Raw genomic sequence first — 71,820 nt, forward strand, 5'->3', positions numbered from 1 at the left:
TGAGTTCAACTACATCAATATCCCTTCCAGTACAAAGATCCTGCCTCACCTTTGCTGGGAATTTCCGGTCACGTGTGCAAAGTTCTACTTAGCAGGTCAGCTCTTTTTCCCATGGTACATTTTAGCTAAAGTGTAGTACCTGTTAGCATAATGTCTAAACTCCACCCCACAGTTACCTGGCAACAGCCAGGTATGCTCCTCTCCACAGTTACCTGGCAACAGCCAGGTAGGCCTGACCCACTATAAAAGGGGCTGCTTGCCCCTCCTCCCTCTCTTTCCTCTCTCTTACATCTTTCCCCCTCTCTTCCACTCTCTCTTCATTCCCTTCTACCCCTCTCTCCACATAGTCATGGCCAGCCTCTACTTCTCTACTCTCTCCCTCTGCCTTTCTCTGCCTCTACTACCCTCTTAGCTCCCCTCTTCATGCCCTGAATAAACTCTATTCTATGCTATACTGTAGTGTGGCTGGTCCCTCAGGGGGAAGGGATGCCTCAGCATGGGCCCTCCGAGGCACCCCTTCCCCCACGCCTCATCCATAGAACATATCCTATACCTCTTTATCTTTTTATAAACACATCAGTACCTTCCTGGTTGATTTTTTTTTCTGTCTTTATTTCCAGTGTTTGGTCAGAAGAGGGTTCATTTTTCTGGTGTGAATTCTTTCCCTGAAATCATGCCTTATAGTCCTGATTCCCTTAATTCCCCAATGGTCCAACAACTTGTCATTTTCTGATGCTGGGATGAATTTGTTAGAGGAAATTATGGCATAAGTCCGTCCCACCCCCACTCCAGTAAGAGCTTGAGTGCTGGGGATTTCCTGAAGGGACACTCCAAGAACCTTCTGGGGAGGGCGTTGTCCCTTTCCTTAGAATGCCATGTGACTCTCGTGATCTATTTGTTGTAATACTTCTTCCCTGGTGTAAAATACTCATAAGCACAAATAACTCCTCCCCACAATACCCCAGAACTTTCCAATCTGCAAATCTGGGCCCGAGCTCCCCTGCTTTAAATAAACGGCAGACAGATTTTTCCAGGGGAAGACACAGCAAGTTCCTGCCGGGCCAAAGCAGTACTTTTTACTATATTTACTCATTCTTAGGATGCCTGGCTACACGGATTTGGCAGATATTTTGATGCTGTGTTGTTTAGTGTGCAAAAAAAGACATGCTACACGAAGAAGGTTCTGTATCATTGTGCCTTTTCTCTTTGCTGTAGGCATTGCTTTGGCTTTGGCTTTTATGCTGTCTGGTACAATTGTGGTCCTTTCTATATATTTTAGTATGGTCTATATGCTATCTCCTCCCTGCCCTTTTCTCCTTTCTTTTCCTTTTTTTTCTTTTTCTTTTTTTTTTCTTTTTCTTTTCCTTTTCCTTTTCCTTTTTCTTTTTCAAGACAAGAGTTTCCCTCTGTAGACCAGGCTGACGACAGTTGCCTCCTGCCTCAGCCTCCTGCCTCAGCTACCTGAATGCTGGGATCACAGGAGTGAGACCAACCCTGGCCTCCGCCCTCTGTCTTCAACTTTCCAGTGTTCATTCTGGCATAAGCGTAGCTCCCATAAACAGCATGGGGTTGGGTTGTCATTGTTTTACAGTACACAAGAGTATCTTTTTGGTGTTTCTAAGATAATTCATTTGTCAGCCATTTTTCCTCTTGGTTTTTGCTGCAGGACACATACGAGATTCCTTGTTTTTCCCTTTGGAAGTGTGCAGTTGAGCAGGGTACAAGTTGTGATAATACATCTGTCACCGCCATGCACCTCCACAACTCTTGACGCACGGTGAGAGCAAACTCCATATTCCAGTCCCTGACCCCCCTCTTCTCCAGTCTTTGACTTCCACCACTGTGCTTCCTGATTCCATGTAGTATTGTATGCTGGAATATCTTTCCTTCCCAAGGCTGAATAATATTTGATTGTATACAATTCTGACACGATGCTCTTCCATGTATCTCTTGCTAGACACTTGGGAGGCTTCTACATGTTAGACTAGGTGCTATAAACATGGGTGTGTAAATATCTGTTCCAGGGGCTGGAAAGTTGGTTCATAAGTTAAGAACAATTGCAGAGGACCAGGGTTCAATTCGCAGCACACACGGTGGCTCTCAGCAGTCTGTGACTTCAGCCTTAGGGTATTTGACACCTTTGTTTTGCTTTTTTTTTTTTTTTTTTTTTTGGTCATCAGGCACATAAGCCGTGCACATCCATACATCCATACATATAATTAATAAAATATTTTAAAATAAATAAAGATTCTAAAACAAGTATCTGTTCAAAGTTCTGTTTTTAATCATATTAGGTTTATAGCAGAGGTAGAATTTATGATCCCTAAGATTAAGAGACTTATTCAACTCATTTATATTGAGAGATTTATAAATAGATGGCATATTCCTTCCACTTTGATTCATATATTTAAGTTTTATTTATTATTATTATTGGTGTGTTGTCTGTGTGCATGTGTGCATGATTTTGTATGCACACTTACATTTGTATGTTTACGTGTGTGTGTGTGTGTGTGTGTGTGTGTGTGCGTATGTTGTGGGCATGTGCTGTGGCATGCATGTGGAGATGAGAGGGCAGGTTTATGCAGTCAGTTATCTTCTTTCCCTTTACATAGTTTCCATAAGTCAAAACGGAGTCACCAGGCATAGACAGCTAGTCCTCTACCTGCTGAGCCTATCTGACTGACTCCCTTTGTTCATATATTATTATCCTCATGTATGCATTGGTCAATTCAGTAAATATTTTCTTCCTTGTCTTGCTCTCAGATGCAAGATCTTTTGTTTGTAACCATGGTGATGCTGATGCTCAGCCCAAGTGCACCTTTAGATACAGCATCTGAAAGGAACCTTGTTTCTTCCAATCAACAAAGGCAGAGCTGGACAAAGCTTGCTGATGAGTGCCGGCCACTAAACAGGAGTTAGCTTGGCTTGGAGTTGTAGCTCCTCCCTCCACATTTACTTGCTGTGTGAGTTTGAGTAGTTAATTAGCCGCTGCAGCTTGCTAATTTCCTCATTTGTAATGCTACCAGAGAGATTGAAGAGCTCACCTGGAGAGGAAAGCACTCCCCCTCATAAGGCTAGGCTCAGTTCAGGGTCTGAGCCATGAACAACAACCAACAACAGCAACAACAACAACAACAAACCCCCAGTCCCCACCAAGCATCTCCATTTGTGGCTGCTTCCTTTTCAGAGCTGGGGTCTGGCTGGTATGCCAGAGGCATGTGAGCTATGTAATCTGCTTGTCCTCCTGAGAGGAGGCAAGTGGCCCGCCATTGGGTGAAGCACATCCGGGCGGACTGTGGTGGGCCTTGGAATTCCTAGATAAGGAAGTGCTAATCGGTCTGAGGGCTTCTGCTGCTGGAGGAGAGGCAGAAGCGCGGTGGCTGTGAGGGCCACCAAATAAGGAAGGCCGTCCTTTTTCTCCACCTTATCTGTGTGCATGCCAGTGAGCAGAGCAACTTCCTCATTCTCCGCAGCATCCCCAAACATGGTTTGGAAGAGACTGTAGGTGCCGCGTGGAGCTGAGAGAGAAAGAATGGAAACTAACAAACCAAAAAGCCACGTGTGGTGTTGTATATGATTTCTTGCTTCTCCTTTCTTAACTCCTCCGGTTGCCATACGTCATTTACCTAGAAAAGAGGACAGCTGTCCTTTCCCAAAGCTCCGGTGACCCTGCCCCGCCCAGTGTGACTAGCCCAGGTTGGTGATTCTGATCTGTTGCCAAACCAAACTGGCTCCCCGGGGAGCCATTTGGTAGCGTTCCCTGGAGTCATTTCCTTGCGAAGCATTCCTTTTCGGTGAGAGGACATTTTTTTCATCCCTGATAAACAACCGCAGCCTGCGCCAGCTAAGATGGGTGCTCAGCTCTGTAAATTCCTTTGTGAAACCCAAGATCCTTGTCTCCAGAGAGCGGAGATCCCTAAGGGGCTTCAGGCCCCCTACTCCCTGAATGATCTGCTCCCGGCACCAGGAGCATCTGTGCCCACAAACAGGCTCTTCCCTTTCTTGGGGGAAATTCAGTTTAGAAGGCTTGCGCGGGCTCCTTCTGTGGGAAATCATCCTGATTTCACTCTTGCAGATCTACACAGGAAAAATGACAAACCTAGGGTGCAGGGGAGGGGCAGTTAAAAGGTTCTGAGCCCAGTCACTATTAGAGGGCGAATGATAATTCCATCCCCCAGGGGTACCAGAAAGTTAATTCCATCACTCGGATGGCAGAGGCAGGTTGATGTCGGTGAGTTCAAAGCCACCCTAGTCTAAATAATGAGAATCTGTCTAATAAAAGGGTGTGGGCAAGGAAAAAATAAATAGTAGGAAAAAAAGTTGATTGTGTCACTCCTACCTCCTCTGGTGACCACTCCTCTATTATTATAATTTTTTTTAACACTTTAGAGGCTTCTCAATATATCTATTTCCTTGGGCTGAAGAGATGGCTCTGTTGTTAAGAATGCTCCCGGGTCTCTCAGAAGGTCTGGGTTCAGTTTCCAGCATTCACACAGTGGCTCACAACCACCTGAAAACTCAGTTCCAGGGCTGGAGAGATGGCTCAGCGGTGAACAGCACTGACTGCTCTTCTGAAGGTCGTGAGTTCAAATCCCAGCAACCACATGGTGTCTCACAACCATCTGCAATGAGATCTGATGCCCTCTTCTGGGGTGTCTGAAGACAGCTACAGTGTATATTTACATATAATAAATAAACTCAGTTCCAGGTGAGCGAATGCCTCCTCTGGATTCCTCAAGCACTGCCCACACATGGAGAGTCACATAGAATGGTGAATTCACAAATAAATCTTTAAAATACATAGTTCCTTAACCCGAAGTTTGGAAAGGACATAGAAAGTTATCGTCTGGTAGAAATCTCAGAAAATTCACCTTTAAAAAACAAAAGATGTCATTTTGGTGTCATGAAACGTAGCCATCAGCTCTACCCTTTGCACTGGGAGTGATGTATTTCATGGTCCCCGAGGGCCAGTGATCACAGTTTCTCCTGAATGTAGAGTGGTTGGCTGAGTCTGTGTGTTCTGTTCTTCAACTTTCATGGGAATACTCCCCACACCATTTCCAGCTCCATGGAGTGACAGGCAAACAGGTCATGACGAAGCTCTTCCATTCTGAGATGTCTTTTCCCTACCTCTGCTCAGCTAGCCTGCCACACCAAGGATACAACGCCCAGAGGAGCCTTATTCTGGGCCTAGCTTGGCTCTACGGAGTCTCTGAGAAGACAAATGCTGGCTTTTGTAACAACAGACTGGCTACTCCAAGGTTTGTCCCTTCCAACACACTAAGTTTTAAGTGACAGGATCTAGCTGTGGCCTCCAGCCTCTAGTTCCTCTTAGTCTCAGACAACAACCTCTGTCACGATTCCTATAATGGAACCTTTTGAAGAGCCCATGCTGACTGGCCATGGGATGTCCTGCAGGTTACCTTGCCATCAGATTCAGATTAAACATATTTGTAAAGACAAGGACATTATCTAAGTGATAGCATATGTTTCTTGCTGCCATATTTTCAGAAATTCATAGCTTTGGGAAATGTGATGAAGACAGGTTTTAAAAAACACACCTTGACTGAGTTCGTAATCTGGGTCACGAGTTGCTTGTTTCAATGTCTGAAATTACGATACTGAATGGGACAACATCAAAGCCCTTTTTAGCTTCCAAAGACTAAAACTCACCAGGAGCAGCCTTTGAGGAAAGCTTTGCTTCCACGGAGGGTCTGTGATAGTTCACATAGATCCCATAGCAGGAGCTTCAGTTTTCAATCATTTCCCTACTTTTGATTAACAGAAGTCATTGTAGCAAATGCTCAATAAACATTGCTGCTGGTGCTCTTCTTTCCTGGTGTTAGGACGAGACAAATAGACCAATACAGGATTTAGGTAGGGCACAGGAATCTTGTGTCACAGTTTTGATGTGTCAGAAGTCTTAAGTCCTTGGCATTCCTGATGGTCCAAGGATAGACAACGCCCCGTCAGTGTCTCCTCTGATTGCAAAAGAGTTTCTAGTGAAGATAGCAGGTGGCGGCTTCTGTTTTATTAGGAAATTCCAAACTGCACCAAGACACTTTTTCTTTTTTGCAATAATCTTTCTTGAAGTCAGAAATTGCATTTTGAAAGCGATTTCCCCCCTCCTTTAATAAATGGCTAAGAGTGTTAAGATGGATTTTCTTCCTATGTTTGCAGTCACAGAAGCATTTATCTCTCATCCCAAGCGGATGTCCTATGTAATTGGGTGTGAAGTAATTCCAAAGTTGCATCAGAATCTTTTCAGAGCGTTGCTATGACAATTGGACTTCTTTTGAAAAAATAATTAAAAAAAAAAAAAAAAAAAAAGCCCAGACCTGCCTCAGTACCAATTCCCCACTATCCACAATAAATTTCAAAAAGTCAAGGGGGAATAATTATGCAATCATATTTTAACTGATTCTTCTTGAAGTTGTAATAGATAGTAAAGTCATCCTTATCTCAGTCTGAGAAGGATGGTTCTTAAGGGGTTTGCTTTCCTAAAACTATGGAGATGAGCGAAAGAGACTAAACAATTACCTATTGTTTGGGGGGCTGGGGAATATGAATTTTAATAGAAAGTCACAGGCAGCTCTTCTGACAACTTATCACAAAGGGAAGAACTTTGGTGAGTCATAGCAGAGAAATAAAACAGAGAACTGACAGTGGTACACCAGTAATCCCAGCCCTCAAGAAAATGAGACACTGGGGTCAGGGGTTCAAGGCCAGTATAGGCCTCACAGTGAGACTCTTTCCTTCCATTCTTCCTTCCCTCCCTTCTTCTTTTCTCCCTTCTTTCTTTCCTCCTTCTTCCCCCTCCTTCTTTTTTCTCCTTCTCCTTCTCCAATCCCCTCTCCTGCTATTTCTCCAATCCTTGGGCAACTTCGTAAACCTGGGAAGATAAACATATTCAAAGTTATCACTATCAAGTCAGTTTGATTTGGGTCCCAGATTGATGGTGATATTTTAATTCATGTAAACAGAAACTGTGAATTTATTTAAAATAAATGATTGGAGGGATGTGGTATTGGCTGCTTCCTGGGTTGGTGAAAGCTTCATAGCCATGTTCCATATTTGAACCTTTGCAGGTTCAATGTTGCTGTCTATACACGGTGTTGTAGTTGGTTTCAATTAAACTTTAGAATCCTAGAGTTTGTTTTGTTCAAAGTTCTATTTTTGTAATTCAGGGACTAGAAATTGTTAAAGGCATTTAGGAGGGTAAAATGTAAAACCAACTTGAATACACAGAGTTTCTTGTCTCTTCATCGTCATCACACACACACACACACAAACACACACACACACACACACACACACACACACACACACACACACACACACCATAGCTTCCATCTTCTTTCATATTCCTTGACTTGAGGCAGATGAAGTTTCATAGCAATTTCCCTTAAATAATTCAGCAAAACTATAAACCTACAAGGACAGAGGAGTCTGTGTTTTTTGTTTTTGTTGTTGTGTATGTAGAAAAGTATCCGACACACAGTAGAGTTAAGTAAATATTAAATGAGTAATTTTCCTTTTTTTTTTTTTTCTTCTTGCTGGGAACCAAACCGAGAACTGAACTCTGCCATCAAGCTACAAGCTACATGCTCAGCCTGGAATGAGTACTATTTTATTAACTTGTTAACTTGTTTGCTTCTGACAGTCTTTGTAAAGACAATGTCATTAATAATCTAATTCTGGGACCAAGATCAGACTAGCTGAACTGTGCAGTACAACTAAAGAGCATATCCAGATGTAAATCTGCATCCTAGAGGGATGTTCTCAAAATTGATTGGAAATTAGAACCCGGTAGAAAAGATTTTCAAACACCAAAACTTGTTCTTGAGTGCAGAGATTTGCCTTTTGTTTACCTGGAGTCTTGGGGTGTAAGGTTTTTTGACTTTTGTTTCATTTGCTTTGCTTAGGTTTTGTTTTTAAGTTTCAAGGCTCTCAAAATGCAGTCTTCAAGCCGGGCGGGCGTGGTGGTGCATGCCTTTAATCCCAGCCCTTGGGAGGCAGAGGCAGGCGGATTTCTGAGTTCGAGTCCAGCCTGGTCTACAGAGTGAGTTCCAGAACAGCCAGGGTTACACAGAGAAACCCTGTCTCGAAAACAAACAAACAAACAAACAAACAAAATGCAGTCTTCAAAAGCACCACCCTAGGAAATGTTCATTTACATCTCAGGGGCTCTAACTGGGAGGTTGCACTCTTTAGGGTTCATTGGCATTTGAAGGATCATAATGAAGTCCTACTTCAGAATCCTTAACCAACAAGCATTACCTGTCAATTAACATGAGAAATGGTGCAATTTATTTCGCACTAAAAGGGGAATTCAAGTTATGTGGTTTAGCTGGGAAATGAATTTAAGAATCCCCCTGGAGCCGGGCGTGGTGGAGCACGCCTTTGATCCCAGCACTCGGGAGGCAGAGGCAGGTGGATTTCTGAGTTCGAGGCCAGCCTGGTCTACAAAGTGAGTTCCAGGACAGCCAGGGCTGTACAGAGAAACCCTGTCTCGAAAAACCAAAAAAAAAAAAAAAAAAAAAAAAAAAAAAAAAAAAAAAAAAAAGAATCCCCCTGGAGTTCAGCTAAATGTTTATTTAGCCCCACGGAGTACCTAGCTATTGTCTTTGCCTTTGAAGTTCCAGGCCCAGTGTGAACATTAGGAGTTAGATCTTGAAAGTTAGGGCAAGGCAATTGCTAGAATAGAGTTAGTTGCATTTGCTTTGATTAAACTTTTTCTACAGGACATTGTCCATTGACTAGAGTGCCTTGACTCTGGTGTCTGTGGAACTGTTGGTGTTGAGATGAACAGCAGGATTTGCACCAAGATGCTTTATTTACTCTTACTGTCAGGCTGAGAGACCAGGAATCAGAGAGGCTTCCGGTATGCAGACAAACAAGGAAATGGGCCATGGCTAGGTTTAAAGGAAAAAAAAAGTGAAGAATTTCCTCAACTTCCTGACTTGAGACAAGCTTGGTAACTTTTGTCTCCCATCAACAGGTTCCCTCTGATGGACGAGCTCAACAAGTTGAAGGTTTGATCTCACTCAAGAGTTGGGACCAATCAACCATCCTATTTGTCTTCAAACTGAGAAACCCTAAATTAGGGGAGAAAAACTTTTCAGAGTCTTTAAAACTGACAGGCCTCAAAGAGAGACTGGATTTTTCTGTTTCTTGAAATCCTTCTCTGCTTGCAAAGAGTCTTTTTCTCTGTCTGTTGTATGTATTTCCTCACCCCCAATAAATAAATAACTCATCTGCTAATTCTGTCTGTGGTAAGATTTCTCCATGGCTGCCTGTTGTGCTTCAGTTTTTTTTTCTCCACCTTTTCTTTAACTGGCAGAGAAAACAAACCCAATCAAGACTCTCTAGACTGCATCATATTGGGGGCTTGTCTGGGATTTCTTCTGTAAGCTATATCAAGGTATGGGAATCAGACCTCCAACCTTCACCTACCTTAGTGTCAGGAGTTCTCCAGTATTCTAAAAAGGAACTCTCTGTCAACCCAGGAGAGTCCTATCCAGAGCCCAGAGTAGAGGCATTTTGGTTTGTATGCCCTTTTCTTGACAGTGGATTCCACAACTCTGTTCAAAAAATATCCCTAGAACTTTTATGTTGTTCAAATATGAATAATTCCATTCCTGATTGGCAGGAATTTTGTTTGCTTACTTTCCTGACTTCTCTTTGGTGTTTTCCAATGAGTCATTCTTGGCTGTGAAGATGATTGGATCTGGGGGTGTTTGTCTGAGCCAAGGAAGGTAAGCAGGAGCTGGGACCTGGAGGCTATTAAGGGGGATGGCAAAGGAGCAATTATAAGTGCCACTACAGTGGAACAAGATGTTTTCCAAGTCAGAATCTGGCTAAAGTCCTTGGGGCTCTCCTTTTAGTGTTGAGTTAGGTTTTTTAAGGTCAAGGAATGTTAATAACAATACAATTTGATGTGCTTTATAAGCCTTCAGTTATAGCAAATAAAAACAACCATTGTAAAAAGGAATCTGCCATGCTCATGCACAGGAGAGAGGTCAAATAAGATATGAATTTCCAAATCATCCAGCTCTTTAAAATGTGGCTTAGATTTGTTTGTGCTGTTAGAGAATGATCTCCAGGGCCTGTTAGTAAGTGGAAAAGTCATTCATCAAGTTTAATGCTTAGTAAGAGCTCAACTGAGCAACAATCTCTATGTTATTGATCTTTAAAAGTGGATATGCATATTACCTGTGCCATTAAAAACAGAGCTAGATGGGTGAAAATGAAATATTTGGTATTTATGCAAAAAGACAAAATTACCCTTGGAGTTGAACTATAACACCAGAACCTGGGTGGTGTCTTGGGACCCTTTTCAGGAGCTGGGTGCCAATAAGGAATGCTTCTCTCCCTCACACATTCTCTTGCTGAACAGAGGATTAAAATTCTGATTATCCTTCATTTCATCTATCAGTGCATAAACCCCAAGAAGATGGCAATGGTTGTGCTGTCCCAGCAACTGAGCTCTGGCGCCATTCCCTTGCTGGCTCTCATCAAAGATTCTTCATATTATGTCAAATGACTGGAGATGCGGCAAAGAAAGGTTATGCTGAGAGGCTGTGATAAAGCCAAGCACACAAACCTCTGAGTTTATTTACTACATGAACCTTTATGGGAAGGAAGCTCTGTAAGTGATGGGAGCTCTCTTCCAGTTGAGAAGTTTTGCCCTTGATTTTGGTGAATACAAATCATTTAAAGCACAATCTACCCTTATCTATTGTTAGGGATATATATATCCCTAACCATATATATATATATATATATATATATATATATATATATATATATATGTGTGTGTGTGTGTGTGTGTGTGTGTGTGTGTGTGTGTGTGTATGCTGTACTATATATATATGGATATATGGTTAGGGATATATATATCCACACACACATATATATATACACACATATATATATGTATATATATATATACACATATATATATGATACAGTATGTATGTATACATATATATATTCTTGCATAGGCATGCGTGAAGTATTGTGTTCATGCCCAGCACTGTGAAAATCCCCAAACCAAAACAGAATAAATGATCAAAAGAGGATCCTTTCATGTTTAACAATGTCAACCCTAACCCAAGGGGAAAAGCCTGCCTGACAGTGGCTTTGCCACCCATGAACACTTCCTAGTCCAGTCCCTTTGTGAAACTCAGCCCATCCCAACACTTCTGCAAGCCCCATCCTCTACAAGGTGCTCATTGGGAATTTCCTGGAGCTTCTCTTTCAGGGTCAGCCTGATTCTAGGGCAGCAGTTCTCAACCTGGGGGCCTCGACCCCTTTGGGGGATCAAACGACCCTTTCACAGGGGTCACATATCATCTACCCTATATGTCAGGTATTTACGATTCATAACAGTATCAAAATTACAGGTATGAAATAGCAATGCAATAATTTTATGGTTGAAGGTCACCACAACATGAGGCCGCCACACTGTTCTAGAGAAAAATCACCTGGGTGGGGAGAAGAAAGGTTTGGGAAAGCCTTTCTGTCCATTCTGCATTCTTCAAAGTGATGTGTTCACAGAAAGCCTTTCAGCAGTTCTGCTGGGGCTCTTAGTAAGTCTGAGTAGGAACTGTATGTACCAGGTCTGCTTCTCATGGGTGGAGCCAAGACGCATCGTGGGTGGAGCCAAGACGCAACCTCACCGCCTAGCTCTGCATCCATAGCAAGTAGCCTAAAGTTTCTGTGTCTAGGTGTCATCTCTGTGAATCGAGATCCTTGGCCTTGCTTGAATTAGGGAGGCACAAAATACTCAGAGATTCAAGACTGCTCAACAGCCCAGAGTCCTTCCTCAAAGGAAAGGTCTCAACACTCAGCCACCCTTAGTTCTGAGTCAGGCCTGGAACAAACGGCCACAGGAATGAGAAAAGCAGCCATAGCTGCTTGCCACTTCAAGAGGTCAAAGAAAATAGTGTTAACCATGAAAACGAGAAGACCAACAGTTATCCATTGATAGCGTCTCAGGACAGATAGGACAGAGAGAACACTAGGAGAGGGGAACCCATGAAGGACAAAGTATTAGAGTGTTGGTTTTCAGGGCAACGTCTCGTTCTGAAGGTTCTAGAAACACAATTTGCTGGTTGAACAGCTGAAGTGGGGTGGGGTTCTTAACCCATGTTCATTGAAGGGTGAGTGAGGAGAGACAGATATATGATGGCCAGCATAACAAACATACACAACACCCTAATTAGCACTTCCCTCTTCTACTGACATCCCCCCTTCACTCCTCTTTCATAAAAAATAAAAAGTATTTTATGTGGCTCTTATGATAGAATCTTTCCTCGAACTATAAAAAGATCTAAATATTTATTTTTTCACATTTTAATATCTTAGCGATGACAAGCCAGAAACAAGTATTTTTGCCTCTCTCAACAGCAAAGCTTGAGGCCTTTTTGTTTCCGTGTTAGGAATAGAACACGAGAGCCCCATGTATCTAGGCAGATGCTCTATCATTAGCCCATGAGTCTCCAGCCTCAGACGCACATTTTTCTCGGGCTCTCTTAAGCTTTCCCCACAGCATTGGGAAACTTTACTGACAGCATCCAAGTTGTGCTTCTGCTAATAACTGGACTCACATCTGTCTGTGCACCACGTTGGCCCGTTTTGGGGTAGATTCTCTGATTAGCCTTCAGATTTAGAACACGGTGAGCCTGCAGTGCACTAATTATGGCCAGTGACACCATAGAGTCAAAGTGCATTACTGAATGCTTTCAATTTCTCCTAATGCTGGTACGATGGCATGTCACGGGGCCATTTTAGCTGCAGACATCACTCCAGAGAATTCCAAACAGATAGAGACAAGTGGCACCCAGACCCATCTCCTTCCCCTCGGGCTGATTATCCTCAGAAATAGGATGTCCTAAAGCAACACTTCCCAGTCAACTGGAGTGCTGATAAGTCCAGTTATCAGAAAGATATTGCTGTAAGTGTGATGCACAGTGCTTGCATTTTCTTGATATGTTAGTCATATGAGAGCTGACAAAGAAGGAAAAAGAGCAGCGATGTGGTGCAATATTAACAGGCAGCTGTCCCCTGGCTTCCCGATACGTGGGATGACTCGCATTGCTGAGCGGTGTGGTCACTGCCAAAGGAATGACCCTCTCACATTTCTTCCTGATTCGCATACGCCGCGGCCAGCTTGTCATCTCCCTCTTGGACTTCCCAGACACTAAGTCTGGAATGAAAATTCACCTGCCTCTGAATTGGCCACCGGTGGGGGCAGGGGTGTGACTTGGCTTCCCAGGCTGGAAGATTATCTCACCCAGCCCTAGCTATATAACGGGCTGGTGTGGAGGGGCTCCACAGGGCCAGCTCCAGGGGTTCATCTACAAGAGAGAAAAACATAGACTCACGGCTGCCAATATGATGGTACTGAGAGTAGAGGAGCTGGTATGTAAGACATTTTTAATCTTGGCTTTTATTTGAAAATACAGATGGTTTTTCTTTCTCAGGAATAATGTGGGGTTGTCGTTAGTGACTTCCTAAGAGAAGGTGGTTGAGTGAGTTAAAAGTAAATTTTCATGTGATAACCTGATGTTCATCTTAAGTGGGAGAGGAAGGCAGACACCTGGGATACCTGGAGCTATGCTCCAGACAGTGCACCGCCTGAAGGTGGCTGTCGCTGGAGAGGAAGGACCTCCTGTGGCATCGTTTGTGGACAGTTACCCCAGGATGGGTAGCTTTGCTTCTGACTTCAACATTTTCTTCACATACAGGTAACAGGCAAAAAGAATAGCAATGGGGCCGCAGGGGAATTCCTTCCTGGGGAGTTCAGAAATGGAGAATATGAAGCTGCTGTTGCTTTGGAGAAGCAAGAGGACCTGAAGACACTTCCGGCCAACAGCGTGAAGCAAGGGGAGGAACAACGGAAAAGCGAGAAACTGCGAGAGGCAGAGGTGAGGACCTCCCACGAAATCCTAGTGGGAGTGGGGTATGGAGGTCCCTGAGGAAGAGGGGAAGAGGCAGAGGTGAGGGCCTCCCTCAAAATCTTAGTGGGAGTGGGGTACAGAGGTCCCTGAGGAAGAGGGGAAGAGAGGAGGAAAACAAACAAAAACTGCTCTAAAGATGTCTTCGCCAGATATGAAGCACATGATGCAAAGAAGCAGTGCACATGGAAATGACTGGGGGAATCATTTTTGGATTCCTCCTGTGTGGAGGGTTGAATCAATGATTGAATGTGCTATGACCACGTTTTGATCAAAGGACAGACAGATAATGATAACCAGAAAAGCTCCAATATCACACACTGCCTACTCAATTTGAGCCAAGGCGATTTGTTCTTTTTGATAACATGAGTTGTGGCCCACGGGTCATAGAATAAGCTTGCCATGTTTATTGAAATTTATTTATTGATTTTTTGTAGATTACTAACACAAATTTAGAAGTGCAGCAGTAATCTCTGTTTCAGGGACTCTTGAGGGAGAATGGCATCGGTATTTATGAACTTTATCTGTATTTTCTATCCTTGGGTAAAACATATGTTAGTTTTTGAGAATGAGAAGACAAATTCTATAGAAATCTGGGCTTTATGGTACTAATTACAAAATGATTACTGAGAGACTATGTCGTGCCTCTAATCAATTAGTCAAGGACTAGTTCTACAAGCAAAGGAAGTAAATATGACTTAGATTAAAATTAGACCCCAAATACTTTAATGAAAATAAAATTCCTGAAGTCAGACACTCACTTAAAAGTGTTTTGGATTTCCCATTCTCAGCCCACTCACAGTTTGCTCAGGCTGTGCAGGGTTTGTTCAGGTACCACAATAGTTAGAACTCACTATATATTTTTCAACACTTGATTTCCCCCCCCCCCTTTCGTTAGCTCAAAAAGAAAAAACTAGAACAAAGATCAAAGCTTGAAAACTTAGAAGACCTTGAAATAATTGTTCAACTGAAGAAAAGGAAAAAATACAAGAAAACCAAAGTTCCAGTTGTGAAGGAGCCAGAACCTGAAACTATCGTAAGGACTGTTTGGTTATTGCACATCCTTATAAGTTGCAGGGGTGAGTCAGTCCTGTGGAGAGGTGATGGCAGCAAAACTCATGGCCACTTTCGATTTCTTTCCCCTTTCTCTCCTTTCTCCTCAATTTCTCTCTTCTTTTTTCTTTCCCACTTTCCCCTCTACTCTTTATGAGCATCCTCTCCCTTCTTCTGTCTTGTCTCTTCCTCTCCCTTCCCTTTGTCTCTTCCTCTTCCTTCTCCTCCTCTCTCTGTCTCCTCCTGCCCTCCTCTTCCCTCACTTTAGACTGAACCTGTGGATGTGCCGAGGTTTCTGAAAGCTGCGCTGGAGAACAAACTGCCAGTTGTAGAGAAATTCCTGTCAGACAAGAACAGCCCCGACGTCTGCGATGAGGTAAGCCTGTGCTGTACCTTCCTGGAGGCTGGCAAATACAGGCTCAATGTCTTCCACCTAAAAGTTTCTCCAGCTGTTGCTACATCTGCCAGTAGCAGAGAGAGAGAGAGAGAGAGAGAGAGAGAGAGAGAGAGAGAGAGAGAGAGAGAGAGAGAGAGAGAGAGAAAGAGAGAGAGAGATTATTGTTCCCCTCTGTCCCACAACCGCCAACACTAGATCAGCATGATGGATTGCATGGGGCTTTTCCTGTTCTCATATAATTCTGTTTGATTTATATGAGGTCAGTTCATCTTTAACTTCTTAGATCCTTGGTCTAGACTTCCATAAAGGCAAGGCCAAAAAATTACTTCTGGTGAAAGATATTATTAGTAGTGTCTTTGATCAGACCCAAATGCCCCAGCATTTGGAGGGGAAGGAGGAATTCCCCATCTAGTTCTGTCATTTGGCTTCCTGATTTGGAACAGTTACAATGCACTGTCTTCCTCTCAGTCTATCTGTAATCACAGTCTCATTCTATTAGCCTAATGGTTCATCAATACAAAGCAACTTGTCAGAAATCACGAATGTATTTTGCTTCTCTGGGGAACTGAGATGACAGCTCACACCAAAGCTGAATTTCCTTCCTAAAAAAAAAAAAAAAAAAAAAAAAATGAATGCAATGGTTTTTGATATTCAATCTAACAACAATTCTAGATGGAAGAGAGCTACCTGATGTAAGTAAAGAAAGGGATGTTTCAGCATTGAGATGGTTTTTGAGATCTGAAGTCCACTTCCATCCCTCCTCTGCCTTGGCCTTTAGCACTTAGGAAGGGTCTAGGATAGGAAGGAAGCTCAGGTTCTAGTTGCCAGATAGTTATTCAAACCCTGTAATTCCATTGAGCTCCAGCATTTGGATGCATAAAGAATTGCTGGCCTTTCTATCGGCTAGGTCATCACAGACCCAGCTTCATAGCTCTTAAAGGATTATGCACATTTTTTTTTATACGAACCACTATCTCTTGCTTTAATCTCCGACAGTATAAACGGACGGCACTCCACAGAGCCTGCTTAGAAGGACACTTGGCGATTGTGGAGAAGTTAATGGAGGCTGGAGCCCAGATTGAATTCCGAGATATGGTAAATATATTTCTTGCTTGGAAATGAGCCAAAATAAGCAGTCCTGAAAAGCACAGGAAAACGTCCGGTGGAGGGTGGGGGTGGGGGAGGGGGAATGGGCCCGATTGGATTGAAAATTGATCTGAGAAAACCAGTCAGAAGCTCATTGCCCCATACCTAGGGGAGGTGGGCGTTGAGACTAGGTCATATGGAAAGTATTTTCTGTACACACTGAAAAGGAGAGGCGTGTTTCAGAGAAGAGGAGGGAGTGAAAGCTGTTGAGCAGAACCCAGTAACCTCAGCAGAGAGTTTGAGCCATTATCAAATCAGTTGCTTTCCTGGCCTTTCAACACCCCAGTCCTTCCATCAGAAAGTACGGCCTTCTCCTGGCCCCTCAGCTGCCAGCAATGCATGAGAATTTCTTAGCTGCATACTTTGTATGATGGATGCTCATGGCCACCAATGAGATTTGGGGCTAGGCTGCATATGAAATGAATCACAGCTAAGGAAAGTGGCTGCTATCAGACCGTAATGATTCAGCCACTGTGATTTCCGTAAAGACTAGTATACAATATATTTTATACCCTGAAGATTGAACTGGAAAAATGCTTCATTTATTTATATGCAGCTCAATTTGACATTATGGCAGAATGGAAAAGGAATAAAAAAAAATCTAAAGAACTTAGCCTGAATTGATTCAAAGGACAAAATATTGGGAAAAAAAAAGGAAGAAGAAGAAGAAGAAGAAGAAGAAGAAGAAGAAGAAGAAGAAGAAGAAGAAGAAGAAGAAGAAGAAGAAGAAGAAGAAGAAACTAATAATAAGAAAGTTTGGATGAAAAGACACCCAACCCCCCAAGTTTGGAATCTGGAAAGTTCAGAGATGTACCAAACAAAGCAGAGAGGTGACAATCTCTTCAAAGAGCAGTGTACAATGACCACAGTGATTGACAGCTGAGGTCCCTATCCTGTGCTAATGTAAACAACCATAAAGAACCAGCAGGAGATGGCCAAAGAAAAAGAGGCACCTAGGAGGAAGCGATAGATCCAAATGAAGGTATTTTGGACTATGATCAGACCTACTAAAAGCTTTCTAAGGACATACACAAGTACAGCCATTCAGACACTCTTTAGCTGAGATGTTTAGTGGGAATCTCAGAGGTGACCCTCAAGACCAGGAACACTCAGTTTCCCATATTTTCCCAGGTGTTTAAAACAAAAGACCCACCCCTCACCCCGGACAAGATTCTCCATCACACTACCTTGCTTGTGTTTTTCCTTTCCCAAATAGCTGGAATCCACAGCCATCCACTGGGCATGTCGTGGAGGAAACGTAGATGTCCTGAAACTGTTGCTGAACAAAGGAGCCAAAATCAGTGCCAGAGACAAGGTATTTCCCCGTCCTTCCGGAGGCTTCTGTTTCCTTGAGAGTCCTATCCACCCACGGAGGTCCTCTCTCTGCTAGTCCTTATTCTGTGAACACCTCAGCCACACACCCACTTTGCACATGCCTTGAGGTCTCAGACAGTTTCTGTTCTCACTCATTCCACCATTTTCTGATTTTTTTTTTTTTTTTTTTTTTTTTAGCTTCTCAGCACAGCGCTGCATGTGGCGGTGAGGACTGGTCACTACGAGTGCGCTGAGCACCTCATCGCCTGCGAGGCTGATCTCAATGCCAAGGACAGAGTGAGTAGCTGACAAGTCTGTGCCAGCATCAGCTTCTTTGAAATCACGCAGATAAGCTGGGGTATTCTGGCGGGACTCACTTCCTGGCTTCCCACGTCTCATACCTGCTTATCCTTCTTCAAGGAAGGAGACACTCCACTGCATGATGCTGTGAGGCTGAACCGATATAAGATGATTCGACTCTTGATGACCTTCGGTGCGGACCTCAAGGTCAAGAACTGTGTAAGTAGTCAAATCAAGGGCACCAACTGTTCTGCTTTTGAGTTTCCAGAATTTCTCAAATATCTGAAAGTATTATGTCCATGGTAATAACTTTTGAGATACACTGAGTGTTCACATGCCTCTATTTGCATAAGAATAGCGTAAGACTTGGCATGAATTCAGGTCACAGGGTCAAACATGGGGAAGACTAGAGATTCTGATCTGACCTTGGAGCCTAACAGTTCTTTGAAAGGTTGATCTTGAATGAAGGATGGTCAAAATTGTTGACCTTTAAAATACACATTGTGAGACTGGAGAGATGGCTCAGAGGTTAAGAGCACAGGTTGCTCTTCCAGAGAACCTGAGTTCTATTCCTAGCAACCACACACTGTCTCACAAACATTTATAATGGGATCTGATGTTCTCTTCTGGTGTGCAGGCATAGCAGTTATATACATAAAGTACATAAATAAATCTTTAAAAAAAATCCCACATTGGATAATTCTAACCTGCCTTGGTCATTCCTGGCTGAAGAGACCCCAGAGCAGGTAGAAATATATACACTAACCTTTCCCCAAATAGCTCCTAAGTACCCAGAACTGAAATTAATCATTATCAAATCTGGACAATTCCAAATAGTCCTTTGCTCACAAGAATGTAAAATGTTGCCATTCCTTCTGGGAGTCACCTTGCACTTTCTGATTCTTTTTTTAAATAACTACCATTCATTTTCCACTTTGACTTATATGCATGAGTCTCAAAATAATTTCCTACATTATTTTAAGTCCCAACGTGCTAATTAAACCTCATCTTTATGCAGGAAATGTAAGCAACTTTCCCTCTTGGCTCCAATTCCCAGATAAACATCATCTACCATAGCTGCAAAAGATAAGGGCTCCTTCCTCCCTCCCTCCCTCCCTCCCTCCTTCCCTTCCTTCCTTCTTTCCTTCCTCCCTCCCTTCCTTCTTCCTTCCTTTCTTTTTTCTTTTTAATTTAATTTTATTTGTAATTCATTTTTTTACACTCCATATTCCATTCTCCACCCCTCCCCATCCACCCTCTGACTTCTCCACATCCCACACCTCCTCCCTATCCCACCCCATCTCCACATGGATGCCCCCACCCCCACCCCACCTGACCTCTAAACCCCTTTGGGCCTCCAGTCTCTTGAGGGTTAGGTACATCATCTCTGAATGAACACAGTCCTGGAAGTCCTCTACTGTATATGTGTTGGGGGCCTCTTATCAGCTGGTGTATGCTGTCTGTTTGGTGGTCCAGTGTTTGAAAGATCTCAAGGGTCCAGATTAATTGAGACTGCTGGTCCTCCTACAGGATCACCCTTCTCCTCAGCTTCTTTCAGCCTTCCCTAATTCAACAACAGGAGTCAGCTGCTTCTGTCCATTGGTTGGGTGCAAATAACTGCATCTGACTCTTTCAGCTGCTTGTTGGGTCTTTCAGAGGGCAGTCATGATAGATCCCTTTTTGTAAGCTTTCCATAGCCTCAGTAATAGTGTCAGGCCTTGGGACCTCCCCTTGAACTGGATCGCACTTTGTGTCTGTCACTGGACCTTTTTTTTCTCAGGCTCCTCTCCATTTCCATCCCTGTAATTCTTTCAGACAAAAACAATTATGGGCCAGAGGTGTGACTGTGCAACTCCATCCCTCACTTGATGTCCTTTCTTCCTGCTGGAGGTGGGCTCTATAAGTTCCCTCTCCCTACTATTGGGCATTTCATCTAAGGCCCCTTCCTATGAGTCCTGGGAGTCTCTCCCCTCCCAGGTCTCTGGTGCATTCTGGAGGGGAGGGGTGTCCCCCTCAACCTCCTGTTTCCTGAGGTTGCCTGTTTACACTTTTTCTGCTGGCCCTTGGGGCTTCTTTCTTTTTTACAAGTAATAAAAGACTATAAGCAGAAATGATTGGCTTGCATAATAGTCACTAGGACCAGGCAGGTCACATAAATGGTGTCAGTGAGAGACTACTACGGTCTGTGTAGGTGCTATTGATGGTGGCTCTTGTACAGCACCTTGAGGCATTTCTATCACAAGTCTTTCCTGATTCATATTCTCTCTCTCTCTCTCTCTCTCTCTCTCTCTCTCTCTCTCTCTCTCTCTCTCTCCCCTAACCTGAGCATAATCTAGTCTACATTGATTAGCATATCAAAGCTGCCAGTCTGCAACCTCTGGGATCAGGAGCACTTCTGAGCTGAATACAGATAGAAGTACTTAGGACTTCTCATATCTAAGGAGAAGAATTGAATTGAGAAGTGGTCTGGTTTTAATATGTGTAAAAATACCCTAAGACATGTGCACAAGGGAGATCAAATTTCTGTCTGAAAATTATTTATTTGCTTCACTAACATCAATTTCAAAGCAAGTACATTTTATAAGAAGCCCCAGTGAAGATTCTGAAACCTACAGAGCGGTCAGCAGCTGGGTAGCAACTGATTGGTTTCCCGCGGCTTGATGGCAATATGCTTACCACGAACTCAGGAACTGACTTCTAGATCCATTGTCTCAGGAGAGATAATACATCCTCAGAGCCCTTTCTGCAGGGTACTAGAAATACCTACAGACATTTTTGAACCTCACCATGACTTGAGGTGTTACGTTACTGTAGGGACCAGGGAATTTTTTTTTTTTTTATAGCACCACTGATAGTTCTGTGGACGGTAGATGGAAAAGCCAATAAAAGTATCATGAAAAACAGGGACAGGATAGTTTGAATAAACTGTATGTAGACCATGCATAGTAAAACCCATGTACTCTGATAATGTACCTCATCAGCATAGGTGCAGAGAGTGCAAACTAACAGGCACCCGGAAGTCAAATTTCCCTTTCTTCTGTGTAGGCTGGGAAGACCCCCATGGATCTGGTGTTGCACTGGCAGAATGGAACCAAAGCAATATTCGACAGCCTCAAGGAGAATGCCTACAAAAACTCTCGCATAGCTACATTCTGAGGAAGGAGACTCAACGGGAGCTGTTCACAGGCATTTTTAAAGCATTTCCCAACAGAAGAGCAACTAGCAATAAAAATCCAGCTTTTGTTTGCCAGCCAAATAGGGAGAGATGCTTAAAGAAGCTTCAAGAAAGCACTGGGTTGTAGGTGTTAAAATATCCTCTAGTGATGTTCACCACTTTTATTTATTCCTACCTATTTATTTATTTCATAGCACCGGTATTCAGGCTTTCATGAGCATCATTTTGGGGGGAGCAAGACTTCATCTGTATGTAACATTCAGAGTCTTCCCATAGCTCTTAAACCGCGTGGGTGAATGGTGTCTAATTGCACCCCTTTGTGTTCTCACTTGCATAAAGCTATTCAAGGTACTTTTTAAAAGGCAAGGGTTGATCCCCGCAGCCCTTCTCTGAATTCTCACTGCTGATATCTGAATGAAGCAACAGAAGGCACGCAGTAATGCAGACGGGAATGGAAGTGGTTCTGCAGGACTGGCGCTGAGGCTCGCCACTCTGGCGCTGAGGCTCACCACTCACCCACAGATTTGGTTCAGTTTGGTTGTTTACCAGATCACATGATGTCGATGTCCCAAGGTGAAGGCAACGTCAGGAGTGCGCATGTAGGGAGATGGAGGGAGTAGGCAATGGGGCCACGGAAAACTGAGTTCGATGAAAGAAGAAATCAAAAGGACACGCACTGTAAATGTATAAATGTATATTGTGTTGTATGTATATTTTATATTTATAATAAATGCAAACTAATTCTCGGCTGTGTTCTAAGGTTTTTTTTTTTTTTTTTGGTTTGTTTGTTTGTTTGTTTGTTTTTTGTCAGATCAGTGGTAGGGATTTCTCATGTAAAAGGGGCCATCTAGGAAGGGGCTCATTATTTGTCAGTGTTTTCCAGCCTTTTCAGATTAGAAATCTCGGGGGATGGAAAGATGACTCAGTGATTAGGAGCACCAAGGGTCGGAATTCAGTTCCCAGAAGCACAGGAGGACTCGCAGCAATTTGTAAAGAGGGTGGCAGACCTGATGCTCTCTTCTGACTTCATAGGTACCAGGCATGCATGTGGTGCACATACATATGTGCAGCAAAAACACTCATGTACATTAGAGTAAAACAACTCTAAAAAATTTAATAAGAAATGGAGGAGGAAGAGGAAGAGGAGGACCAGGAGGAGGAGGAGGGCGGGAAGAAATACCTTGTAGAAACCAGTCTTGGTACTCATGGAGTGATGATAGATTACCCAGGGATCTTGATAAACTGAAGAATTGCCCTCAACTGGTGTCAGGTGTGTGTGTGTGGGGAGGGGGGGAGTAGTGAATCTGCATTTCTGACCAGCTCCTGCCACTGAATTACGATACAACCCCCCAAAACAAACAAACAAACAAAAACTAGTTGTTGTTTTGCTCCAATAGTGTGGAAAAAGAGACCCCTGGTGGGAAGAATGATTACTGCAGGTTAAAGAAGCAATTCTTAAGTTTTCATCTGGGTTCTTGACTCGCTAATTAGGAGCCTATCAATCACTGTATTGTGGACAGGCGCTGACAGGATCAAAGCCCCCCCCCCGCCCCCCCCCCCAGAGAACATTCTGGGTCAATGGCTTTTGACCTCCAGCAGGAAAAGGTTTGTTGCCAAATGTTGAGCGGAGGTGAGAAAAAGATTGTCTCTGAGCTCCTGGAGCGGACAAGTATAAAGAAATAAGTAGGAATAAACACACAAGCCTAGTGAAGGGAATGGGTAGAATGCTCTCTTTGAGCGTCTAAGATGTGGAGGTCTATAAATGATGGAGATGGGGCAGTCATGATTTTTTTCTTTTTGGAGGTGGTAAGATTGAGGGACAGTCTGAAAAAAAAAACAAAACCAAAAAACCAAAAAACCAAAAAACCAAAACGAACAGCCGCAGACACACGTGGGTTGGGCTGATGGCCAGTTTTCTTTGGGGGCCCCTTTCTTTCTGTCCCCCTCTCATATGAAGAACCGAATGGCAGATTCATTCTGTCAGTTCTTTCTCTGTCATCCCTCCCTGGCCACCTGAACAGAGATCTAAGTCAGCGGTTCTCAATCTTCCTAGTGCTGCGACCCTTCAATACAGTTCCTCACGCTGTGGTGACTGCCAACCATAAAATTATTTCATTGCTACTTCATAACTGTAGTTTTGCTGTTATGAATCATAAAGTAAACCTCTGTATTTTCCTATAGTGTAGTCGACCCCTGAGAAAGAGTTATTCCACCCCTAGGGGTCATGACCCACAGGTTGAGACCTGCGGTTGCTCATCTAAGGTCTGGGCATCCAGTAAATGTTTCCAATACAGACTGTTTCTCTTGCTCATGTCCATATCTGCCTGGTATAACGTGGACATAATAGTATCTGACCAAAGTGTCTTATTTGAGCCTCTTTGCCCCAAAGAGCTTGGGGGTTAAAAGGAGAAAAGACTTAAAAATAAGCTTTGCACTGTCACGTTTAAACCTTTGTACTAATAAAGAAGTAGAGGGCACTGGAGACCGTGCAGAATGATAGCAGGTAGACAGACTGGCTCTGACTATGGCTCTATCTTTGTAAGTGGAAAAGAGAAATATCTAAGGGGAAAATTCCATTTCTATTACACAGATAGGTCTCAGAAGCCCTTGTCTCCCCCTGAACTAACACGTTGCTTATTGTAAGGAACGCAGGACCCAGGAGGCAAAGCTATCCGCAGGTGCACCAGCTTCCGAGCCGCAGCCCAGGCCCCATGTAACCATGGAAACCAATCCATTTTGTGTGTGTGTGTGTGTGTGTGTGTGTGTGTGTGTGTGTGTGTGTGTGTGCGTGAATGAGATAAGGTTGCAGTAAGGGAGGTAATGTGTAACGCCTTAGTTATGATTGACTGAAATTTGTTAAAAAAAATCCCTGGTCTGTGTGGCGACTCACTCAATCCAACGGAGACGTCGTGCTGAGAGATGAATCCAAGTGGACGCCCAGCGCCAAAGGAGAACTCGACAGCCGGCATCGTGTGAGTCAGCTCAAGTGGGAACCCAAAAAGCAGCAAGAGACGTTGCAAGCTTACCTGACGCATGCTGCCATCCAGCCAGTCTACGACACCGGCCAGATCGGTGGTTTGTGAAATGTGTGTGTGTGTGTGTTGAAGCGCGTGCGCGCGTGTGTGCGTGCGTGCGTGCGTGTGTGTGTGTGTGTGTGTGTGTGCATACTTATGAATAAATAAACGGTTTTAACCTTTCCTCTGAGTTCGAGGATTTCCTTTTTGCCTCTGTCATTAATCCCGATTCACGACAGTTTCGCAACACTTACGGTCTTTTTTCTTATGTTCTCTTTGTCATGGAAGGACATATTTTACAATGGAGAGTTCTGGAAGTTATTCTTGACTTTATTTTCACTCAGAGCTTTTGATCGTGACCAAGTTTTATCAAACACGCTGACTTCTAGTCCACTCTGTAATCTGTGCCCTCCAACCTAGGCAAAGCCTGAAACATCAGGATTACTCAAACATCCTTCTTTGAAAAACAAAAAACATGTGTGTGTGTGTGTGTGTGTGTGTGTGTGTGTGTGTGTGTGTGTGAGAGAGAGAGAGAGAGAGAGAGAGAGAGAGAGAGAGAGAGAGAGAGAGAGAGAGAGAGAAACCATGTGTGTTCAGAAGCCCAGAGGCCAGAAGAAGGTGTGGGACCCCCTAGAACTGTAGTTACAAGTGGTTTGAGCCACCCAGCCTGGGTGCTGGGAACTGAACTCAGGTCTGGAGGTGAAGCAAGTGCTCTTAAGTTCTGAGACCCTCTCCAGTCCCACTTCTCTATTTTTAGTTGTGGCCAGAAGTTTCCTAAAATGCAAATCTGACCCAGCCAGTCTCTTTCAAATCCTTCAATGGCGTCCCATTTCTCTCGGGATCACATGCAAACCCCTTGTCTTAAGATATCTTTAAGCTTTGGCTGCTGCTATTCTTTTTCACTTCTGGGGATTAAAGCCATAGCCTCCGAGAGGACGCAGGTGAGTGCCCAAACCTGATCTGTACAGCACCCCGCAGCCCAACAGTGCTCCCATGCCCTCTTCTGTTTTCTTTTGTTGCTTTCTTGTATCAGAATCTCCCTAAATTGACCTGAATGGCTTTGAACTCTTTCTGAGTTTAGGCAATCCTTGAATTTGTGGCTTTCTTACCTTGGTCTCCTGAATAGCTGGACTCTAGGGCTGTGCCTCCAGACCTGGATCAGGAATCCATCTTCTTCCAACACTGGTTGATTACATGTGTGCGTATAAGTGCCACAGCACAAGTCAGAGGGACATTTGTGATAGTCAGTGCTCTGCTTCCAACCATCTTTAAAAAAACAAAACAAAACTGCTTCTTTCATATGCTTTCTTTGGGCCTTTGGCTGTTGCACCTGGTCACCTCCTCTCCCCTCTCTCTTCTCCTCCCTCCTCTCCTCACAGGGCTCAGGGCCAGGTCCACTCTGGACTCTCCCAGAGTCCTTGCCTCTGACTGTGCTCTCCCACATATTTATAATAAACTTCCTCTTTCACCAACCTGGGAATAATCATGTTCTTTCCTTTTAATTTTTCTTTATTAACAACTTACTTTAGATTTCTTAATTAACCCTATTTTGTCTCAATGTGCATGGATCTTTTAACTAACTTTTGTTGAGTGTTTAAGTTAATCTTCCCATCATTTTACACACTGTAGGAGTGAATATTCATATGGGTGCACTGTTTCTACCCAGCCAGTTCTTTTTATTCTTTTTCCTAAAACTGGGAGGATCTCACTATGTAGCCAAGGCTGGCCATAAACTCAAAGATCCTCCCAAGGGCTGAGATTATGGTGTGAGTGACTATAATCTCAGCCCTTGTCTAGCTCTAACTTGACTTACTTTTCAAGAATACATTGTAGAAGTATTTATAAGGTTAACATCAAATTATGGCCACTTTCAAAATAGTCTACAGCCTTTCCCAATTGTGAAAACACTAACTTTGTGTCCGTTTTAAACTTTCCCAACCTAACCAGCAAGCATATCACCAATGACTAGTAAAGTGTGACATTTTCGTACCTGTTGAGTGCTTTTTGATTCTTATTTGCTCGATTGTTTTAAAAGTGAAGTTGGTCCCTCTTGTAATGAGGATCTTATACAAATGTTTTATTTACTGAGGGCATGCTCTGCAGAAGGGGAAATAAGGCAGGATGAAAGAGGGAAGGATGTGGTCTCAGGAGAGAGCTATCCCCAGCTAAGACCTTGAAATACTAAGCCCTTGAAGTGTTCAGGCTCTGGCCCCAGGCTAACCTCATAGTGTAGTTAAGACTGCCCAGGCATCGTAGGGGTAAGGTAAATGCTCTGGGGGAAGCGTATTTCTTAGTATCCAACTCTGAGACATCTGGAGCACAGGTCTGCAATCCTGGGGAAGGGATCTGAACAGACACTAGCACTATTTGTCATGGTGTTGTGTCTGAGACATGATCTGACTATGTAGCCTAAACTGGTCGTGAACTTTGTGTATTGCCCTGCTTTGCTTCAAAGTCATGATTGGCCTTCCCAAGCTTCTTGAATGCTAGGATTACCATTGCAATGGTGGGATGCTGCATGCCTTTTGAAAACAATTCAGGTACGGTGATTCCAGTCTCTTTCAACGATAACTTGAAGACGATTTTCCTAGATTGTATTGTTTCCAGAATATTCTATTTTTTGTTGTTGTTTTTCAAGACAGGGTTTCTCTGTATAGCCCTGGCTGTCCTGGAGCTCACTTTGTAGACCAGGCTGGCTTCAAACTCAGAAATCTGCCTGCCTCTGCCTCCCGAGTGCTGGGATTAAAGGTGTGCGCCACCAGGCCCGGCTCAGAATATTCTAATTTCATAGTGCTAGAGACTGAACCTACAATTCAGTGTGTCACCAGTGAGTCACATTCCTAACTTCTAACATAGTTTTATAGAAATCAATTGACATTTAATTTTCCAGTTTCAATAATCATACTTGAGTCTATTTCAATCTAACATCTTTTTAAAATCTACATTTTGTCCTTTCACTTGTTTTTTTGTTTTAGAGATGGGTCTTGTGTAGCCCAGGCTGGTCTTAAACTTGCTATGTACCCGAGAATGTTGGTGAACCACTGATTCTCTTGTTCTCACATCCCAAGTTCTAGGTAGGGATACAGGTTCACATCACCTCCTGGCTTGTTTTTCTGTGCTCTTTTACAAATTCAGCTTAAATTTAAATCTTTGAACCACCTGAATTTACTGTGGTTGTGTATTGGTGTGATAGAGATCTTAGTTTTTTCTTTTCTCCAAAAGGATAAGAGCAGACAGTGAATGGACACTTTCTATAGGCCCTGCTCTAATGCTTCTATGAATATTAATTATGTAATGTTGGCAGTAATGCCATCTGAAAGGAAAAAGGTGAAGTGAGGTAGAGGGAGATTTCAGTTTGTCTTTAGTCTATGCACTTTAACTTCCCCAGAGAAGCAATGTTCCCAAAGTGAACACCCCAGCACATAACTGGACTGTGACCTGCGCTCCCTACTCTTTCATGGATCATTCCGAACCTGTCTCATTAGGAAGCACAAGTGACCAATGCCTGTACGTGCTCAGTTAACTTTCTCTTTATGAAGATCCAGGCCCTCAGCCCACAGGATGGTGACACTCACACGCAGGGTGTTTTCCCACCTCAATTAACGACTCTAATTACTCTCGGTCAGGCCACGGACTTGTCTCCCAGTGACGCTAGATCATCGATGTTCATGATCACCATGGATGCACATTTTCTTTATTCACTAATCTACTGATGTCTAGGCTGGTTTCTGTGGGGAGTATCCAATGAACAGTCACTGATGCTTGATTTACAGTTATAATTATGCTTTACATATGTGTGCACAAACTCCACAGATGAACCTATACAATATTCTCCCACTATTTTTGCCTCTTTCATTGTAGCTGGCCTCAAACATGTGATTTTTCTGCTTCGGTCATAATTGGGAACCACCACACATAATACTTGTCAAGGATTTTCACTGCTACCTATAAAATTAAGAGTAGGTACTGGTTTTTATTACATATTTTTTGCCATCTATTTGAATATTCATTTCTCTTACTTCTCCTATCACTATGAGAGGAAAAGGCAGTACAAAGCACTGAGACAGCCTTACAATCTGGACTAAAGCTTCACTCACTAACAATGTGCTTACGTGTTAGTACTTGAGCTCAGCACCTATGTCTGCGAAGCTGGCATGAGCACCCTTTTACACACTGCTTTTCTCAGAGCACCAGTCATCTTTTTTCCTTCAGTTAATTCCACATCCCTGGGGGGTCCTTACATCAATATGGCATAAATGCAGATATTTACAGAAATGGCTATCTACTCAGTCTAATGAATTTGTTATTGAAAATTATTTCCAAAGTGTATATATATAATTTTAAATTTGAGCCAAATGCTTTACACCTTATAGAAATTAGGAAAATCACTATTAGCTATTGAGGGATTTCTAACTAAAGGGAGGACTATATCTTAAAGACAATTTGAAGGCAGGAGAGAGCGAATAGAGGGGACAAGTAACTCTTACGAGCATCCTTCTGCTTTTACAAGTTCAGGAGTCCTTTAGGAAGGCTTTAACTCAAGCAGTAAAAAAAGAGCTTAAAAATAATCAGTTGGCTAACGTCACCCCCATAACAGGGCTTAAGTCTTCAAAATAACTACCTTTTTTGGATAGTAAAATTTTAAAATCCGTATGTACCAAGTAGAAAAATGTTAATTTATTAGTTTTCAATGTCTTACAATACACATCTTATTTCAGTGTACCTACTATTATTCATTATTCACATGAAGGATAAAATAGTTTTTCTCTTAAAGTATATCTAAATTAATTAAGCTGTTAGTCTTTAAAAAATGCTTCACTGGGTTTTATTTGCTGTTTTAATGGTCTGAATATAAAGTTGTTTTTATAGACTGTTGGTTTCTAGTTTAATGAAAATATCAACTCAGCAGAGTTTTATTTTTGCAGTGACTGATGAGCTATGAAGGGGAGGAGGCAGTGCGATGGAGACTCAGGACTCGTCTCAGTCCTCACATTTAGCTTTCTTGCACACTGGAAGAGATTCATCATCTGCTTCTGATGGCCGGGGTTTCTTCACTGTAGAAATAATTCCAAAAGCAGTTTTTCTAGTTTCTGTAAAATAGAAATCACATTGAATAAAGATAAAACAGTTTTACTTATTGCTGTTTTTTGAGACAGGATCTCACCAAGTAGCCCAGGCTGGCCTTGAACTCCCTACTCAGTCCAGCCAACTCTGATCCTCCTGCTTTAGCCTCCTAAGAGCCGAGATCACAGGTGCTGGTCTAGCCAGCAATACCCCATTTTCTTTGGCCTATAGCCCGGTAAATAGGAAAACCACAGAGAGCTCTCACGGGTGCGGATGCCATTTATGGTCAGTATTTTACCATCTAGTTTGTTCCTAAGGGTTTCCTCTTAGATAAACTGCAGAGCAGGGATTCTCCATTGCTCTCTCCATACCATCTGATGCAGTCAGAACCAGCCATAAGCATTGGTCTAGCATCTGCTTTATGTATGGTAAAAAGACCATAAGAGAAATCCCAGGCCCGGGTGCAGGAATCACCTTCGCTGCTCCCACAGCAGGGGCTGTGGTGAGCTTACTCTACAGCACACACCATCACTCTCACTAGGTTACCAATGTACAATGTACCAATGTCCAGCAGCCATCTAACATGCGTGCTGGCAGAACACAGAACCAAGCTCACGCTTACCAATCCTTTATGTATGCTAATAATGAAGGGAAAAAGAGGGATTGTTTTGTATGCTCCGGTCAGTTTGGCAGTAGAGTTGAACTTCAACTTAGATTTGTTTTAAGTACATGTTAACAGGCCAGGCACTGTCATATGCAGTATATAAAATCCTTAGCAGTGGTTTTTAAATATTCAAAATGCTGGGTAAGTACATTACAAATAGACATATTAGAATGAAGGCACACAGGACAATCACCGCCTGATGAACTAAGGAAAACACTGAAAAGTGACACTGGGGGAAGGGCGCGGTGAGGAGGAAGGAAGAGCAGAGCTACAGGAGGAGTGGGCTCTGCCTCATTGTGGGCCTCACACTCCACTCAGGTACACAAACCGTACATGTGCAGACCATGGAAGAAGTCCAGGAGTCAGAGGGAACTGTCTCACGAACAAGAGGACTAATGGGAGGTGGTGTGAGGGAGCATGCACGGAAGGACTGGTCTGAGGTTAGGAAGGGAACCTGCACAAAGAGGACTAGTGGGGATCTGGGGGGTGTGGGGACTAATAGCTGTGAGGGGTGTTGAGTGGCAGGGAATATGTACAAGAGACCAATGGGGGTGAGAAAGGAGGGTGGAGGGCATATGCTCAAAGCACATTTATTAGACTTGCAAAAAATGGCCTTATGTAACCTAGTATAATATTTTTACATAACCAATGACATCCCCCACCCCCCAGCCCCTTGGGAAACACACACACAAAATATGTAACCGTAGATACATGATCATGTAAACCAAAACAAGAAACATTCTGAGTTATAATAAAAACAAAAGTTATAGACTGAGTTTAGATAGGTGGATTTAAAAAAATGATGTTTCTGTTTTGTTTTGTTTCTCTGTGCAGCCCTGGCTGTCCTGGAACTCACTCTGTAGAACAGGCTGGCCTTGAACTCAGAAATCTGCCTGCCTCTGCCTCCCAAGTGCTGGGATTAAAGGCGTGCGCCACCACCGCCCACCGACGTTTCTGTTTTTTTTTTTTTTTTTTTTAAAAGCCTCTGAAAATGTGGGCTGGGGACAGTGTGTAGTTTGAAAGAACACATTCAACAGTCATTCTGTAATGCAAACTACATACAATGCACACACTACAGAGAGGAAGGCCTGAAATGAGGACAAGGAACAGTATATGGTTAGAACTGGTTGAGAAGACACCCTTATAAGAACTCTGTAGGAAGGATAGTTAAAGCACATGTATGCCAATTATCTGATGATAACCTGCCTCTAACGAGACCATTCTGATTTTACTATAAATAACAACATGCTTACCTCCATGGAGAAATACGGCTCTGCAATTTGTGGACACAGCAGCCTTGCCATCATTTTCAGAAAGCCCAAACAGCAGTCCTCTGATAGGGTCATTAAAGACTTCAACCCAGAGTCCGCCAAGGATATGAGACAACACAAACACAAACACAAACACAAACACAAACACAAACGAGGGGCAGCTCACCTGCTCACAGTGGCAGACAGACTAATTCTACAGCAGTTCTTAGCCTGACTGAGACCTGTACCCAAGAAGCCTCATTTAACCGTTTTGTCCTGTACAGTCCTTTGTCTCTCTCTTCTGCTGCTTAATCCAAACACCAGGAGAAGAAGAAGAAAGCTACAACTAGTGGTGATTGACTTCCTAGACTGCTGGTCAGTAAACTTACAATTAAATGATAACAAAACACCAGGCTAAATTATAATAGCACTTTTGATTACATTTTGCTAAGGGAAATTCTAGTTCAACGTGATGGCTCAGAAGAATTGTATAGAACAAATGATCAGCAACTCTGTTTTAACATTTAAGGGTGCCTGTTGGCAACCTGTGGCCTCGGATGGATGCCCAAGACCCGCAAGGTAGAAGGAGAGAACTACTTCCTGAAGTTGTCTTCTGATCAATGCCCAATAGGAACACAAGTTTTAAACAGAATACTGAGAGGATACAAGTTTGCCACGTCATACGGTCCTCTTATTTCCAAAGGCTAAAATAAGAAAAATGGAAAATAAAATGAGATATGAGATGTTATTAACATCTTAATTATTTATAGTAAGTACAACTAAGTATCCAAAGATAAGTAAATTTCATAAATTAAGATCCTTATAATTGTGATAAGTTTTTAAAAATATATAATAAACCATATAAAGGGTTGTTTACAAGGTAAAGGGAAAAATAAAATCACTTTATTCTAGTTAATTCACAAATATAAACATACATAGTCAAAACCCGAAGGCAAAATGAATGGGATACATTTCGCAATTACCATTGGCAAATCAGTTACAAGCACTAAGAGGCAGTTCATCTCACTGTCTTGTCAGGTGTTCTAAAAGTGTAATCAAGTTTTGTAACTGCTGAGACAAAGTATTCCATCTATGCTTACCCTTTCTGCAGCACTGGACAGAATTATATTCTATAAAACAGAAAGTGAGCAATATTAATCTTAGATAATTAATAACATAATTGAAGAATTGTATGGAACAAATGATCAGCAACTCTGTTTTAACACTTAAGGCTGAAATACCAAGTTTTATTTTATAAAGATAAGGTAAATAACGAATGAGAAAGCATCAAAAGCTCTCACTCAAGTCACACTCAAGGCAGCCAATTTTAAAAACAGCAGAATAAACTTTGTAAATCAATCTCAGTGAGGATGAATTAAAAGCTGTAACTTTAACTCACTCAGAGATAACCAACTATTATCTACACAAGTCTTTTCATTGTGGCAAACTCCAAATCCCCTATCAAAACTAGAGGCTTTCGGCACGTCTTTCCTCCCTATCTTACTCCTCCCTTGGGAGGTTTCACGAGATCTCGTCAAGCTCATTGAAACTGAAGAATTTAGTGTCTTGAGAATTTTCTGCTGAAGGCACAGAATCAGTTGACAGCACGGACACCCTACTAAACCGTCAGAAGCAGAAAGCATCCTCTGGGCTGGAACTATACCTTTCCTTTGCAGATCTGCATCAAATTGAGGGCATTGGAGATTGTGTACCTTCTCATCGTTGCATCTCTGATAGCAGGACCATAGACAAGTTCAAAGCCCAGGCCTCGCTCAATTGCCTTTACCAGAAATAAAGAAGACAAAGTATAAACCGTCAAAGACAAGTACATTACCTACTTCCCTCTGAAGTCTCTTTCCACCTCCCTTCTCCCCCTCTCTGCATGTCTCCTACATGGCAAGCAACTGGCTTAAACAAAGGCAGGCCCACAGCTCAGCGCCCCTATCCAAAGTGAGAAAACAGACATGAAGGTCTACTTCATGACAGACCTTATGTCAGTGTGGGAAGCTACCTACACAAACAGGACCTGCAGAGGCAGAGACAGCCAAGTGTGTGCAGTGTGCACGTGCACAGGGCTACTGCTCACCTGGTCCAAAGAAAAGGATGTGTGTGCTTCCCTATGCAGGGAATCTGAGCCAACAGAGAGCCAAGCAACTTGACCCAGGAATGAAAGAAAGGAGATGAAGATCTGAAGGGCCGGAGGACCGGGATCGGGGAACCTCACAGCTACGTCATTTACTACACACAGATGAGTAACTGAACAATGACGGCCATGGCTAACAGAATGCTACGTGGGAAGAACAGTGCTACTAAGATAAGCACTGTGGCCAAGACTCACAGACACGTCCCACCCCACATTATTTAACATTGTTTAAGGTTCATTGAAAGCAAGGGGAAACATGAGGGGGTTTTAGATGGAGGTAAGAATCAGACAGGAACTTGCTAAAGTCATGTAGGTCATAGTGGCTCACTGAACAAGTACGGGGAGGACAACTGGCCCCGTCCAGGCAGAACGGTGTCAGTCTCTGTAGGTGAGCTTCTATGCATCTCACTGCTCGGTCCCGAGGGACTGATCTCACAGGCCTGAAGTCACCTAGAGGTATACAACAAAGCTCCTTCTGTTCTCCTTCCTTGACATTTCCTTTTCCATGCTCCACCCCCACCTTTCTTTCATTTTGTCCTCTGGTCTTAAGGCTAGTAGCGTGTAGATTTTCCTACATCTTTTTCCACTTTGAATTCTCTGGCTTGTATTCCTTCTAGGAATGGCATTTGCTGCAACGATCTGGCACTATAATTACACAAGCACCTCACTTCCTTGCCCAGCTTTCGTCTTCTCACAGCTGGTATAACAACTCCTTGTAACTCGAGGCCACGCATGATACCGTTCACTGTGAAATATCTAGGAACTGGGATGAACATGGTGAAGGAAATCCGCAGGTAAAGAAAAACATTGCTAGCTAACTCCTCAGCTATGTCTTTTGCCAAAATGAATTAGACACAGGAGCTCAGTTCACATTTCCCTACTCTTCCAGCTGCAGATGTAAACCACTGGGAAGATGGCAGGATGAAAGGATGTGAGCAATATGGCACTGGATGAGCAGATCCCTGGGTGCCTCTAGGTGAGTGAATTTAAACTTTTCAACTTGTATGGGAATTACAGGAAAAATAAAAACTCCCTTTGAGAGAGAGGAATGGAGAAAACAGGATAGAAATGCCGGCTTATTTTCTTTCACATAGGATTCTGGTCTTGGTACATTAATCAGGTTCACTTTAAAACTGCTAAGAAAACTCTTGAGAAAGAAATTAAAGATAATCTGGTATTGAAGGCTGTTGAGTATTTCTTTCATAAAACTTTACCATTTTAGATGAATAAAAATACAGTCATTACCTGGTCTCCTGCTCCTGAGAGCATTTTTATGTAAATTGCTGAAAGCTCAATTCATGTGATTGTTCATAATAATGTCTTCACAGAGAATGACAGTGCCTGCCTGATTGGCTTTTGTTCTCATGTCTGAACAGACGTGCCTGAATAGGCAGATGATGAGGGGTTTTATTTATTTATTTTTCCTTCTTCTAAGAAATAACAGTCACAATGATGTCACCAAGGACAGCATGTGACGCCTGGATCAGGAGATACTAGTAATAAAATTCCATGTATTAAAAACTTAAGCTAAGCTTTTGAGAAGGAAGGATGGAAACCGATAGTTTATTCCAAAGTAGCATGCTGACATCTTGCCCTAAGAAGAAGGGCCTCCGCTGAACTCAGGATAGACAGCCTTCCAGCATCATCTCCCAATTCCCTGACCAAAGCCACATAAGGAAACAGTGAGTCCCCCTTGCATCTGCTGGTACTGCCTCCCCCCCTCCCCCCGCCCCCGCTGTAATCACTTCCATTTATTTCTTCCACGTTCTTCCAGTTTTGTCACATAAATATAAACAACTGTGAATACGTGTCATGTTTTCTTTTTTCTAACTAAAATGTGGCTTGATATAGTCTTATCTTGCCTGATTTGAAAGCCTTTCCATGTCAGCTTGTAAGTTCTGTTGTCTTTTACAGCTGCCTAGTACTTATAGAGGTGTAACAGGCACAGTGTTTAGAAAGTCTTTACTAACAGACACGGGCTGTTTCAAATTATCAGCAGGATAAACACTAGAGTGGGGCGGCTGGGTACTGTGGGCTGAACTGTGTCCCCATCCATAACAGATATGCTCCATTGCTAACCTGCAGTAGCTCAGACTGTGACGTTCACTAGGGATAGGGTCAGTGTAGGTGTGATGAAATGAGGTGACTGGTACACAAAGGGACACATGTTTACAACAAAGACAGAGAATGGCGCTACTGTGGTCAACAGATCACCACTAGCCAGGACGACTCACATAAAGGCTCCTTGTAGTGTCTGGAGAAAGCACAGCCTGCTCACACCTTGATTTCAGCCATGCTGGCCTTGGAATGGGTAATGTCTCCCATAAGGCCACGTGTTGGTGGCACTGTAGGGCTTATCTACAGGAAGTGTGCTGCTGAGGTTGTAGACCACCCTGCCTCCTGTCCCGTGTCTCTATGTTCCTTCCGGTTGCCTTGCAGTCACCAAGTAGCTGCCTGCTGCCGCCTCACCATCCCAACCATGATGGGCTGTGTCCCCACAATCCTCCTTCTGTGACATTGCTTCTGTGACATTTGAGCAATGAAAATAACTGATATAAACTGCAAGGAGGGAAGGAATGTCTTTTGGTCCATGCTACTGAAAAGAATGCCAGGATCATGGCTTTGTCCTTTATTTCTCTCAATTTTCTGGCCATTGCCAAGTGACAATTGTTGTTTTACTAAATTTTCAATGTGTGTAAGGTGTGCATGAACCACACAAGTTTACCATGATGTACTTACTGTTTTGGCATACCTATAGAAAATATATAAATATATATATTCTGCCCCAAATGAAAATATAGGTACCTGTTTCTAATTTTTTCTCTCTAATGAATAAACGAATAGGGGCTTTTCTTTTCTCTCTGCAGGCTTCTATACCAAATGAAGACTAAATGTAACCTTGTGCAGCCTTTCTGTCCACACCGCCATCTAGCTTTTATTAAACAACACGTGCAAAATGTTCATACCAGAATCATACCATTAAATATTGTATATCCCTCTTGTAAAATTTTTAAATTTTCCAGAATTCTTAAACTGAAAATGTAGGTAGGAATCATGTCAGAAATATCAAGCACTTAAGAGCAACTTTTCTGTACTTCAAAGGAGAACTGGTGGGTGGTGGTGTCCTGGTGCCGACCTTCCGGGTCACTCTCCTCATGTCACCCTAGTACCCCGCTTCCCTCACACACATGTGCCTGCCCAACACTGATAACTAACTAATGACTCACAACATGCATCTTGGCCACGGGGGATTACATATTGTGCATTGCTCATTCTCATACTTTTGACTATCACACGTTACTGTTTCTCCTCAGCCAAGGACACAAAACTATGCATAAGCTCATTCAGGTAAATTGTCTAGAAAATAGGTCTCCTAGTTATGAATGTGAAAATATTATTAAATATACCAAAAAATATGCACAGTGGGCTGCACTATTTAATTCTGGGAATGCTGTTTTGTGAAAAGCATTGGCAGTCTGAGGCTGATAAAAGAGTAGAGCCAAACTTTTTTTTTTTTTTTTTAGTGGAAGATTTTTTTTTTTTATTACATATTTTCCTCAATTACATTTCCAATGCTATCCCAAAAGTCCCCCATACCGCCCCCCACTTCCCTACCCTCCCATTCCCATTCTTTTGGCCCTGGCATTCCCCTATATTGGGGCATATAAAGTTTGCAAGTCCAATGGGCCTCTCTTTCCAGTGATGGCCGACTAGGCCATCTTTCGATACATATGCAGCTAGAGACAAGAGCTCCGGGGTACTGGTTAGTTCATCTTGTTGTTCCAACTATAGGGTTGCAGATCCCTTTAGCTCCTTGGGTACTTTCTCTAGCTTCTCCATTGGGAGCCCTGTGATACATCCAATAGCTGACTGTGAGCATCCACTCCTGTGTTTGCTAGGCCCCTGCATAGTCTCACAAGAGACAGCTATCTTTGGGTCCTTTCAGCAAAATCTTGCTAGTGTATGCAATGGTGTCAGCGTTTAGAAGCTGATTATGGGATGGATCCCTGGATACAGCAGTCTCTAGATGGTCCATCCTTTCATCACAAGAGCCAAACTTTTAAGGCAGAGATTGCTTTTTGAAGACAGGAAAAATAAATACACGAGGCCAACAAGATGACCATAAACTTGGAGCCTTTGTACCTAACGGTAGCTAAGTCCCAAGTTCTTGGGAGCTGCTCCCATGTGTGGACCACAGAGGTCATACCTGACAGGCAGGACGCGCACCTGTCCGAAGCCTGTGAGGGAAGCTTGATGGCTTGGCGGCCTTCATTTGATAAGTGAGCTGCTGCATACCATAGATTCCCCACTCCAAGGATTGGTGACTGGATATTTAGAGGTGCCACCACCAGCCTGGTTGGGTTCAGGCTCAGCAGCATGCCAGAGGAGCTGTTGGATGGTTTTCTCTATACATTTTGGGCACTTTTCAAAAACCATCTTAGCAGTATACACTTAGGGTTAGAACATAAGTCATCTTACATTTTCCACACCCAACAGACAATTCACTCCCCTCACTGTTGTCCCTAATCCTCAGGATCAAGCAGAAATTCCACAGGAGAAAAGGGAGACAAAAGTGAAGAAGAAAGGATTCTACTACAGGTAGTAAGGAAACTGTCCACTTTGAAATAATAGTTGACTCCTGACATAAGTTAACCTGGGGTTCGGAATGCTTGCTAAATCTTTTTTCTTGGATAATAGTTTTTGATAAGATAACTGAGTTCTGGAAGTCATTATGCTAAACAATATTTGTAGGCTTTGGCCAGCGAAGTAAATAGTTCCCAGTGGCACTGACCTCATAACTACTGAGTCAGTTACTGGTGTGAGGTAATTGAAACAGGGGTGGGGGTGAGGGGTGGAGCTGGGTGTGAGACTTAGAAGGCAATATGGCAGATAAAAGATGAGGGTATAAAAGAGAAAATTATAGATTAGGATAATGAGAAAAAGTCTATGTCAAGAGGGAGAAAACCTGGCTACCCCGTTGTAACAATTCTTCTGGGAGCAAGCGTGCTTCAGTGCACACTGTCATCTCACTCACCACTCCCTCCTGACTTCACAGCACTTCATTTTGTATCTCAAGGACTTTCTGCGTCTTTACCTTTTCTTTTCCATCTTAATATCAATACTGACGTTTAAGTATCTCTTGTTATTAAATATTGATTTGAGAAATATTTATCATATATTTTAGTTCCTAAGCTTTTCAAAACACATCTCAATAGTTAACTGACTTCTTTCTTGCCTTTTGGGACAAGGTCTAAGTGCTCTGCTGCTGGTCTTGAACTTCTAGCTTAAGTGCCTCTTGAGTAGCTTGGAGTGTCACACACTCAGCTAGGATGCTTTCCTTTCCCGTGTGTGTGTGTGCTCTCACATGTGTGTGTATGTGTGCCATGTATGGGAGCCAGAGGTAGACATCGAGGTGTTCCTCAATGCTTTTTACACTGTCTACTGAGGCAGGGCCTCACACCTGACCCCAGAGCTGCCTGACTCAGTTAGTCTAGCTAGTCAGATTGCTCCTGTCTGTTTCCCCCACACTGAGATTAAAAGCAGGTTGCCATGTTGCCTGGTGTTAATGTGGGTGCTGGAGATTTGAACTAAAGAGCTCATGCTTGCACAGAAAGCACTTTATCCACTGAGGTGCTCTATAGCCCCCACCTTAGATACTTTCTATATTAAGCTTGCTTTCTTCTTCTTTTGGTCAGCTTAGAAAAGCCAAAACTTTTCTAAAACTGCTCCAATTACCAATTACCCAGGTTCTGGTTCCCTAAGAATATAGGTTTCTTCTGTCTCTTTTCTAATCGAAGACACAAACTTCTACAGATCCAAGTTCAGAACACAAAGAGCAATACTTACCACATTAACAGGGGGTCTTTTGAAGTAAAATGGTAATTTCTCTGTTACAGTTATACAGACTAAATCCACATCTAAATGTGTACAAGCAACCTGTCAAGGAGAAAAAAATAGATTAACAGAAAAATAGCACTTACTGGAATGAGAGCCATGGTCATACCCAATACACAGAAACATACATAGAATGGCTTACTCTGAAGATGTCATGATTGCTCTGGGTTGAACTGTAATAAACCTATTATAAGGCCAGCTGTTTACTATTCTTTCAGGCGTGGCTTGGATGGTTTAATTCTCAAAAGTCAGGGCCTGAAGGCCCCCTAACTCTAAGTTTTTATATAGGAATGAGTTGGTCAGTTAGGGTCAGTATCTAGAATATTACATTGAATCATTCCAGAGAGCAGAAGGTAACTGCTCTAAAATCTGAGGAATTGGCAGGCCAGGATGAATGCATGCATAGTGCATTTCTGTGCAAACCATTCTCCAGAGCATTTTTCTGCCAGGAATTAGCCAGGCTTGTAGTTCCAACCAGACTACTCTGTGGCTAAGAAATAGCCCGGCACAGCTGATGGCCTTTTCTTCATATCCTCACAGGAACAGTTTAACAAAGAGTTCAAGCTGAGCTGAGAGAATCGAATGAAAGTGCATTTTATCATGTGTGTTGAGCCATTCTCTGCACCCACCTCTAAGAGTTGTGAAAGTACATGTATATGTCACATAGAAAATAAATGAATAGCCCCTAAGGTAAACAAAATACTTATAGAGGAAAGTGAAGCTATTGAAAGGTTATAGATGCAAGTGAGAAGAGGCCGAGATGACCATCTTTCAGCCTCTACTTTATATATACGTTCTTACATATGAATGAGTTGTTGAGTTAGGATCAGATTTATAGAGGTAAAGAGAATTGGCTGTTCTGTACCATGTGGAAAATATTACTTCTGCGGCTGAAGAGATGACTGGGCAGGTAAGAACATTTATTTGTTGCTTTGTTCAGAGGACCTGGGTTCAGTTCCCAGAACCTACATGATGGCTTACAATGATCCATAATTCCAGTTTCAGGGGATCCAACACCTTCTTCTAGCCTCTGTGAGCATGAGGCAAAGATGTGATGAACATGAACATATGCAGGAGAATATATATATATAATACATTATTATATATATTATATATAATATATACATATATATTATAATATATAATATATACATAAGAAAAAAATTATTAAACCACCTCTACCCAGAGAGCCAATGCATTCTTGCTAAGTCAGTGTCTGTAGTAAGAATAGGCGAAAGGTGGTGTAAGAAACAGGGCAGATGGTACTGGTGATACTGGTAAGAGGGGCACAGTTCTTCAGCAGTGACAGATGTCATATCGCACCCATTTTCCTCAGAATGTCAAGCTTCAGTCATTCTTGCCCCGGCCCCATGGCTTAGTGGTGACCAGAGACCGTCTGGCTTGAACACAGTCGTAGTCCCATGGTAAGCCTGAGAAACGATGTTCTGACAGAAGCCCTTGGCTCCTAAAGAATCTGCACGTCTCGACTGTTCCAGCTGTCAACTCACAAAGAGTGACTGAGAAAAGCTCTGAAGAGGAACTGAGCTGAGTTCAGCATCTGTCCATTTCTGGTAACACAGTGAGGAGCACTCTGGCAGGAGCCTCCACCCTTTTACTTCCCGACATTGCTGAGGATCAGACCTGGGTCTTGAGAATGCCAAGTGTTCTCCCACTGAGCCACAGCCCCGGTAACCACTGAAATTGATATGCTCAGTCCAGCACTATCACCTATAAACATACATTTTAGAGACTCTAGGATTATATTCTATAGCTATAAATTCCACAAAGGCTAGGGACAATAGATCAAGAACGGTCACTGCCAGGCCAATCACAAAAAAGAGGACAGAATAAAAAACTGTTCCATTCCACTTAAGTAAATTATGACTCCCTTCCATTGGTCTCTTAAAGAGCAGAATATGCCACTCTTTGTAATTACAGAACTCATATACTGTAAGGTACAAAAAGCATGGTGACAGGAAGGAAAGAGGGAGAAAGGGAACAAGAAGTAGGTGAATATTTCTGAAAAAGCACAAACGAATGCTTGCAGTAGCTGCCCCTGGAGTGATGGAGCAGGGAGCTGTGGTGGGGAGGTATTTCTGAGGAGATGCATGAGGAAGTCAGTGTTGGCTGCCTCTGGAAGGCCTGGTTTCTATACACACACTCCTGTGCGTTTGAAGTTACTCTCTCTCACGAACCTAATTAGTTTTAATGAGAACTCTGTTCAATGACTCCCTAGTAAGGCTGAACTGGGTTACTTCCCAGTTCATGCATTGCTTGTGTCTTCCTCTCACGGACCTATGGGGAAGGCACCGGGAGAAGGACATCACTGCTAAGAACTTTCAGCCACAGAGGACAGCCTCATTTGGCTCCTCTGACCTCTTGAATTTAAATGTTTCAAACTGTATTATTTGGTGATTAAACTTTCTATCAATCCAAACGTTCAATTGGCTCACTCAAAGAACTATGTGATGCAGGGGCACATGCCCATGTTCCTGGCACTGGGGAAGCTTAATCTAATATTCCCCAAATCATTAAAACAGTTGAACTATGTCTAAAATAGTTTTAGAGCTAAGTATCACAGTTTTCTCAGGAAATTGGTAGATTATATATGAATTTACTTGGCCATCTTTAACCTTTTTGGGGAGAGGAACAGAGAAATCTACGATGGTTTAAGAAAAGTTTGTCACCATGAAAATATCCAAGCATATGTATATTTTGTTGTTATGGCACACAGGACCCAGAAGGGTAGTAGGTCTGTCACCCTTCACCCTGGGTATCTTTCATTGGTGTCAGCATTTATCATTCCACACAAGGAAAAGTCAGGCTTTCCAAGGCAGAGACGCCCATAAACAGTACCTCTCAAATGCATTTGTGCACAGAAGTCATCTAAAAACTACCACAAACGGAGCTGGCGAGGCTATATTTCCAGTGATTCATCCAATAGATTAGAGCTAGTAACCTGTCATTTAATAACTACCCCAGCGAAATCTGAAGCTGAAAGACTCAGACCATGTCCTGAGGATGCTACCTTGGAAGATGCATGAAGACATCTTTCACATCGTCCTGCAAAGGCAAGGTCTGAAAGACTGCAGGAGCAGGACAAGATCAGAACGTTTTAAAGCTACTTCCCTGCCCGGGGTGGTGGTTGTCTTAGAACTCACTATGTAAACAAGCTGGCCTCAAATACAGAGATCCACCTGCTTCTGCCTCTGAAATGCTGGTAATGGAGTTCTGGTAGTAAGGCCACCACACCTGGCCCTCAGAGATCTTTGATGACTACTTGCTTAATCACTCCTTAACCTATCACAAATACTTGAGAATTAATACACTCTTGCATTTCATAAAAGAAGCCAACAAAGGCAGGGTGTTGTGGTTTGTGTGTGCACAGGCATCTTAGATAAGCTATGGCTCTGCAGGGTTTCCCTCGGTTAACATAGTTAGCAGTTAAGGCTGAGCACCGTTTCAGCCTCCTTAGTCAATGGCTCCCTCTACTGGATAAACTCAGGGAAGAAAGATGTGCTTAAAAAATGGTCAGCTTCCCAGCACTCGGGAGGCAGAGGCAGGCGGATTTCTGAGTTCGAGGCCAGCCTGGTCTACAAAGTGAGCTCCAGGACAGCCAGGGCTATACAGAGAAACCCTGTATGACTCCCTTCCATTGGTCTCTTAAAGAGCAGAATATGCCACTCTTTGTAATTACAGAACTCATATACTGTAAGGTACAAAAAGCATGGTGACAGGAAGGAAAGAGGGAGAAAGGGAACAAGAAGTAGGTGAATATTTCTGAAAAAGCACAAACGAATGCTTGCAGTAGCTGCCCCTGGAGTGATGGAGCAGGGAGCTGTGGTGGGGAGGTATTTCTGAGGAGATGCATGAGGAAGTCAGTGTTGGCTGCCTCTGGAAAACTGTGATACTTAGCTCTAAAACTATTTTAGACATAGTTCAACTGTTTTAATGATTTGGGGAATATTAGATTAAGCTTCCCCAGTGCCAGGAACATGGGCATGTGCCCCTGCATCACATAGTTCTTTGAGTGAGCCAATTGAACGTTTGGATTGATAGAAAGTTTAATCACCAAATAATACAGTTTGAAACATTTAAATTCAAGAGGTCAGAGGAGCCAAATGAGGCTCCCGAAAAATGGTCAGCCCGAAAACAAAGTAACATTATATATGGACTCAACAAGTTATATTTAGAGACATAATATGCGTGCAATAAAAATTAATGAATAAGTGGTCATGGATTTGAAACTGAGTGAAGAGGGGTTTGGAGGAAGAAAAGGAAGGGAGAACACAGTTAAATTACAATCTTAAAAATAAACAACAAGAAAGAAAATAGTACAGTTAAAGAAATGGGTGTAAGATTAAAAGATGCAAGACCAGCATTCTTCCATGCATTATTGTTTTGGCAGATAGAACCTCTTTGAACCTTAGTTAGGTAAACATTCATAACTCCATCTAAAAGTAATTATACCTCATTTCTGTCAGTAAAACATACTCCTTTAAAAAGTGTTTCAGGCTTTTCTCCCCACTTTAGTCATTTAAAAGGACAGGGGCAGTCTATCCTGAAGACAAAGTGAGCTAAGCTTCTTGCTCTTCTGAAAAAGCAACAAAAGGTCAATTCTAAGAGAACAAAAGGAACTCAACTCACAAAGGCTCTCAAGAGTACACAGGGGAATCATATGGCATGTGATTGATTCTGAGGAACTTCTGGACGACTAAGGGCTGACACTCACACTGGCTTATGGATTACACCTCAGAGCTTGCAGAGGAGGAAGCTGGACCAGAGAGGGGCTTGCCCTTTCTTCTATCACTGGTAGGAGTAAGTAAGAACAGAAAGTGCAGTGGTCATGGAGTAAAAGAGATGAATTTGCCAAGGGTAAATGTTAAGTGAACAAAGTATAGAGAAAGAAACAGGAGAAAACTCATGAGCTATTTCACATCAACTCCATCAAATGTCTATCAGGATGGCTAAAACCAAACCAAACCAAACCAAACCAAACCAAACCAAACCAAACCAAACCAAACCAATCTGCCACTTAAATATGGTCCCACGACAGTGGTTTACAACCAATGAGTTTTAACCCCTTAGACAGGAGTTGAAAGATCCTTTCACAGGGGTCATATATAAGATATCCTACATATCATATATTTACAACTTTATAATAGTAGCAAAATTACAGTTATCAGATAGTAATTTAAATAATTTTATAGTTAGGGGTCACCATAACATGAGGAACTGTACTAAAGGGTCATAGTATTAGGAGAGTTGAGAACCACTGCCCTATGAAATCCCAGAACCTAGAGTGCAAACACAAAGTTCTAAGTTCACAGCTGGGGCCTGACATCAGCTTTAATTGTAAATTTGACAAACCTAGAATCACCCGGGAAGAGTCTCCATGAGGGACTTATCTACACTGATTTGGCCATAGATTATGTCAATGGGGAATTATCTTAATTGAGACAATCAATACTGGAAAACTCAGTCCATTGTGGGAAGGACTAATCCCTAGGCAGGGAGTGGGGTGGTGATGGTAGGGTCTTGAAGTGTTTCAGAATGGAGAAACAGCATTACACAAGCAACCTCGTGCACACATATGCAGTCTTCTCTGCTCCGGACTGTAGACATGTCAGCAGCTGTCTGAAACGCCTGCACTGGCTTTCCCACAGTGATGGGCAATAACTCATCTTTCTCCCTGTTGCTTTTTACCTGGTTCTTTTATCACAATGACAGAAATGAAGCTGGAAGCGGGATGAACAGAGCACCCACTGTGGTATAACAACACACTTATATCTAAGGAGAAAACGTTACTCTGTTTCACCTGTCACTTACATGGAAAAGCTTTTCTGTCTTTGGAAAGACTGCAACAATATCATACAGCCGGACCCTTGATGAAGTTGCTCTCTATAAGACAAAAAGAATGTTATCATCCAGTAACAAAAAATATGAAAAGATGCTTGGTCGTCTATCAATACTAACCATCCTCAAACTTCAACCAATTCTCCCGCCTCAGCCTTCTGAGTGCTGAGGTGTGAGGTCCCACACCTGGCTGCAAGTCCCTGTGTTCACCAGCACTCACTCGAGAGCTAACATGGGAGAGCACACAGTTACAAGTCAGAGAGCGTGGCTAGATTTCCATGACTGATTCAAGTAAAGAGATGGGAGCCGTTTAGGGAACAAACATCCTTTTTAATCCAAATTTGTAACCATTCAGAGAATATAGAGAAATGCTAAATTACCTGTTGTTTTTAAAAAATAGAAGAGTAAATCCCGAGACAGCTTTCTACTGTACAAAGTAGAAACTTCTTTCCACTATAAAAATATGACTAAACTCTCGGAGCTGTAAGCCTGCAGCTTAGTTTGTATGGGAAGGAAAACACGGAGACAAGCTGATGCCCAGTTTCTTGGAGTAAGAAAGAACGTGTCTTATTTTGTATTTTACAGAGCTCACAGTAAAAAGACTTTGCGTTTAGGGAGACTTTTAGGTAGTTTAGAGAAGCTTGAACTTTGAGTACTGGGATTAAAGAAGTGTGTGCCAACACAGCCTGCTGAGGCTGAATGAACTTTTGAAGTGTTGAATGTTTAAAGACTGTGGGATTTTCAAAAGTTGGAATGTTTTTTTTTTTTTTTAAAGATTTATTTATTTATTATATGTAAGTACACTGTAGCTGTCTTCAGACATTCCAGAAGAGGACGCCAGATATCGTTGCGGATGGTTGTGAGCCACCATGTGGTTGCTGGGATTTGAACTCTGGACCTTCGGAAGAGCAGTCGGGTGCTCTTACCCACTGAGCCATCTCACCAGCCCCAAGTTGGAATGTTTTATATTACAATACTATTACACATATGAGATCCTGGGGATGAACAAGAAAGGAAAGGTAATGGCTTACCAGTGATGTGTTTGTGTGTCAAGCTGACAAGAGGTCAATTATGCTGCCTACTATCAACTTGAAGCTAGAGGCATTTGGGAAGAGGGAACCAATTGGGATGAGGGAATCAGTTTGGCCCCTACCAAACTGGTGTGTGGTGCATTTTATTGAATGATGATTGATGCGGGAGGGCCAGCTAATTATGGGCAGTGCCATCTTAGGATGGTGGTCCTGGGTGCTTTAAGAAAGCAGATTGAGCCGGGTGTGGTGGCGCACGCCTTTAATCCCAGCACTTGGGAGGCAGAGGCAGGCGGATTTCTGAGTTCAAGGCCAGCCTGGTCTACAAAGTGAGCTCCAGGACAGCCAGGGCTACACAGAGAGACCCTGTCTCGAAAACAAAAAAAAACAAAAAAAAACAAAAAAAAAAAGAAAGCAGATTGAGCAAGTCATGAGGAGCAAGACAGTTAGTAGCGTTCCTCCATGGCCTCTGCATCACTTCCTCCAGGTTTCTGCCTCGGGTTCCTGGTCAGACTTCTTTTAATGAAATGATGGAATATGATGCTGAATTGTAAGCTGAAATAAACATTTTCTCCCCAGGTTGCTTTTGGCCATGGTGTTTTATCATAAGAAAAACACTCAGTGGAATTAGTTTAGTTTGTCTATTATTATTATTTGGTAGACATAGCTAGATAAGACTGTTTTATATGTTGTGGGTAATTCACATGACTGTGACACACAAGCTCACAATAAAAATACTGCTCAGTATATATTAAAATGCCAGATATAAGAAAATACTTTTGGTCTAGGATAGGTGAATACACCAGTAAAGCACATTTACTGTTTAACAGGAAAACCTTAAACCTGATAATATACACAAGAATGAAAAAATATATTCAAATGTACAAGCCCTGAATGCTGGAACCATGGGATATTCCTTGTTTGTCTGTTGGCACCTGTTAGCTTTTTGGAAGAGTCACACATTGTGCAGCTTCTACACACAAGAGACACAGGCAGGTGTCATGGATTTGAGGGATACAGGGGGTGAAAGGATAGGGTGAGATGGAATAGAACAATAGTTAACATTGGTTAATATAATTTAAGAGGCAAATGGAGAAAAAATAATAAACTCACCAAAACATTACAGTGAGCTGGATCTGTAACTATAATTGTCAATCTAGTTAAAATTTTAATTGGTCTTGATTTTCCCTACGAACAAACAAACAAACAAACAAACAAACATTATTAAAAAAGATAAAGCGCAAATGAGTCATTATCTTTTTACCAGTGGAAAATAGTAAAAATTATAAAGCATGCTTGTTCTACAGGAATTTATAACAGCAGGAGAAGACACTAAGTTTATCCAGTATCACATGATGAAGAATGTAACAGCCATAGGACTTGGAGAAGGAAGGGTACCCAGCATGACCTGATGGGCAGTAAGAAACTGCCTGGCAGGAGGAGGCAGGTGAGGCTTAAATTAGAGAACACCAGGTGAAGGTGGGCATGTTTGAATTGAATGAACAGACTTAAAAGACACAATGCCTACCTGTACAATGGGTAAAGTTGTGAAGAGTTCAGAAACTGCTACTGGCTTTTCAATTTCCTACAACAAATGAGACACAGCTGCTCTGGTTACACGATAAGGAATGAAGCACAGCAAAACACTTTAAGTGCCTTTCAAGGGGGTGGGGGGGATCAAAGAAAGCTAACTTCTAGTATTCAATAGCTTTTGTTTTTCTTTCTTTTTTAGTTTTTTTTTTTAAGAATCATTTATTTTATGTATATGAGTAAACTGTAGCTGTTTTCAGACACACTAGAGGAAGGCTACAGGTCCCATTACAGATGGTTGTGAGCCATCATGTGGTTGCTGGGAATTGAACTCAGGACCTCTGGAAGAGCAGTCAGTGCTCTAAACCACTGAGCCATCTCTCCAGGGTATTCTCTTTCTTTTTTAAGGAAAGAAACTAGAGAGCAGAAGTTAAGAGTAGATGCTAAGAACATCAGAGGTTAGGAGTAAAGGTCAGACGGTGGTGGTACATGCCAACATGCTCTTAACTTCAGCACTCAGAGACAGGAGGATCTCTGAGTTCAAGGTCAGCCTGGTCTAGAGAGTGAGTTCCAGAACAGCCAGGGCTACACAGAGAAACCCTATTAGGAAAAACAAAACAACCCGCAAAACCAAAAGCAAATCTTAAAGACAGAAATGACACACATATAGTTGTTTGCCTAAAAAGAGATATACATATTGACAGTCTATCAAGGAGAGAAATCAATCAATGAGTTCATGAGACCATGGCACAGTAAACAAGATGCCATGCTTTCAGTTCATTTAATGGCAATGTACTTTTAAACATCTTTGAAAGTAACTTAGTTAAATAAACACAACATTAGGAATCCTTATTCTGCATTAGAATTTTTCACAAACAAAACAAAAATCATTTGTATGAATATATGTTCAATTGCTAAAGTAAATAAACACATCTTCATGGGTTGGGAGTCTGAGTGAATTAACTAAAGAAGGAGAAGGTGAGCAGAGCCCCAGCATTTGTCTCTTTCTGCTTCCTGACTGAGGAGAAACTGTGACCAGCCACTTCACGCTCCTACTGCCATGATGGACTATACTGTCAGAGGATAAGCAAAATAAACTCCTCCTTCCTTAAGTTGCTTTGCAGGTATGTGGTCATAGCAACAAGAACAGTTAACTAGTACTTACACTTGTCTCTAGATCCATATTCCCAACACAGACACAAGTATTTATACACACTTGTATTTAGCAACCAATTACGCGAGAAATTCTACTTTACCCGTTTCTTTTCCTTAAAGTCAACAATGTGATTGATGGCAACAACCGAATATCCCACTGAAAAGAAAAATAGATTATTTAAAAAATATTCTTTCTTGTTCACAATGATCATATTGATAAGAGATTCAAGAGTCTGGCATGAGAATAGGGATGTAGCTAAGTGTCAGGATGCTTGCTAGGCATACACAGAGTCCTGGATTCAATTCTGAGACCTGGAAAATAAGGGGACGGGGTAGAGGCAGATCCTGAGCCCTACTGTTTATTGTGACTTAAGGTGAAGTTTCAGGTTCTTCACCTGTCACATGATGTTAACAGCAGACAGGGCTTTAAAGTGTCATGAAAATGAAGTGAAACAGCACCAGCATTTTAGAAGAGTGTACATACTTAGCTGCCATATTTAGAAGCCAGGCACATAATTTAGGCTGCGGTTCATATTAATACAATGCTAAAGACTCAAGTTTTATGTCTTTCTGTCACCTTCGTTATCATTCCTTTCTTCTGCGATCCCCCTCACATTTCCTCCCTTTCCTACAGAGCAATGGAGTGGTGACTCCCTCACATCTCTTTTGAGGTACTCTACAATAAGAGATGAGGGACACTACAGGCTTGCCTTACCATCACAACAGTTTGTGACAAGTGCCCTGTCCCCAATACATTTAAATCACGACTCCCGTCTTTAAGTTGCCTAAAAATACTGACAGGATAATAGGGTGTTAATATTAAAAGACTAATGCATGGCAATGACAAAATAGCGGCCCTTCCTCTTCCCAGTCAGCCCAATAACCCCCTACTTTCCTTCCTCTCGAAGGGATTTGAGAATCTATTATTTGGCAGGCCCTATGCCAGGTGAGAGCTCACATGATCAACGTTCATCATCAAGGCACTTGGGATGCTCGAGAGAAATAAGGTAACGCCCTTCCCATTCTCTAAGCTCCCACAGCAGTTCCTTCCCAGCTTTCTGTATTTGACAGATGCCGTGTGTCTCAAAGGGGGCTGATACCAAAAGCACTGGCTGAGGGGACCAGTCCCTGTTCCTATCATCCATCAGCTCGCAGGCTCTATGCTAATGCCTCGACCCCTTAGGCCTCCGTTCTCTCCCTCTGCACGAATGACTGGGCAAACACAAGCAGCAACAGCTTTGTCAAGAGCCCGAGTTTCTCACCCAGGGGATCGGTGATACTGCAGCTATTCTATTATCTATCTGCCTCTAGGGACGTCAGGCAGATCACACGAGAGACCCGAATGGCGCCTGAAAAAAACTACCAAACAAAGCTGGATGGTGTGGGGGACAGAGCCAAGCCAGTAGACTCACGGTGAGCAGCAGTCTCCACGAGTCCGCGCAAAGCCTTCAGGTCTGAGCCCGCTCTTAGATCCAAATCTGCGAACGCCGCCATGCTGACATCCCAGGAGCACCCGCGCGCCAGTCTGCGCAGCCGCCGTATTGTCCCTCAGGCATGCTGGGAGTTTTAGGTTGTTCCTTGAGCTTTCTGGGATTTGTAGTTTTCCCTTCTCAGTCGTCTTGGGTCTGCAGAGACTTTCCTATTCCCTAGAACCCAGCCAAAGTTAGTGTGTTGGGACCTACAGCCTCACTTATTCATAATTTGAACGGGAATGTTTGGTACTCTCTGATGGGGCTCAAATCTCCCATGCTCCTACCATAGAGCAATGCAAAGTGATTCATTTTAAAGGCACCCATAGAGCATACTGATGTCAAGGAGACATTTCTAAGGTCTTGAAGCCTGTTTAAAGCTCTGGGGAGCGGGGCGTGGTGATACACGCCTTTAATCCCAGACCGGGGAAGGCAGAGAGAACTCAGAGTTTGAGGCCAACCATCTTTATACCGAGAGTATCAGGCCAGTCTGAAATACAGAGTCTCAAAAGTAGATAAACTAACAAATAAATGAAGATACATGGGAAGTTATTTTTCTTTCTTATTTCCACAGTACATTCCATTCTTTGAAAATGGCCTTTTTGAAGTATTTGGTCTGTGGCTAAGATTATCTAAACTCTGGGCTAAAACAATCCGTTACAGATTACAACCACAAGATGGCAGAGTGCTCTCAAAGCTGATGGTTTAGCGCCAACACATCCTTTAGCCAGAGGACTGACTGAGAGGGGCAAAAATGAAAACATGTCTTACAGTTTTTTTCATGAGAAACATACACATATCATTTGATGTTTCTACTTTAAAGTGAACCCTTTTAAAAATGAACTCTTTAATATTGACAGATTAATTATTCAACAACATAGAACACGATTTTCAATCTACTTGATGTAGAAGGCCAGTCCTTTACCCCTCTCCATTCAGTCTTTAGTTGACCAGCATGCGAACCCTTCTGCACATTACTAATAAGCAGCTCCAGCCTCGTGCAACTCAATAGGACTTCTGAACTGCTGGTCTCTCAAATAAGAAAAGTCCACTTCTCATGAGCTTGTCCGTTGGGATTATACCAAAGTGATGAAAATGTTTAGAAGCATTTTCAATTTCTGTACTAATCACAAAGAATATGGAGTCTTCTCCATCTGACCACACTACTGTAATGATCACTAATTTCTTACAAATTTCTGAAAGATGATGATGATGGCGGCGGTGGTGGTGGAGAAGAGGAAGAGAAGGAGGAGAAAAAAGAGAAGAGGAGGAGGAGGAAGAGGCAGTAGCAGAGGTGGTATTAGTAGCCCAGGGTGGACTTAAATCCACAATCGTCTTGCCTTAGTATCCTTGGTTCTGGGATTACAGCTGAGCACTGCCACACCTATGTTTGGTTAATTTTCATAAATGATTGTTTCCAATACTTGATATTTTCCCAGAACAAAACAACAACAAAATAATGTCTGCAACCAGAGCAAGGCTGTACAAAACAAACCCCTTGCTTTCATCAGAATGTCTAGTTCGAACTTTTATAGTAGTAGAGAGGTGTCTTCATACAGGATCACAAAATCTAGATTGGTCAGTCGAGTAGCCATTGTGTAGTGGACCTAAATATAAATAACTAAAGAATTTTAGTTATTTGACATTAAGGTTAGACCACAGAGGGCATAATTCTTTAAGAGTCATGGTGATGTTACTGTGGTCTTCACCTTTTAGATTCCCTTTGTTCCGAGTGTTAGCATTTCTTCTAGGCTCCGCCTAACAGTTACCTAGCAACAGCCAGGTACAAGCCTGGCTTGCTATAAAAGGGCTCACTAAGGCACCCCCTCCCACTGCCTCATGATGCTGCATTTCAGAACATATCACTGAGCTTAGGTGAAGAGGAAAAGAAGGATGAGAAATGAAATGAAGAGATAAAAGCCACGGAGCACTGCACTGGGGCAGAGCAACTGCCAAGTACTTATATGTGCATCTTGTTAATTTTCAAAGCAAGTAAGTATTTTTTTTTTAAACCAACATCTACCTTTTTGACATTTGAGCTAGTGAATGCTTCAGCAGTATAATGGTGAATTGAAGCATTTTGGCTCAGTAGCTGCCTAGTGTGTTGTCTCCTGAGAAAAGCCAGTAGGGAGGACAGTTGTGGATGGCATGAGGAGAGGAGAGGAAAAGAAAAAAGGGAGGTTAAGGAAGGAGAGAGGAAGCAGGGAATGGGAAGGAAGGGGAAGGAGGCAGGACTGGGCAGAGAGGAAAGGATGGGAAAGAAAAAAGTTCAAATGTTGGCCTGAATGGGTGGTAGAGGCCTCAAGGATGCAACACTTGAAGAAGACCTTAGAAATTGCTGAACGGAACACAGCTGTATGTTTTGCTGATTTAATTCTAACAGGCAAGTGGGATGATGGTTAATAGTGATGGTGGCTCCTGTTTTCTGGGGCTCTAGGAGAATGGCTACTAAATAATTTTCTCTTCCATTGTGGAACTTAGTGTCAGGTCCATCAGAAACTGGGAACAAATGTCTAGCTCCGATGCCAATCAGTATACAAAGCATATGATGATGGCTTCCAGGTTCTCTCAGTATCTCAAGTACTTGTTACAGAATTCATGCTGGCTGGCATCCTCCTCTCCTTACCCTGACCCATACCCTAAACTGTTCCAGCTCATGGGCTTCTCTATGATAGAGAATAACAAGTTCAAATTTTCAACACCATTGTATTGAAAGAATCCATGAGGAAATCACTTCAACCTGTAATGTGTTAGTTTGTGAAATGTTTCCTGTTGGTGAACTTGCCCAAGATAGATAACTTTGCAGAATGGGATAGTTGAGCAAATCTTAAAAAACTGCCTTTCCTTGCAAATTCTACTGCCTCTGTTGTTCTTGAAAGACAATGGGTCCTGGGAACTAATCCCAGTTATGCTTCTGTTAGAACTGCTTGCTTGCTGGAGATGGCTGAGGCATCTACAGGGTGTCTATTGTAAAAGTTAGGCATGCAGGCTGAGAGGTAGTTCCATATCCCTAAAGCCTCATGGTTTCTGCCATCATAAACCCAGGGTAAATATGGATAAGTGCTGCATTTTGAGAATCGTCGTGCAGACCAGGCACCAGCATACAATAAAGCCTCTCATTTGTTAAAAATTTATTCATGGTCATGGTGAATCTCCGAGCAACCCCAGACCCATAATACCCTTCCACCAGCTTCTTATTCCCATATAACCTTGCCATTTTGGCTATACACATTCTCTTTGCTCTCTTGGTCATTTTGGCCACTCTCTCTTGGCCCTTTCTCTTCTTTGCTCTCTTCTCTCTCACTCAATCCCTGTTTTCTCTTCTCCTGGTCCAGTTCAGTTTTCCAGCCATGTTTAATCTACTTTCTCTTCCTGCTCTAGACTCTTCCAGATGCCTCTAACTGTTCTCTTTCTCATATCTATAATAAAAACCTTCCCCTCAACCATGCCTTGAAGCAGTCATAACCTCACTTTAGACACTTAGAAGATGGGCTTTTGCATCCAAAGTATGCAGTAAGTATAGTAAGTATGAAAAGTAAGCCTTTGATGTCTTAGCGTCTCCAAATATGTCTAAATTTGTGTGTTGAGGGGGAACAGGAAAGAAATACTGGGGAGTTCCAGCAGAGCAACGGTCCCCTTTTATGATTCGAGGGTCCCCTTTTGGGGTTCTTAGTTTCATTAATAAAAAAATTAAGAACAGACACGGATAGGCTGGAGAACAAAGAAAGCAGAAACTCAGCAGAATTTATTAGAATTTAAAAGGAGAACCCCAAAAGAAGGCAAGCTGTAAACACCACAACTGCCTGCAAGGGAGGAGAAAGAAAGGAACAAAAACTACACTGCTTAGAATGAAGCAGCATGGAGGTCAGCCACCTGGTGGCAAGCATCCCTAAGCTGAGCATGGAGGTCAGCCACTTGGAGCAAGCATCCCTAAGCTGGGCAGACAAGCTTCCGAAAAAGAGCTAGGATGCAAAGAGTACTGGTTGGGGAGTTTAAAGGCTCTGGCTGTTGTATAAGTGGTTACTTCGTTAGGAGTCAGGTCTCATAAAAGTAAGCAGACCCAACTGAACCTCAGAGAGGGTCAGCTGGTAGAAACTGCCCTAGCAGATAAAATGCTGGAAGGAAAAGGGTATTTTCACAGTAAGGCCCCTGATCTGCCAAGTTTTGATCGACCCTTAAGAGAGAAGTCAAGGGTATGTCCACCTAGAGGCAGACTCCAATGTCACTGTCACTGCGCTTCTTTCTTTCTCAAGCTTCCCTTTTTTGGGGTCTCATTTTCCCACCATTATACCCTGCCTTAGTCTCACCTGAAAGGTAAAAGCCAGGATTATCCAAAGATGGGTGGGCTCAGGACCCAGGAAGACCTGGGATTTATTTCAATTTGAGTCCAAAGACAGGGAAAAGCTTATGTCCCCACTCATGGTAGTGAGGATGGAAGAATTCCACAAGATGAGGGACCTCCATCTGCACAGGATCCACCTTCAATAGACAATCAGATAAAGCCAGACCTCAGGGAGAGCAATCTACTTTACTCAGCCTGCTTACTAAGATGCAAATCCCATGATGAAGAGTACCCACAACCTAAACTAGAAGGATACCAATCCTATTCACAGGTCAGTCACACTGACCAAACCAAGCACAACCAAAAGCAAACTAGTAAAACAATACTACTGTACATCACTTGAAAAAAGTTGCTCAGATAAATCTTTTCATTTCTGGCAAGGTTACATAGGGGCATTTATTCAGGACACAGAAGAGAGCAGAGTCTATGTAAACTTGCACTTATAAATGTAATACTTAGAAATTCAGCTGCTTAAGTTGTGTGGTTTAGACCTCAAAGGACATTCCCATTAAGGGAAAAAAAAAGAAATTTATTTATTCCTGGAATTTTCATTGCAGTTTCTAAATACATAAATGCCTTAAAGTTACCCATGCTGCCGAGAATTTTACTTTATGTTTAAATTACGTGTAAGAGTGTGTATCTGTGCAAGTATGTGCCATTGCCTGAGGAGTCCAGAGACATCAGATTCCTTGGATCTGCACTTATAGTTATTTTGAGCCACCCAACAGTGTGTATCTGTGCTAGTATGTGCCATTGCCTGAGGAGTCCAGAGACATCAGATTCCTTGGATCTGCACTTACAGTTATTTTGAGCCACCCAACATGGGTGCTTTGAATCGAACTTGGGTCCTCTGTAAGAGTAGTAAGTGCTCTTAACTGCTGAACCATCTCTCTTCAGCCCACGTTGTGAGAATTTTGACAAGACTAAAAGCCTTTCAGAAATGGTGCTCCTCAGAGGTACAATCTTTGAAGTAGCTTATTTCTGTGTAGGGAGAAGAGTTTTGAGAATTTGAAAGTAGACTCCTCAGAACTGGTAACCATGACAACAGATGGGCTTCCTGCAGGGGTCCCTATTCACTTCAGACTTATGAAACACAAGTGCGATGCGACATGGCTTCATCAAAGCACAAAATTTAAGCTAATTTATTGTACCATTGACCAAAGGCCACTTTGGACTCTAAATTTAAAAACCATACAAATAATAACCAAAGCATTAAGCATAACCCCCACATAGTTCATGCTCCAAATAGCTATAGTGAATGTTGAGAGATGTTGGAATTGTCAAAAGAAATGTACTTGTAAATGAAGTACACAGCCTACATCTTAATAAGTTAGTGAAGAGGGGGATCAAAAAACAGGTTCTTTCGTTTGATGGGACTGTAACTCTTTAAAAAACTCCATATGCTCTACCAAGGAAACATATTAACTGATTTGCTCATGTATAGTAACATATCTTTGGAAAACTTATTAGATTAGCAGTGATTTAGCTCATTTTCTTAACTACAACTCATGTCTACATATGAAAATTAAAGACTTATTTCCCCTTGCATCACACTGTGGGGGTGATATTGGTAGACATGAAGGTCTGTTGGGTACTTGCAAGAAGTTCTAGGTTCCTGTGTCCCAGAACGAGTTAATTGAATAGAATCAGAGTTACATCAGAAGCAGAGACAGGATGCTAAGGAAAGATTGGTGTCCAAGGGAGAAGGGCTGAGAGCAAAGAGCAAGTTCAGGAGCTCAAACAACACCTGTGTACAAAATCTCTGCTTGTATGTTTCATAACCTGGGCTTTAAGGGTCATTAGCATAGAGTGGGCTTTCTGACACATGGTCTGTCTGACTTCATGCATCGCATATGTCCTTAGCTCCATAAGTCATTACCCAGTGGTATACAGCTTTGGTATTATAATGAGTCACCTTCAGAGTTTTCACAAACTCTGTCCAAAAGTAGAGGAATTATAAACATTTTCATTAGGCTAACGGTACTAGGGTTCTAAAGCCAGAAAACCCCTTTGTGATAAGGAGTACTAAAGAGCAGCATCTCCTATGAATTTGTATGTAATAATATTCAACATGTACCCCTAAACCCAACTTTGATAATACTCAACAAATACCATAAACCTAACTGTGATAATATTCAACATATACCACAAACCTAACTGTGATAATACTCAACAAATACCATAAACCTAACTGTAATAATACTCAACAAATACCATAAACCTAACTGTAATAATACTCAACAAATACCATAAACCTAACTGTGATAATACTCAACAAATACCATAAACCTAAATGCAATAGCATATTAAGAATATTGTATAGCCTTGACCAAGTAGGATTTACCTCAGGAATGAAAGGATGGTTCAAGAATGAAAATGAATGACTGTGATAGTTCAGATTAACAGAAAGAAGTAACAAAATCACATGATCATCTCAATGCCCAAAAACACAATCCTAATTTTTTTTCAGGATATCTCCCTTCTAACTCTTTTTCTTAAATAATATTTTTACTGTTTGAGTAATTTTTTTATTAAGGAAAGAATTTTACAACCCAGATTATATCTTCTTGTTCAATCATCGGTTTTGTACCTTAAAACAGAACAGATATGCTTAGCTATTCCACAGTAAAGAATTGCAAAACTAAAGAATACTTTGAATTTTTGTACTATGCTACAAAAATTTCCCTGGGTCTGTAACACACTAATTTGTTTCTGTGTGTGTGTTTTCTGTTTTATAATCAAGTTATGTAGGGCTAGCATTGTTTGCTAGACGTGGTATCTACTCCATAAGATTCAGTTTCCCTTCTTAAACTGAATTGAATGACAGTAAGTTTTTTTTTTTTTTTTTTCATGTACCCTTCATTATGTTTAGGCTCTAACCGCTCCTTGCATAAACAGTTCCAAACCATTAGTCATTAATTTTGTGATAAAATCATTTCACAAAAATAAGAATAGGAAGGACTTTTTTGATCTGTGTTTAGTCAGGGGAATTGTAGAGGAATTTTAATCCAGCAACATGGCTTCTCTGGCAAGAGATCACATTCAAAGGCCTTCTATATCTTTATGATTCAGCTGGAATGCAGACACATCTTTTATTCCAGAAGACAGAGGCAAGCAGATCAAGTTCAAGGCTAGCTTGGTACAGAGCATATTTCAGGTAAAGAAAAACTTAGGTCTAGGCATGGTGGTATATGCCTTTAATTCCAGCACCCAGGACACAGAGGCATGTAGAACTCCAAACTACTCAGTCAGTTCTATTGAGTCTGTGAGTTGAGTGGCAGTACAGTGGAGGGGAGTTGGCGGCAGTTCAGTTTGTGGAGTTCAGAGACAGTTTTTACAGGGACAGATTTACAGAGACAGGTTACAGAGACAACAAGCTAGACAGACTGAAGACAGAACAAGCCAGAAAATGAGAAGGATCTTGATTAGAACAGATTGCCAGAGTTTGTTTGAGACCAAGCAAAGCAATTGAGTGAGAATCCAAGAGAAACCAGTTTGAGTCAGTCAGCTTGGAGAGGAGTTTGAGTCAGAATAGATGAAGCTAGTCAGAGTTCAGAACAAGGTAGAAAGGGCCAGTGTATTCAGCAGGGAGTAAGAGTTACTTTTATAGTTTCTATTGCTGAGATGAAATAGCATGACCATAGAATCTTGAGATGAAAAGAATTAATTTCACTCACAGTCTCATAAAAATCAGTGAGGACAATAATTAAAGCAAGGCAGGAACCTGGAGGCAGGAACTGATGTAGAGGCCATGGAGGAGTGTTGCTTACTGGCTTGCTCAATTTGCTTTTTTATAGAACCCAGGACTACCAGTCGGGAGTAGGGGGGTGGTGAGCATTGTCCACAATGGACTGGGCCTTCCTTCATTGATCACTAATTAAGAAAGTACCTTATAGCTGGTTCTTATGGAGACATTTTCTTAACTGAGACTCCTTACTCTCTGATAGCTCTATCTTGTGTCAAGTTGACATAAAACTAGCAGTATAACCTGATAAAGGTCATCTGTGAAGCCTACAACTGGCATCATACTCAAACGCAAAATATTGAAAAGCTACTCTTTGTTCTTCCCCCAGAATGAGGAACAAAATGAGGGTGTCATTTCCCACTGCTATTCAGTATTTCACTGTCAGGTAATGAAAACAAGAAAAGGAAATTAAAGGCTCCCAGATTCATGAGCCATGTTTACCTTATTTATATATAAAATTCTTTTGAGGCCGTACACAAAAGTTTCTAGCATTAGCAAGTGAGCAAAGCTTTGGCATTTGAGATCAATTTGAATTTTATCTCTATATACCTGCAACAAGCAATCCAGATATGAAAATCAAAAGAAAACAACATACAGTATTGTCCAAAAATATAATTAGGAATCAATGTAACCAAGATATAAATATAAAATTAGGGGGGTGTACTGGCTAGTTTTGTGTCAACTTGACACAGCTGGAATTATCACAGAAAAAGGAGCTTCAGTTGAGGAAATGCCTCCATGAGATCCAACTGTAAGGCATTTTCTCAATTCGTGATCAAGGGGGAAAGGCCCCTTGTGGGTGGAACCATCTCTGGGCTGGTAGTCTTGGTTCTATAAGAGAGCAGGCTGAGCAAGGCAGGGGAGGCAAGCCAGTAAAGAACATCCCTCCATGGCCTCTGCATCAGCTCCTGCTCCCTGACCTGTTTGAGTTCCAGTCCTGACTTCCTTTGGTGATGAACAGCAGCATGGAAGTGTAAGCCGAATAAACCCTTTCCTCCCCAACTTGCTTCTTGGTCATGATGTTTGTGCAGGAATAGAAACCCTGACTAAGACAAATTGGTACCAGCAGAGTGGGGTATTCCTGTGACAACCTGACCACGTTTTGGGGAGGACTGTGGAAGGACTTTGGAACTTTGGGCTTGAAGATCCATTCTTTGTTAAGAGCTCTGTCAGATGTTGTATAGGAGCTTGGAAGATAATGCTGAGAACAGTGCAGAAGATGGAGGCCTGTTTTGTGAAATTTCAGAGGGAAAATTAAAGACTCTCTTCAGGGCCATTGCTGTTTTTATTGTGAAGATTTTGTAGTTCTGGTTAGCTGGGGCTGAAGAATCAGCTGTGATTAACAAGGTACCAGAACTACTAAAGCAAAAACTTTGCATTACTGGGACTATTGATGCTGGTTAGCTGGAGCTAAGAAATTAGCGGTGATTAAGAAGAGACCAGCATCGTTGAGGTGACATCTTCTGGGAAGTGTTTTCTGAAAGCACAAAGAGGCTGTGTTCCAGAGATAGCCAAGGTTGTACTCCTTCTGCAGCAGGACTTGGTAATGTGTAAGGGTCACCCAGGTGGTACTGGTTTTGAAGGCATGAAGGGGTCACACAGCAGCTCAGGCTCGGCAGTGTGAGAGGCCATGGAAGGCCATTGGTGAAGGTGCAGCCCCAGTTGTAATTGAAGGCCCAGGACTCAAGGGGTCACGCAGTGTTTTGGAGATGCCAGTACCACGAGATGACCACCAAGAGCAGCAGCAGCAGTGGAGTACAGGCATCTGGAGCCCAGAGGACGACGTGTGTGCTACAAAGGGCATGGCTGGAGAAGTGACCCAAGCCCTTGGAGGAGCCCAGAAGATCGTGAGTTGGATCCCAGACGTTGGACGGTTGGAGATTGATTTTTGCTTTGATGGTGACTGTGCCCTGATATTTTCCCTCTTGAAGGAAGAAACTATTTTAGTGGAGCCCACAGTTAAGAGACTTTTAATTGTAAAAAGACTTGGATTTTAAAAGATTTTGGACATTTTAAAGGGATTGACTTTTAATATGTAAATACTGTGGGACTTTTAAAGTTGTTTAGATCTTGGGGATGAATAAGAAATTAAGGGTTGAGGCTTACTAGTGATATGTTTGTATGTCAAGTTGACAAGGGGTCAATTGTACTGGCTAGTTTTGTGTCAACTTGACACAGCTGGAATTATCACAGAAAAAGGAGCTTCAGTTGAGGAAATGCCTCCATGAGATCCAACTGTAAGGCATTTTCTCAATTCGTGATCAAGGGGGAAAGGCCCCTTGTGGGTGGAACCATCTCTGGGCTGGTAGTCTTGGTTCTATAAGAGAGCAGGCTGAGCAAGGCAGGGGAGGCAAGCCAGTAAAGAACATCCCTCCATGGCCTCTGCATCAGCTCCTGCTCCCTGACCTGTTTGAGTTCCAGTCCTGACTTCCTTTGGTGATGAACAGCAGCATGGAAGTGTAAGCCGAATAAACCCTTTCCTCCCCAACTTGCTTCTTGGTCATGATGTTTGTGCAGGAATAGAAACCCTGACTAAGACAGGGGGTATTAATAAAATTAAGGCCTAAATAAATGGAAAGACATGTATAAAGTAGAAGACTTGGGATTGTTAAGATGGTTATATTATCCAAATTTATCTATACTTTTGTCACAGTTTGAATAGAAACCTTTATCCAGAAACTCAGGTTTTGACATATATTCCCTGCTTGGTAGTTCTGTTTCTAGAGGTTGTGGAACCTCTAAGAAGTGAGACCAGGACATCAGAAGAAGGTTTTGAGGAGTGGACCATAGAAAGCGATATCCTAGCCCATAGTTCTGACCCAACTTTCTGCTTCTTAATACACTGTCATGTGAACGAGGAATTCCCATCCACTCTGCCTCCCTTGCTATGATGCACGAGAACTCTCTGAAACCATAAACTAGAGTGAACCAGTTAGAATACAGATCATTTTGACTGCTCACTTTTCTCTTCTAGATGCCAGACCATTTCCCCCTTTACCCTCAGTATGTCCCTTATAAATAACCAACAGCTCCCGAAGTGACAATTATAGCACACAGATCTCAGTGGGATGATCCCAGTGTCTCCCCTTAGCAAGTGCAAGATACATTTGTAGTTTCTACTGTATATCTTGGCACATAGACCATATTAGACTAAGTCACATGATGTGGAACTTCTTACTATTCCTGAAAAATCTATAAAAAGAAGAGAATTCCTTTTTGTTTGTTTGTTTGTTTGTTTATCTTTCAGGCCCTCTGTCATGCAATACATGGCAGCCATCTCTTCTAATGTAGCTCCCCCTGGACCTGAATGCATGCTTCCCAACTTCAGGACCCTCTCTCTAATAACTTAGGTCCCTTTTGAGTTTGGGAGGGAAGACATTTTCTTTTTCTCAAAGGCCCTTTTATGCTAAATCTAGTCTGATGCTCTGCCTCTTCTAATGCTCCCCTACCAATCATGACCTTCCTCCATCGTCACAATTCTCTCTCCCTCTCCCCCTTCCCTCCTTTCTCCTCCCCCTCTCTCCCTCCTTCTTTCCCTCTCCCCTCCCCTTGTCCCTTCCCCCTCTTCCTCTTTCTCCCTGCCTCTCTCCTTCTCCTTCCGCTTGTCTTTCCTGATAATGATCATTCTGCAAAGCAATTTCATGTCACACCTTTTCCAAAACCAACCAATGTAAAGTTAGGTCTTGGATCTTCCTCACAACCCCATGCTCACAGAAATACGACTCAGACTCAAAATATATTTTCATATACCTTGGCTATATAGATAGACTCTTCTCTGACTAGCTCTAATTTAAACTATCTCATTTATTTTAATCTACATTCTGCCACGTGGTTGGTTACCTATCCTCAAGTACCATGCATTTGTCTCCTCACATCTTCGCTGTCAGCTCTCCTGCCTGGTTCTATCCCAGAATTCTTTTCACCTCCTAGATGTCCCATCTTCTATTTCCTGCCTAAACTATAGGGTACAGGCTTTTTAAATGACAGATGATAATCCACATAATATATAGATATTCTTTCTAAAAACCAACATCTATTCTATCATTTGAAAATTTGAGGAGTCCACCTGGGACACCATATGTTACCCAGGACACTGTGCTCCTCTTAGGGTTCTTCATCTCATTAATAAAATGATTTAATTGCAAGCTTAGAAGTAAACTTAAAGACAATTTTATTAGACTTTAAAAGAAAAACCATAGGACAGACAAGCTGTCAGTTTTGGTTATTGTCTAGAGGGGGATAGAGAAAAGGAAGAGAGATCCTTGGCATTTGTGAGCAGCCACATGATAGGGAGGAGGGCTTCAGAGACAGTGTGAAAGCATACTTAGGCTCTGTCTAGTGCCCACAAGCAAAGATTAAAGAAATCAACAGGAAAAGTCTTTCAGAGAAATGGCCAGAGTTAACTCAGCTGCAGGGCTATGGTGACATAGTGACTGTACAAGGGACAAGCTTTCTGGGAAAGAAAAGTACATTATCTCCTTAAAAGGACAATTATTCCTCCCATTTCTTTAGCACAGATTCTGGTGAATCCAGGCGAAGTAACTGAAGTGGTTTCAATTGAACATTTTATCATAAAGATATAAAAAGGTAATTAAAACAATTTTATTTGTATGTGTATGTGTATGTGTGTGTGTGCACTTGAGCATGTACTTGTGCCATGGTAGAGAGTTTGAAGACAACTTGTATGATTCCATTCTCTTTTTCCAATATGTGGTTATTGTGGATTGAACTCAGGCTATCAAGTTTGCAGGCCAGTGTCTTTACCCACTGAGAGAGCTAGACATTCTCTTGAAACAATTTTAAATGCAGTTTAATGCAGAAGTAGGCAAGCCAAGCTTCAAGTTCCTTACACTGTAAACAGAAAACCTTGATGAAGCAGGGTGTGTTGCGGGACATGCCCTTACTAAAACCAAAACAGTGTGGCAAACAGAGAGTGGAGAGAGTCGAAAGTATGGGAGTAAAGCCATTCATGAGCAGAGGATTTTCAGCCGGGTACCAAGACCGTTTTATAGGGAAAAAATAAGGTTTTCCACAAATGATGCTGGCACACCGAATACTCAGGCATGCATACGTGAGTTTTAATCATATTATACATAAAAAAATAACTTGAGGGGTTGGAGAGATGGCTCAGTGGTTAAGCGCACTGACTGGTCTTCCAGAGGACTTGAGTTCAATTCCCAGTACCCACATGGCAGCTCACAACTGTCTGTAACTCAAATATCTGATATCCTCACCCTCACACAGACAAACATGCAGGCAAAACATCAATGTGTATAAAATAAAAATGAATACATAATTTTTAAAAAGTAACTTGAAATGGGTAAAACACCCAAACATAAGGTTCTTAGGAAGAAATATGGGTGCAAATATTTATGGAGTTGGGCTAGAAGATGCTAAATTTTAAAAAGGTATTTGTTAATTTATTTCATGGATATGAGTTTGTCTGTCTGTCTGTCTCTCTCGCTTTCTCTCTCTCTGTATGTATGTATGTATGCATATGTGTATGTATGTATGTATGCATATATGCATGTTTGTATACCATGTGATTCTGATGTTTGGGGTCAGAAGGCATCAGATCTTCTGGAACCAGAGTTACAAATGGTTGTGAGCTGCCAACTAGGACCTGGGAACTGAACTCAGGTCCTCTATAGAGCACATGTTCTTTTTTACATTCAGGCTTCTATTTATCTTTTAAATTATTTTATTCTATTTTTAAGGTTATAATTTAATGACAGCATCACTCCCTTCCCTATTCTCCCTCAGAATCTGACCACACACTGCTCCTGCTCTCTCTTAAATTCACTTTTTTCTCTTTTTTGTTAGTGCACGCGTATATATGTATATATATTCTTAAATATTACTTGTTCAGTTCATATATAACTTGTACATATGTTTTCAGGGCTGCCTATTTGGCACTGGACAACCAACTAGTGTGTTCTTCCCTGGGGAGAACCATTTTTCTTGCTCTCAGCTTTTCTCAGTAGAAAATTAAATTATCTATTAAATAATTATTTTTTAATTATTTATTTTTATTTTGTGTGTATTGGTGTTTTGGCTGCATATTTCTGTATGAGGATTTCAGATCACCTGGAACAGGAGTTACAGACAATTGTGAGCTGCCACATGGGTGCTGGGAGTTGAACCAGGGTCCTCTGGAATAGCATTCACTGCTTGTCTTAGTTAGGGTTTTACTGCTGTGAACAGACACGATGACCAAGGCAAGTCTTATAAAAAAAAAAACCAACAACATTTAATTGGGGCTGGCTTACAGGTTCAGAGGTTCAGTCCATTATCATCAAGGTGGGAGCATAGCAGCATCCAGGCAGGCATGGTGCAGGAGGAGCTGAGAGTTCTATGTCTTCATCCAAAGGCTTCTAGTGGAAGACTGACTTCTAGGCAATGAGGGTGAGGATCTTATACCCACACCCACAGTGACACACCCATTCCAACCAGGCCACACCTATTCCAACAAGGCCACACCTCCAGATGGTGCCACTCCCTGGTCTGAGAATATACAAACCATCACATTCCACTCCCTGGTCTCCATAGACTTGTTCAAAAACATGAGTCTATGGGGGCCATACTTAAACATAGCATAATCAAAATGCATTTAGCCCAACTTTCAAAGTCCTCATAGTCTATAGCAGTTGCAACAATGTTAAAAGTCCAAAGTTCAAGGACTTGTCTGAGATTCATTCAACTTAATTAACTGTAATCCTCAAAGGAAGGCAGGAAACCAGCTGGGCAAACTCCAAACTCTGCATCTCCATGGCTGATGTCAAAGCGGTCTTCAGATCTCCACTCCTTTTTCATCTTTGTTGACTGCAACAAACTGCTTTCTCCTGGGCTGGTTCCACTCCCTGTTAGCAGCTTTCCTCAGCGTGTATCCCATGGCTCTGGCATCTTTAACATCTTTGAGTCTCCAAGGCAATTTCAAAGTTACAGTTTCTTGTTTCAGTGTCTGGGATTCCACTTGATCTTTTGTACTCCTCCTAAGGACTGGCATCACTTTTGCAGCTCTGCACTCTGTAGCAGTCTAAGCTCAGGTTGATCCACTCCACTACGGCTGCTGTTCTTGGTGATCATCCCATGGTACTGACATCTCCAATACACCGGGGTGTTCCACTCCAACTAGGCTTCACCAATAGCCTCTCATAGGCTCTCTTCAGGGTGCCAAGCCTCAAATCCTTTGCATGACCCCTTCAATCCTGGGCCATCAACTACAGCTGAGGCTTCACCTTCTCCAATGGCCTTCCCGGGCTTCTCACAGTGCTAAGCCTCAGCTTCTCTCCATGATCCCTTCATTCCTTTACAAGCAGTACCACCTGAGTGACTCTTACACATTACCAAGTCCAGCCGCAGCATGAGGTACAACCTTGGGTATTACTGAAACATCTTCTTTGTGTCCCAGAAAACAATTTCCAGAAGATTTCACCTCAGTGATGCTGGTCTCTTCTTAATCACTGCTAATTCCTTAGCTCCAGCTAACCAGCATCAATTTTCCCAGTAGTTCCTTCCATTCTTAACTCTAGAGCCAGAGCCACATGGCTGAAGCTGCCGAGTTCTGCTGCTTACAGGAACTAGAACATGATCCCCTTGTACTATTACATTATTCTACATCCTTCACTGCCTAAGCTTGGCTATCCTGGTTCTTGCTCTGTAGATTGACCTTGAATGCAGAGATCAGCATGCTTGTCTCATGGGATTAAAGGTGTGTACCACCATGCCTGGATCTAATTAAGCTGGGCAGAATCTTGCCCCAAGGTCCCACTCCCTTAATCTTTTATCTCCTAGAACACAAGATTTTTCTCCATTTCACTTCCTGGTACCCCTTTAATACTCGAACCATAATTTTATATTTTTCCTTTCTAAGCTTGCTATGCTTTCTCAAACTTCTCTTCATAAGACTTAACCAGAGAACAAAGACTCTGCTGGGCTTTTTTGAAACTTCTTTTGTCAATGCAATTAATCCAAGTCTCTTCACCTTAGCCTCAGGCAAACTTTTCAGACAAGGGCAAAAAGTAGCCACATTCTTCACTAAAATGCCACAAAACCAGTCTTTATGCCACATTCTGAAATTCTTCTCCTTTGAAATCTCTTGGGCCAGGTCAACACAGTTCAAATTACTCCCAACAACAAAGTCTTCCATATTCCTACTAGGATGACCCATTAAGCCCCATTTAAAGCATTCCACTGAATTCCAAATCCAAAGTCCAAAAATCCACATTCTTTCAAATAAAAGCATGGTCAGGCCTATCACAGCAATACCCCACTCCCAGTACCAACTTCTGTCTTAGTTAGGGTTTTACTGCTGTGAACAGACACGATGACCAAGGCAAGTCTTATAAAAAAGAAAAACAACAACATTTAATTGGGGCTGGCTTACAGGTTCAGAGGTTCAGTCCATTATCATCAAGGTGGGAGCATGGCAGCATCCAGGCAGGCATGGTGCAGGAGGAGCTGAGAGTTCTATGTCTTCATCCAAAGGCTTCTAGTGGAAGACTGACTTCTAGGCAATGAGGGTGAGGATCTTATACCCACACCCACAGTGACACACCCATTCCAACCAGGCCACACCTATTCCAACAAGGCCACACCTCCAGATGGTGCCACTCCCTGGTCTGAGAATATACAAACCATCACACTGCTCTTAACCACTGAGCCATCTCTCCAGCCCCCCAGTAAGTACTCTTTTTTATTTATTTATTTTTTGAGACAGGATTTCTCTGTGTAGCCCTGGCTGTCCTGGAACTCACTCTGTAGACCAGGCTGGCCTCGAACTCAGAAATTCGCCTGCCTCTGCCTCCCAAGTGCTGGGATTAAAGGCGTGCACCACCACGCCCGGCACCAGTAAGTACTCTTAACTGCTGAGTTATTTTTCCCAATACTGTTTTTAGGTAGGAAATCAAAATTCTAGGGGAAATAGGAAAAAAAGACAAGCTGATCCTCCTAAAAAGTGAGCATTTTCTGGAACTAACAAGGTTTATATGTCTTGGAGTGGACTGCAATTCCTGCCTTCTTCTTGAGCCATCCAAGTGCTGGGATTGTAAGCATGTGTCGTGATGCCAGGTTAGAAGTGAAACTTTGTGTGTTAAAGTACATTACTGAGAAAGTGAAATATTACTCAAAAAATTGAAAAAAAAAACCCATTTAGAAACCATATATCTGAAATGATTCTTACATCCATAATATGTAAAGAATTCTTACCAGTCAACATCAAAACATCAACAACCCAATTCTAAAAGGGCCAATGACTGAACTTTGGATCTCTCTCCTAGGAGACACACAGTGAGCAGATTGCACATGAGCGGAAGCTTACTACCATTGATCACTAAAGAGCTTTACATGAAGATCAACATGAGATACCATTTCATACTTAATTAAATAAATCAAAAATTAAGAAAGTAACAAGAGGGTGGGGGAGGGTATAGAGAACTTTCGGGATAGCATTTAAAATGTAAATCAAGAAAATATCTAATAAAGCTAAAAAAAAAAAAGAGAAAGGGACAAGAAGCGATGTGGTGAAGACATAATAAATTGGAAGCTTCGTTATTCTTTGTGAGAAAGTAGTATGATGTAATTACCGGGGGAAACATTTTGAAACATCTTAAAACTTTACACAAAGGGTGTCATGTGATCCAATAGTTCTGCTCACAAGAATGAAAGATAGCTAAAAAGACAAATTCATTCAAAATATTATATACATTTTTCTTTCTGATAGCATTTTTCTTAATAGTCAAACTGTGGAAACAGTCTAAATGTTTATTAACTGACAAACAGCTAAGTTAAATTTGGGTTACCTATTCATTGGGAAATTAAAATTACTTAGGAATAGAACTATTGCAAGCTCCAACATGGGAAGACATTGTAAATGTATTTCAGTGAGAAAGAAACCTGACACCAAAGAACACAAACTGATTTATTCCTTTTATATGAAATGGCTAAAATAGAAAAATCTGTAGAGATAGAAAGCTGACGCTTAGGCAGAGGAGCCAGAGAGGGACCACTCACTTAATGGGTATGGAGTATCTCCTTAGCACACTGGAAACTAAGCTTGATGATTCATTATCTAGAGGTGAAGGCTGTACAACTTGATGAATATATTGCAAATCACTGAATTGCTAATGCACTTTCAAATATTAGGTTATGTAAATTTCATGTCAATAAAAACACATATGCCTGTAGATTGTTGGGAGCATTTGGCAGTACCTCTGTGACAGGGCCCTTTCAAAGATGACGTATTTAAAATGCCATTACAGAGCATCATTAAGAAACGAACATATCTAATTGCTTTGATGATAGGCGATCACTAATTTTGAACACCAATTAAGTTAAATGTTACTCTTCAGAATAAATGACATTCTTCTCAGTAGTAAACCTTTATTACAAGAAAAATCACATGGTACTATTGTTACATTTCAAATTTTAGTTAAAATTTGTGGAAATGTTTTCTCCTTAGCCAGTTAATTGCCAAATGGCACAATTTTGCATTTTGATCTGAAAAGCCTAAAATATTAGCTGTTTGGCTAGTAGGGTGTATGAATATATCTATAGGTATCTATCTATCTATCTATCTATCTATCTATCTATCTATCTATCTATCTATCTATCTATCTCTATTTGATTATAAAACTCTCTATATAAAAGACCTATTTGTTTCAGAAGTATTTATATTTCCCCACAACCCCTTTTTGGTTAAGAACATGAATAAAACTAAATATTGTTTTCAGTTATAGGAGTCAAAGTAGAATTCCTCCTTCTTTTCCTATTACTACATTTTGAGGATAAAACCCAGCATCTTCTACATGCTAAGCATATGTTGTCCCATGGAGCTATATCTACTATGAATAAAAATTCCTGAAAAAGAAGCTTTGCCAGCTATGAATGAAAAACTCCCAGAAGTCTATGTCTGTAGAGTCTGATGGACCAACTGGAATTTCAGTACCGTGAAGAGATTTGCATATTTTAGGTTCAGAGGCATTTTGGGCTGTTTTAGCTTTCCAGAACAGCTATTTCCTGCCCCACTTTGTATTGGAACTAACATCTTGTGACAGCAGATAAAATCCTTTTAGAATCTATTGACTGAGCAGAACACTAGCTTCTGCAGATCCAAAAGCAAAGGATTTTTATCAAGTAGCATCTTAGGGCTACTTAGTTCCTCTCCTCTATCTCACTGTTCCAACCAATGTATTTTAAATTTGCCTTAATTTATGACTCTCCCTGTTTAATGAAACCATAAAAACTTCACGAAACTGCTTCCACGTTGGGACATGGAACTTGGGGTAACCTAAATCTGTTTTCCCAGTCCATGGTCACTTAAAATGGCTCCAGAATAAACCATCTCTTATTTCTGTTAAGATGACCACTGTGTTTTTTTGTGTGTGTCAACACCAGCTTGGCAATTTTCATTGTGATTCAGATATGATTTTTGAATAATACAGAAGTCTCAACATGTTAAAAAGCTTTAGAAAATATAGAGTTAGATGAATCCCAACTCCTCAGTAAACCCCCCCCCCCCTTTATTTTCTCCCTGCCACACATCCCTGCAGCTCCTGCCTGAAGCATTGGCTCCCATATTTTAGAGTTAAACTCCTGTAAATGCTGCCTGCCAACTGTCTCTTTTCCTGTTCTTGAATCTGCTTCAACCTGCTTTTGTTCCTTCCTACCATCCGCTGAGATTGTTTACTTGCCTTTAATTAATTAATTAACTTTGCAGACCCCCTCTTTTCCCTCAAATAGCTCCTCCCCACTGTTATCCCCTCCTGTTCTCTTCTGAGAAGGGGAGGCTGCCCCCCCCGTACCTCTCACCTCGCCCCCCCCCCGTACCTCTCACCTCCCCCCCCCCCCCATATCATGTCATTGAAGGACTAAGCATATCTTTTCCTCCTGAGGCCAGACAAGGCAGCCCAGTTAGAGGAACAGAATCTGTAGGCAGACAACAGAGTTAGTGATAGCCCAACTGCAGTTGTGTGTGTGGGCAGCATGAAGCTTAAGTTACATTATGTGTGTGTGGAGCAAGCTCATGCTTGCTCTTTGGTTAGGGGTTCAGTCTCTGGGAGCCCCACGGGTCCAGGTTAGTTGACTCTTTTAGTCTTCTTGTGGAGTCCCTATCCCTTCTGGTCCCTCCATCCTTCCCTCAACCCTTTCACAGGACTCCCTGAGTTCCACCTAATGGTCACTGGTCTCTGCCTCTGTTTCCATTGACTGCTGAGTGGAGACTCTCAGAGAACAATTAGGCTAAGATCCTGTTTGCCAGTATAACAGAGTATCATTACTAGTGTCAGGGATTGGTTCTTGCCCATTGTATGGGCCTCAATTTGGAACAATCATTGGTTGGGCATTTCTTCTGTCTCTACTCCATTTTTTTTTTTTTTTTTTTTTTTTTGTTCCTGCACATCTTGTAGGCAGGACACATTTTGGGTCGCAGGTTTTGTGGGTGGGATGGTGTCCTGGAAGTTCTGCCTAGCTACAGGAGGTGTCAGGATCTATATCCTTCATTGCTAGGAGCCTCAGCTAGAGTCACAACCATAAAATCCCTGGGACCTCCCCCCATCCCAGGTCTCTGGCACATCCTAGAAATGTCCCCTCTCCCCACCCCTACCACCAAATTTCTGTTCTTTCTCCCATGCTCTCCCCACACTTGATCCTCTAACCCTGTTCCCTCCCTATCCCCTCTCCCATCTGGTTCCCTCCCTCCCTCCACCTTCAGATGACTATTTTATTTCCTCTCCTGAGAAAGATTTAAATATCCTCCCTTGGGCCCTCCTTGTTATTTGACTTCTTTGGGTCTTTCTTAATGGTTTCCCTCTTTGTGGTGGTTTGAATGACAATGGCTCCCATAGGCTCACACATTTGAGTACTTGGAGGAGGCTGTTTGGTGGAACTGTTTGGGAGGAATTAGAAGGTGTCACCTTGTTGAGATAGTGTCACTAGGTGTGAACTCCAGGTTTCAAAACACTGGTGTTATTCCCAGTTTCTCTGTCTCTGTCTTTGTTTCTGTCTCTCTGTCTCTGTCTGTCTCTCTGTCTCTGTCTTCTGTCTCTCTCTGTCTCTCTCTCTGTGGGTCTTTGAGCTCCATTTCCCCAACTCCTGACTCCTCTCTTTTCCTCTCCACCCCCACCCCCACCCCAGCCTCATGGCTGCAGATCATGATGTGAGCTCTCCCCTGTTCCTTGCTGAAACAGTAAGCACCATTAAATGCTTTCTTTTATAAGTTGCCTTGGTCACAGTGTTTCATCACAGCAATGGAAAAGTGACTAAGGTGTTCTTTTTTTGAAGTGTATTCTTTCCTGGACTTAAGGTGTTAAATCTCTGCT

The 71,820-nt window shown here is 42.2% G+C and overlaps 2 protein-coding genes across 3 annotated transcripts; one reads left to right on the top strand and one right to left on the bottom strand.

Annotated features, from left to right (window-relative positions):
- The first annotated feature begins 13,315 nt into the window (after nucleotides 1-13,315).
- Ankrd1 (ankyrin repeat domain 1) lies at nucleotides 13,316-22,097 on the top strand. The gene is made up of 9 exons (XM_085833989.1): nucleotides 13,316-13,428; nucleotides 13,755-13,934; nucleotides 14,863-15,000; nucleotides 15,286-15,393; nucleotides 16,411-16,509; nucleotides 17,777-17,875; nucleotides 18,073-18,171; nucleotides 18,295-18,393; nucleotides 21,220-22,097. The coding sequence occupies exons 1-9, from the start codon at nucleotides 13,402-13,404 to the stop codon at nucleotides 21,328-21,330; spliced, it is 960 nt and encodes a 319-aa protein (XP_085690115.1). The 5' UTR covers nucleotides 13,316-13,401; the 3' UTR covers nucleotides 21,331-22,097.
- Nucleotides 22,098-28,035: 5,938 nt separating this feature from the next.
- On the bottom strand, nucleotides 28,036-50,497 carry Rpp30 (ribonuclease P/MRP subunit p30). Of its 2 annotated transcripts, XM_021151968.3 has the most exons (11): nucleotides 50,361-50,497; nucleotides 49,050-49,105; nucleotides 47,792-47,848; nucleotides 47,377-47,451; nucleotides 45,209-45,280; nucleotides 39,332-39,421; nucleotides 33,005-33,121; nucleotides 32,442-32,471; nucleotides 32,008-32,045; nucleotides 31,345-31,424; nucleotides 28,036-29,453 (listed from the first exon to the last, which is right to left on the bottom strand). In XM_021151968.3, exons 1-11 carry the CDS (start codon nucleotides 50,440-50,442, stop codon nucleotides 29,344-29,346), a joined length of 807 nt encoding a protein of 268 aa, XP_021007627.1. In that variant the 5' UTR covers nucleotides 50,443-50,497; the 3' UTR covers nucleotides 28,036-29,343. The 2 variants fall into 2 exon arrangements, with proteins under 2 accessions (XP_021007627.1, XP_085690053.1); XM_085833927.1 differs by lacking the exon at nucleotides 47,377-47,451.
- Between the last annotated feature and the right edge of the window lie 21,323 nt (nucleotides 50,498-71,820).

This window comes from Mus caroli, unplaced genomic scaffold, assembly GCF_978045245.1.
Source record: "Mus caroli unplaced genomic scaffold, Mus_caroli_1 scaffold_20, whole genome shotgun sequence".
In the NCBI taxonomy this organism is placed as follows: Eukaryota; Metazoa; Chordata; class Mammalia; order Rodentia; family Muridae; genus Mus; species Mus caroli.

Excerpts from the sequence above, each read along its gene's own strand:
- Ankrd1 (XM_085833989.1), top strand. The coding sequence starts at position 13,402 with ATGATGGTACTGAGAGTAGAGGAGCTG. Across the intron at positions 15,394-16,410 it reads GCCCCGACGTCTGCGATGAG|TATAAACGGACGGCACTCCA; the intron begins GTAAGCCTGTGC and ends AATCTCCGACAG. Across the intron at positions 17,876-18,072 it reads AAATCAGTGCCAGAGACAAG|CTTCTCAGCACAGCGCTGCA; the intron begins GTATTTCCCCGT and ends TTTTTTTTTTAG.
- Rpp30 (XM_021151968.3), bottom strand. The coding sequence starts at position 50,442 with ATGGCGGCGTTCGCAGATTTGGATCTAAGAGCGGGCTCAGACCTGAAG. Across the intron at positions 49,106-50,360 it reads CGTGGAGACTGCTGCTCACC|TGGGATATTCGGTTGTTGCC; the intron begins GTGAGTCTACTG and ends TTTTCTTTTCAG. Across the intron at positions 39,422-45,208 it reads AGACAGAAAAGCTTTTCCAT|GTTGCTTGTACACATTTAGA; the intron begins GTAAGTGACAGG and ends TCTCCTTGACAG.